Source organism: Pelmatolapia mariae, linkage group LG3_W, assembly GCF_036321145.2.
Source record: "Pelmatolapia mariae isolate MD_Pm_ZW linkage group LG3_W, Pm_UMD_F_2, whole genome shotgun sequence".
NCBI lineage: Eukaryota > Metazoa > Chordata > Actinopteri > Cichliformes > Cichlidae > Pelmatolapia > Pelmatolapia mariae.
In genome coordinates, this window is record NC_086229.1 from 23,350,930 (window position 1) to 23,423,018 (window position 72,089).

Consider the following 72,089-nt stretch of genomic DNA (forward strand, 5'->3'; position numbering starts at 1 on the left):
AACAACACCTGTGTTAAAGTGCAATGATAGTGCAGTGAGAAGCTACAAAATAATACAACACATAGATGTGTGCTTATTTTTGGCCACTGATGAAAATAAATAATATAATATTGTTGATCTTACCTGAGTGTTTCCAGTGTACAAGTCTTTAGTCCTACAGACAGAAGCTTCATTCCTGAATCCTGCAGCTCAGAATTACTCAGGTCTAGCTCTCTCAGACTAGAGGACTGGGAGCTGAGAACTGAGGACAGAGCTTCACAGCTTCTCTCTGAGAACTTGCAGCCCATTAGCCTAAAATAAAATTAAAAAACAAAAACTAGTTTTAAAGTGTTGTCAGTACGGAGTTATTGCCAATATTTAATCCTGGGGTTTTTTGGGGGGTTTTTTAAGAATACTTCAGGAAACCTTGCAAGATGAAGTTCATCCATTCATTGTTGCAACTTATTAATTCTGAAAAATAAAGTCTCTTGATCTGACCTCAGAGTAGTCAGCTTGCAGTTTAGATTTTGCAGTCCAGCAGAAAGAATTTTAGAGCTTCTCTCTGAGAGATTACTGAGACTCAGTCTGAAAATAACATGAACAGTGAAACACTCATTTTACTAAACAGCATGTAGTAAGAAGCTGCAACATTTAGCAATGTATTTTAAAGAATTCTTATTGCCTGGAATTAAATAGGTCAGAAATGTGATAGTTTCACTTAGAAATACTAATAAACACTTGAGCAACATTTTTAACTATTTAACTTTTAGGCTGAACAAGAAAAAAAAACTGAACATACTGACCTCAGAGTATTCAGTTTACAACATGGACTTGCCAAAGCTGTGGACAGAAGCTTCACACCTGAATAGTCCAAACTGTTGATACTCAGGTCCAGCTCTCTCAGACTAGAGGACTTTAAGCTGAGTACTGAAGTCAGAGCTTTACAGCCTATGTTTGACAGCTCACAGACACTCAGCCTACAAAACAAAACAGCATGAAATCTGTGACATTTATTAAACATAAACAAGAAAAACACGTGTTGCAGGAGCACTACAAGTCATGGTTAACAAAGGAAACAAAATTTAAGAAGAGAGAGAGAGAGAGAGAGAGAGAGAGAGAGAGAGAGAGAGAGAGAGATCACAATAGTTGTCTGAAGGCAAAAAATAAAAAATACTATAGACTAACTTTCCCTTTACTCTGGGTTGGAGATGAGCACACTGCACCGAGTCCTGCAGCAGCAGGGAGGCTCACCAGCTCCTGCTCCTGTCCAAGACAGGGAACAGGGAACCAGGTGGAGTGGTTCCCTGGTGGAGTGAGCAGAGTGGAGTCACTCTGCTCACTCCACCATATGGAGTGAGCAGAGTGAGACAATGCCTCACTCTGCTCACTCCATATGGTGTTGTAGTGCATTTAAAACATGCAAGGGGTATGGTGCCAATAACCCTCTGAAGAAAGGGCTCGTGTTAGCATGGCACCTCCAGAGAGCTCTCAATGTCTGCATGTATAACCTCAGGTGGGCATCGGAACCAGAGGTAAGGCTGGAGCCACAGACACCCAATGGCACTAAAGGCAGGGTGCCCAGGCCCATTCAGATTGGGCACCCCGTGCATGCTCTCAACCACAACCCCGACAACACACCAGCCAGGACCCAAGCCTTCTTGAAGTCCAATCCCCCAAGCCTAGGAGTCACCAAGGAACCACACAGCTACCAGGCATAGGATCCTATGCCTAGTAGGGTGATTCTTATTTTGGTATAATGGATACTGGATGTGCTTGATGTTGTCAGCTGAATTATTCTGGGTAGAGTAGGGCTGTGCGATATGACCAAAATCTCATATCCCGATATAAGAATTTTATCGTCCCGATAACGATATAAATCACAAAAATGTAAAGTTTTCTGTGAATTCTGTGACTCTCGGGCAGCTCGATTTGCGGGAAGTGTTTCCAGCTGCGCTTCATGTACCTGAAGTCAAGTGTTTTAATCGATGCATGAAACTTTACATTTTTAGACGGAGGTTGTAACAGCCGCCTTTTTATTTGTGAGTATTTATTACACGGCGTGCTGCGGGTTGCCTGTTCTAACGTTTGAGTCTAAGGTTTATTTTTTAGCACCTGGCGGCTCTTTTTTAACTTCTCATCCGTAAATAATCTGCTCTTTCACGTGATTCAGTTTATTTTGAAAGGTCTCAACATGATCATGAGCTTTATTGTGACCATATAAAAACGATAATTGTCATCCAATATATATCGTTATATCAAACAGCCCTAGGGTAGAGTGTACCAGATCAAGTTGAAGAGAAATAATAATGTTCCACCAAGAACACTTGTAAAATTTCTCCACCTACTCTTTCCTGACTAGGTGGACTTGTTAAAATCTCAGTGACTTTTCTAAGAATCCGTCAGTGAGATTTTTCTTCCCTCTCACAACAGGAACCCACAGACAACATGGACTGTTATTCAGTTTGTTAGCAGCTGCAGAACCTGGGCGTACAATAAAGAATTATAAGATAGAAAAAAAGTGAACTCACATAGAGTGCACTGATGCAGAAAAATTAGTTTAAAAGATCAGAGAAGAAATGAATAATAACTGAAGAGAACAGTGCACTGGGTTGGTTCTAGCTAGCTAGAATCACAGTGTTTATATTTGATTTGTTAATTGTACAAATTCTTCTATTAACAAATTATAATTGTTACTACAATAAATATTAAACAAAGAAAGGCCTGAGCACACGTCAACTTACAGAGCCTTCTTGGAGGCTTTGACCACTGGCAGCAGCCCCAGAAGAGCCTTCTCTGAAGCATAGTATTTCTTCAGGTCAAACACATCCAGATCTTCTTCTGATGACAGTAACATGAAAACCAGAGCTGACCACTGAGCAGGAGACACTTTATCTGTGGAGAGACTTCCTGATCTCAGGGACTGTTGGATCTCCTCCACTAGAGAACAATCATTCAGTTCATTCAGACAGTGGAGCAGATTGATGCTTTTCTCTGCAGACAGATTCTCACTGAGCTTCTCCTTGATATAATGAACTGTTTCCTGATTGGTCTGTGAGCTACCTCCTGTCTGCGTCAACAGGCCTCGCAGGAGCGCCTGATTGGTCTGCATTGAAAGACCCAGGAGGAAGCGGAGGAACAAGTCCAGGTGTCCATTTGAACTCTGTAAGGCCTTTTTTACAGCACTCTGGTAGAAGTCTGTCTCTGAAGAGTCTTTAGTTTCAGACTTCTCTGAGGTCAATTTCTGGTCTTCCAGCAGATTGAGTCCAGACTTGATGAAGGTCAGATGGACATGAAGAGCAGCCAGAAACTCCTGAACACTCAGATGGATGAAGCAGAACACCTTGTCCTGGTACAGTCCTCTCTCCTCTTTAAAGATCTGTGTGAACACTCCTGAGTACACGGAGGCTGCTCTGATATCGATGCCACACTCTGTCAGGTCTGATTCATAGAAGATCAGGTTTCCTTTCTGCAGCTCATCAAAAGCCAGTTTTCCCAGAGACTTAATCATCTTCCTGCTCTCTGGACTCCAGTGTGGATCTGTCTCAGCTCCTCCATCATACTTGACCTTCTTCACTTTGGCCTGAACCACCAGGAAGTGGATGTACATCTCAGTCAGGGTCTTGGGCAGCTGTCCTTCCTCTCTGGTTTTCAGCTCTTTCTCCAGAACTGTAGCAGTGATCCAGCAGAAGACTGGGATGTGGCACATGATGTGGAGGCTTTGTGAAGTCTTGATGTGGGAGACGATCCTGCTGGACTGTTTCTTATTTCTGAATCTCTTCCTGAAGTACTCCTCCTTCTGAGGGTCAGTGAACCCTTTGACCTCTGTCACCATGCCAACACAGTCAGGAGGGATCTGATTGGCTGCTGCAGGTCGTGTGGTTATCCAGAGGCGAGTAGAGGGAAGCAGTTTCCCCCTGATGAGGTTTATCAGCAGCACATCCACTGAGGTGGACTCTCTAGGGTCAGTTATGATTGTAGCTTTGTGGAAGTCCAGAGGAAGTCGACACTCATCCAGACCATCAAAGATGAACAAAACCTGGAAGTCTTCAAACCTGCAGATTCCTGCTTCTTTGGTTTCAGTAAAGAAGCGATGAACAAGTTCCACCAAGCTGAACTTTTCATCTTTCAGCACATTCAGCTCTCTGAAAGTGAATGGAAATATGAACTGGATGTCCTGGTTGGCTTTGTCTTCAGCCCAGTCCAGGGTGTATTTCTGTGTTAAGAATGTTTTCCCAATGCCAGCCACTCCCTTTGTCAGCACTGTTCTAATTGGTTCATCTCTTCCAGGTGAGGCTTTAAAGATGTCTTCTTGTCTGATGGTTGTTTCTGGTCTGTCTGGTTTCCAAAATGTTGTTTCAATCTGTATGACCTCATGTTCATCATTGACCTCTGCAGTCTCTCCCTCTGTGATGTAGAGCTCTGTGTAGATCTGATTCAGAAGGGTTGGGTTTCCTGCTTTAGCGATGCCCTCAAACACATGCTGGAACTTCTTCTTCAGATTAGACTTGAATTTAAGATGACGATGACACTTTTGAAGAGCCTCTGAATTAAAAACAGCAAGAAGGATGGTTAGTCTATTATGGTTTGTACAGTGTTAACCATTATTTATATAATCATGCATTTCCATCTTGATAACTTTTGTTAAAATCTCAAGAGATATTTGGGTAATTTGCAAATCAAATTGGACCTTTCATTGAACCATCTTCAATTCGCATGAAAATGACATGTTACACAGGCTGGAAACATACAATTCTAGATATAGAAAATAATTATAAATACCTTTTATCACAAAAGGTTTTTTTTTTTTTTTTTTTTTTTTTTACATCCACGAAGATGCTAAAAATGACAGCCTAAACAGAGCATTTAATTAGTTAATAGACTGAATTGGCTTCTCTCAGTGTGTAAAAGAACCCTCACAGATTATTTTTAACATATGGTATAGAAACAGAACATCTAACAGTGTTTACTGAAAACACTCTTGTCTGATCATTCCCTTATAACAAAGCCTAATACAACAACGGATTACACAGCAGTGGGGAGTTCATCTGCACCTTAAAGCGGGATGAAATCTAATAAGCCAGCAATCGAACAGTGTCACAAATTTAGAAGATCATAATTAAGCCTGGGGAAATAGTTGGTTACTTTATAAGAAAGCCCTCTGCAAAGCCAGAATATCGTATTAGTCGTCACTGATTGAAGAAAATAAGAACAACCCTACGTTTCTCTTCAGCACTGTAGCCAGGCTGACAAAAGTCAGAGCTCTACTGAGCCAACAATCCCTTTAACGTTAACTAGTAATGACGTCATGAACTTCTTCACAAATAAAATTTTAATCATTGGAGAAAAAACAATTACACATAATCATCCCACAGATGTAATATCATCTACAGCTAGTTTCAGTGCCATTGATATTCATTTAGACTAGAACAGCCTCAGTTTAATACATATCACAAAATGAATTGTGATAATGTTGTATCTGCATTCTGCGTAGTCCGACCTTCATTCATCCTCTTTAAAATCGAGCTCGCCACCTCCATCTCATTGCCCGCATACGTCTGCAGCATCAGTGTAACTGTTTTCAGTCTGTCTGCATTTTCCAGTTGGCGCTTAAAGACTTTGGGGAAGTCATCTCCAGGGTCATTCTGCAGGTAAAACTGGAAATGTTTCAGCTCCTCATCTCCCAGATTGTTCAACATTTCAAGCAGCTGCACTTTCACTGCCTTCTCTGTCTTTGGCCTGTAAAACATGTGGACATGATTCATAGTCAGTAAGTCTCATCACATGTCAAATATACTTATTTATGACATTAAACAGTAGAATAAATCTTTTCAACTGCATTGTAAGTACTGAGTTTTTTTTTTTAACTGTTCATTTTACTTCTAGATTTTTGTGGCATTTTAGTAAATGCATTAGGAAAAAATAAGGCTTGTTTGTCTAACTTGCTTGATAAATTAAAAATTATTTAAAAAAGTGACTATTTTTTATTATAGGAAAACAATATTTGTTCAAGTTACTCTACAGCAAGAGGCAAAAAGTAAGATACAAATATCAATAACAAAGATTCATCTACAAAACATGAAATATAGAATCAGCAGTACTACATCTTGGCAATGACATCTACTAGGCATGTATATGTCACTTAATGCAGACGTTCCCAAAGTGTGGGGCCCGCAGAGCTATTGCAGGGGAGGTGCGGCATGAAAAGGGAAAAAAACCAAAACCAAAAAAAAAAAAGGCTTGGACAATGCTAGCACGGGCGCCCACACAAACGCAAAGCAGGAGATGAAGCATCGCTGAATATGTTTCCAAACCAGCTTCATTCTAAGCCAAAGACTAGAAAATATGGTGAAGCAGATCTTCCCTTTGGCTTCACCTGCACAAGTGCTGAGGTAGGTCTCCCTGCAGAATTAGTTTTCCCTGCACGGGAGCAGCGCTGGGCTGTTCAAATCACGGACAAACAGTATCCCACAGCCGTTTATGTTTTTTAACCCATTTTGCAGGGTGAGTTTTTGAAAAATGTATTTATAGCAATGTTGAACATTATTACACAGGAAAAAAAAAAACAACTACATGTAAAATAATTACACTGTGATGCCTCTGCCTTTCAAAAAGCAGGGACAGTAACTGCGTGTGTGTATGTAAGCGTGTAAAACCTGCAGACAGTCAGATTAACAGTATTGTGTCTCTATCTGCCATTCTGCAACTTATCCAATGTAAACAATAACGTGGCGCACAGTGTGACGTGAAAAAAGGCACATACCTTTGACATTGCGTGACAAACTCTGTATTCCTTGTCCACACTCGATACGCCGTTTACATGTGGCCGAAACAGCTGCGTGTTCAAAAATACCCGTGTAGGTGCAGACGGAGCGTAAAAGAGTTGGTAGTTTATTTTCTTACTACCTGTAATTTATTGCAGATTATTTGTATTTGCTAAATTGTTTAATAAATGTTTGAGGTGTGAAATAAACCGCAATGGAGCAAAATATGGGTGTGTGTGTGCGTGGGTCGCAAACATTTTTCTTGTAACACAAGGGGGGCCCAGCAAAAAAAGTTTGGGAACCACTGACTTAATGTACCTTTAGCCTTCAACACTTCTGTTGATATACACATTTAAGGAAAATTAAGAACACTGAGCAGCTGGAGTCCTACAGACACTCAGCCTCTTCACACCTCCTACAACATCCATTCTTTACATGATGCATTTGTGGAAACACTCCAACACACACCACTTCACATATAAACATAGAAATGTGTGCGAAAAAGATGTGAGCTGACATTAAACATGATGGAGGATTTATTCACAAACACTGAGACAAAACAACATTTAGTCACACATTACCTCTTTGCAGAAGGACAGATGTTTTCTTTAAACTCATCATTCATGTCCTTTGACTCGTCACTGGGTGGAGGTCCAGGTGGGTTCCTGTGAATAATGATGGAGCAGTGATGTGAGTGCTAAGCTGTGACATGTAGAAGAGTCAAGGACAGTTAGAGATGGTCATCTCACCTCTGAGCTTTGGTCTGGTTCTCTCTGGCTCTTTTAGAGGGAGGGACCCCCTCCCTTCTGTCCTCACACTGATCCATTAGACCTTCACCTGCAGAGGAAAGAAATCATTCATGTGCACATCAACTGAGAGCTTTTGATGTGTTGGACTAACATCCACACCTTCTGGGACACAGCTTTTTTCAGTTCACTACAAAAAGTGTCACAGAGAGCCAGGGTTAGCCTCCAAATCCTCCATTCTTGTAGTCCTACAAAGCAGCAGGTCAAACATGGCTGTAGAAATGGCAGCGAGCAGCTTTATTTCAGTAACAATGCCCAGGACCAAGCTGACAGTTCATACTCTAGCTGCTAGCTGCTCTGCTAGCTAAACTAAGTATCAGTTAACCCTTGTGTGGTTTTCGTATTTTTGTTACTCAGCCAGTGTTCATGGGTCTGGTGGACCTGCTAGAGTTTTGGCTTTCAAAATTAACACTATCAAACAATTTTATGTTAAATTACTCAACAATGTTTACTTCATCCCACTTACGAGCCATATAAACAGCAAACACGGTTAATTTCACCCTTTACCTGTGTTAGATCACATTTATGAATTAATGTGCTTCTTGGCTTTGTTTTGTTTATATAAAATGTTATAAAAAATAAAATCAGTTATAATTAAGTGGAGTGAGAGGAAAGACAACGTTTCTTGGGCAAGAAGATCATTCAATTTCTCCATTTTTAAAAAAAATTTTTTTACATCCATATTTCTTCATTTGCTGTCTGGTGCGTTTGTTCTTGTCCTGGAGCTGGATTCTCAAGGAGTACTCATGTTCGTTTTGTTACTAAATGGCACTCAACCTCATCCTCTTCTTCAAAGTCACTGTTGTGATAAGGAACCACACTGGCAAAGTCTTATTTACAGTATTATGCCCCTAATTTTGTACTTTTGTATTTTCTTCCTCAGTTGTATATAGCATTTGTATTCTATTGTATATAGTATTTTATTGCATTCCATTGTTTCTAATTTCTGCTACATAACTTTGCACTTTTGCTGTAACAAAACAAATTTTCCACCTGTATGACTAATAAAGGTCATCTTCTCTTATTTGCAGGTGGGACAGGGTATAAGAACATAAAATTTGGATCCCTCAAGAAAGAGGGTAAAATGTGTGAGATGTAAGAGCAGACTGTGTCGACAGTTCAATTTTCAATAATATGGCAACATTGAGCGGGAGGGGAAGAAAATACTATCAGCAGCAGGAGAAGGGAAGAAAACAGCTTAAAGCTCCGCGCGTACGCTTCAGAATCACTGTGCCGAAGTGTGATTTGTTTGGCCAGAGTCACGTGATCAGTGACGTCCGAAGAATTTTCTAGATCTTAACTGTTTCGGTACCTGATTTAATGGTTCTGTTTAAGGGAAGAAAACAGAGTGTGGGAACACGGGACTTTCAATACTTTTATTAGACCTGGGTCCAATGGACCTGAACACCTTGTATGTAATCTAAATGCGTGGGGGAGGGTACAGTATGCAGTCCCTGAAAATTTGTTCGGATTTATGTTCGTCACAGAAAATAAGCTAAAGCCAATGAATTTCAGGTTGAAAAAATATTAACTGTTTAATTTTTCTTTTTGAAAAAACTGAGAACGGGTCTCAAAGACCCGAACACGGGTTAATCTGCCAGCAGTTACTGTGGAACAGCGGCCGAATTCCGTGTTTAGTCTGATCCCTGGATCACAAACAGTAACAGGAAATGGCGGACACGCTCAGCCGAGTTACAACGGGGCTGACTGTTTAGGAAACGACGGTTTTGTTCCGAAGATAAAAACATAGTTTGTTGTTAGAAGAAATCAAACATGATCTGAACTAATAGTAAAGTTCATAGAGACAAACTGTTAAAGGAGGAAACAAAGCAAACTTACAGTTTCTGCGCACAGAGACACGAACGACAAGCTCCACTCCACACCGAACACTAACAGCGAGTGTTACCCTGCTGAAAGCTTAAAGCTCCGCGCGTACGCTTCAGAATCACTGTGCCGAAGTGTGATTTGTTTGGCCAGAGTCACGTGACCAGTGACGTCCGAAGAATTATCTAGATCTTAACTGTTTCGGTACCTGATTTAATGGTTCGTAAGGAAATGATTAAGTGATGGCCAAATGAAGCTTTCTGAAGCTCATTATTATAATTATTCGAAGCTGTTCAACACAGTCCTCTCTGATGACATCAGATATGAAGAACAGCTTGTATCTACAAAATAAAATGAATTGTTTCATTATGAATGTCACTCTACAGAGTTCACAATCTGATTTTGAGCCACCGTTGTGTTGCTTTGAACATGTATTTTTTTTGGGGGGTGTACACATTTTTGACCTGGGGATAGAATTGTTTGTTAACTGGAAAGAAAAAAATGTTTATGAACTTGTAAAGTAAAATCACGATGCATTTAAGGTTACCCTGTTTGGGTCTTATTTAAGAAGAGAATTTGTATAACCTTGAGATCAGTTTTCCCGTGCTTCACTCGTGTAGCCTACGTTAGTTTAAAGAGGAAAAAGAAAACCTTTCACGGGACTCCGATGTGAAAAGATATAACAAAATGTATTCCACAGCTTGCAAATCTTCTTACAGGATCCTCAACACAAAAACTTGCTCTGTTCTCCCCGGTTGCAGCGTCTTGCCTACGCTGTACAAACCTCTTTTCTCTCTCTCTCACCCTCCCATACCGCATGCACTCATTTGCATAAATCCGTGACAAGTTTAACAACAACAAATATAAATACATGCAAATATATGAACAATATTAACTTGGCTTCCATAGAATTTGTTTCACTGTTCAATGGCTGAGTCTGTTTCTTACCTTGGAGATAATTTCTCCTGCCTCAGAGAAAATCATCTCACATGGAACAGAAGAGGCTGGAGTGCACAGACACTGGTGGAGATGCAGGTATACGGTCTTCCTGGGTCCCACAGACTGTTACCTAAAAAGAATAAACATTTTGGAAGAGAGAAACATGATTCCAGCCTGAAACAACAGACAGAGATACTGTAATCCTAAAATAATAGTAATATTTTAAGGAACAACAAACACTAAAAATACACAGTAACTGTTTAAATCACTCTCTGCTCCACTCATAGAGCAGACACATGCTAAAGGTTAGCATCTTAAAGACTTCCTGTGCAGCTCATGATGCATGAGGTGGAGCAGGGGGCGAGTCTGTCCAGGACATGGACAAGCCTCTTCTTTCAGTTGGAAAAATCAACACAATTAATTTTATTTTCTCTCGTAGTAAAAAGATCGAGAACAAGTTCTTCAGATAAAGTATTTTTTAGTCAGCTTTTTCAGCCTTAACATTTTTCTGAAATTCCCCGGACTCTTTGAGGAGTGTGACATGCATGGCTGAGGAAGGATGAAGAGAGACTGAATATAGTTTAATATTAATTTAATGTCAATTCCTGTTTAATTTTCAAATCGTCGAGCTCATTCAAGTGTGAACAAATTTCCCACGCGTGCGACTAATAGAGGTTATCGTATCTTAAGCTATCCAGGGATTTCTTTCTGTTTCTCTTTCTGTCATTTTCTTTTTGGATTTTATCCATGTGTTTTCCTGGACATGTCCTGATGTTTCATTCAGATTTTAAGGAATTTTCTCGTCCTTTTTTGATCCATTTGTTTTCTGTTAAAACTGCCAAATTATTTCCATTCCTCCTGGAGAATGAGTTTAGACAAATAGTAAATAGGTTAGGCTGATCCTTTATTTACAAGGGGTCACTGTTGCAGTCAGCTCTTACGATAGATGATGAATGGATAAATGGCCAAAGCATTAAAAGAGGCAACAACAACAAAAGAAAAAGAAAACCCAAATTATTGACCAAATATGATGTAGCTTGAAGCACCTACCATTCTTACATGCAGGATGTTCTAGATTTCACAAAACAGAAACCAAAGCAAAACTCAGTTTCATATTTGTTTTTAAACATTTTAAATGTACATAGTGAAACACGGTTTTGATTCTTTGTCATTACACTCAGTACAGTCACCCATTATTTTAATGAGTCCTCCGTCATTTCTGCACTCACACACACATTGTGCTTTTTTTCTTTTTCTCATTTAAGATCAGTACAATCCAACCATAAACAAGTAAGATACTTGTGTCTTCAAATTGTTGTTAGTTTTAACCTTTTTTGTGTGATGTTTTATGTTACTGTAACTTAAGGCTAAATAAGCACAATCACATATATTACCATTTTTGTTTATGGTTTTTTGTTGTTGTTTAACTTTTAGACCAAATCCCTTATATAATTACAGATTCTGAGGATGAGCAACCTCCAAAAAAGTTTAAACATTAATAATGTAATGTTTAGTGATGTTTATATTCCTGACAAAAATAAAAATAAAAAATAAACCGATAACAAACAAAAGGAAAAAGGCAAGGAATTCACAAAAGACAGAACAGTAACACATACACAAAACAACAGAAAGGACTTGAAGGTAGGGGGTGCCATAAACACAAATATAAAAGAAAATAAGTTGAAAGTAAAGATAAATAGAAAAACAAGTAAGAGAAACACAGAAAACAAATGAAAAAATAAAGGAAAGAAACAGAGAAAACATAAGTAAAAGGAAGGAATTTATTTTTCAAAAACTAAGAGAGAATTTTTGAAATAAAAACACAAGTGAGAAGCCTAAAAATGGGAGGAGCTAACAAAAGTCAAGGAAAACTAACAAAAAACAGAAAGACAAACAGAAGACACAGGGTCAGTCTGAAGAATGCAAAAAACATGCTGAAATGCCAAGAACAGCCCAGTAATGCTAAAGTGCACTTAAACTCTAGATATGGCAATTTTTTTTTAACCAGGGCAGGGACACCACCACCCAGCCCCATTGATGGCCCATGCATCATGAAGAAAGTTCAACAACATCTTAACTCTCTTCGGAAACTTCTCCCTCTTCCTATCCTCACATCGTTTTACCGGTGAACCATTGAGAGCTCCTCTGATGCTACATCACTATCTGGTCCCGGAACGGCACCCTCGCTGAAAAGAAGTCTCTGCAGCGGATAGTGAGAACAGGATCATTGGAAGCCCTCTCACATCCATCTACCAACTCTATGACAGACACATCATCCAACCTCCATTTTCCCTCTTTCCACAAAAGGACTGATATAAACACACACCTTTACAAGTACCTTACAATACTCATCAAAAGACTGAAAAACAAGTAGAACTTCCACAAATACAAACTGAACCTGGGAACAACATGCTTATTTGCATACTCAGTCACACTCAGAGTTCTGTACACACACCTAAATTATATTTTTCACTTTGCACGTCTTTGTCATGTGTCGTCAATAACTTGAAACTGGTATTCAATATCTACTGAATTGTCATTGTAATCTTAACTTCCAAACTCTAATTCATAATGTTAAATATCATCTTATTTTGTTTATTTCTTATTTTGCTTTTTTAGATTCCAGAGAGTCTGAGGCAAGTTTTAAAATGTTGTACTTTGTCATTTTACATAGGATTTCATTTATATGTCAAAGGCTAAATTGTAAACAGTTTTGACAGATTGAACTACTTAAACCTGAATGAAAATTGCGTAGCCATCACTTATGGATATAGTTGTTTTTCTCATCACAATGCATATCCAACTGGATATGCATTGTGATCACAAGCCAGTATTCTCTGATATTGTTCTTTTCAACAGATGCAGCCTTCCAAACATTTATAACCATGGTTACAGAGCTGGCAGGAGAAGCCTGGACCTCCATGAGGAGTTCAGAACCTTCCGTTAATCCTGCAGCACTGAACCTGTTGATGCTGGGCTTTTGCCTCTGGATTAGCCTTTGCACCACATGGATGATGCATTTTTGGTGAGTTTTATTCTTTATTGTAGTTTTATGACTTTCTCCCTGACTTTCTCAACTGATAAGAGGTTATTCATATTTAAGCTCTAATTGGCCCTCTCTTTATTTTCTTCTTTTTTGTTTAATTGTGTCCTGGATGGCCTGCCCCAGCAGGTAGGGGTTGTTTCTAAGTTTGCCTTCGCCCAAGCAGTGCAGAAATATGTCTGCTACGCTCCAAATAGGATGGGTGGAGTAAATCCTGGAGTAATCCTGGAGTAAACTAACAGTGACTTGTAACACATGTAACAAAGAAACTTTTTCATATAATAAACGATTTTGTTATTTATACAAAGATGTATAATGTTATTTTTTTTAATTAATGCCCGATGGTTCATATTATAGGGGTATTATTATGGACATGACTAATTGACAAATTGTAAGATAATGCCCAGCAGATCAAAGGTATCCTGTTTGTGGATCGTACACAATTGTCTTTTTTGCAGGTTTAAGTATTAATGGTTATTTATTATTATTTGTATTGATTGAAATACCCGTTAAGTACTGTTCATTTTTAATCATGATTTATAAAATCATGATTAAAAAATATTTTTTTAAAATAAAAAATAAAAATGTTTTTTTAAATTTATTTTAATAACTGTACAGTACTCTGTTTATAGTAACCATTGTCCATATGTAAATATGTAAGACAAATTGTGTATGTTTCTGTTCTGTGTCCTGTGTACTGTTTGTGTGTCTTTCTGGCTGCTGTTACAACCAAATTTCCCCTTGTGAGACAATTAAAGGATGCAAAAGTGATGGAAAATCAACATCAGAGTTAAAAAAAGAAAAGAAAAAAAGATTCAATATCGCACTCTAACATTGTTTCAATACTAACAGTTTTTGAAAATAAAGTTAAATCAGTGTCAGAGTTCAATGATATTGAGTTAAATTTGCTTCAATGAATATTTGTTATCTGGGAGATAACCTCACTCTGTATACACTGGCTTTCATGGGGGACAATGAAGTCTCTCCATGCATCATCATCAGCCAGTTATCTGTCTGTTATTAATGATTTATGCTCAAGTAAAGCACACAGGTACGGAGGTAAGCCATGTGAGTATATCAGTGTTTTCAGAACCAGCTAAGTATTATTGAGTGAAGCTGGCTGCCAATGATAATAAAGTCCAAAATGTTCACTTTGTAACTAGCAATCATGAAAGAAAATCATCTGTCTCTGTTTATTTTCTGTGACTTTTGAACTTGAAGTTGTCTGTATCTGCGCTTTGCATTGTTTGTTAATAATTTGTCATGTAGAACAGTAACAACTAAAAAAGACATGGGATACAGCCACTGACACAGCACGAACAGGTTGAACAGGTGTACCCAATGAAGTGGCAGGTGAGTGTAGATAACAGAAGCAGAGAGGAGGCCAGAGCAGCTGAAGCTTCATGTTTCTGTGAGCTCCACAAACGTTAACAGCTGACGCAGACCATCAGCATCACTGACCGTCTGACTCACACCGATACTTCCGGTGAAACCGAAACTAAACAGAGTAGCAAAGGATGCGCACCCACACCGTCATGTATGGTTCATTCATGGTGCCTTCATGTTCATCTCGTAAATTCAGCTATCTATGCTCCCAAGGTTTGTCAATATGATAGCCCTTGAAATAGCCACGCCTATGTTTAATAATAATAAAATAATTATGTAGTATTATTAGTACTAGAATCACATTTAGAGGCTCTATTCTAAAGAGCTTTGTTCTTTGGCCACCTGTTTTTATTGATGTGCTTTTAGTTAAGGACAGTTAAAGAGATTAAAATATAATTTATTCGTTTTAGCAGTGCGTGATATCAGGAATATCAGTATTTAGTATTTCCCATTAAGTTATTATAAAACATAAAAGCTGTCACAAAGCATCCTGGTGATGTGTTAAATAAAGAAATCTTGTGGAATTTGGTGATAAAAATTAGACTTTTAGAAGCTTCCTCATAATGCAGATTTTAGCTCTGAATTATGTTTATCCCGTAACCCAGAACACTATTTTAAACAACATTATGTCTTTGGGGAGCATAGATCAATGCATTCACAAGGTGCCCTTAAAGGCACCATGAATAGCCGTGCATGGCGCTGTAGGTGCGCATTTTCTTTCGGGCGTGGATGGCGTAACTAAACGGTAATGGTTACTAACGTGTGTTAGCGTGACAGGTGAAGGAGGAGACGGAGTGTGTGGGGATTTCACGGGACTTCGTGATCTGTAAAGGAGGAAGAAGATGCTGCTGCTGCTGCTCCTCATCAACGGTAAAAACCTCTCTGAACTCAGAGCATCATCACACGGAGATTTAATGTCGAGTGTCTGTGTTAGTAAAAGAGTGAGGGACAGAAAGACTGAGTGCGTGGATCGTGTAGGGAAAATGATGTTTGTATCGAGGCTGTAGCAGCTTAGCAGCAGTAGTTTTTAGCAGTAATTTTGGGAAACCACCGGATACACTGCAGGAGCTGAAACAGGAACGAGGGGAGGGGCGCGTCGCGCTCGTGGCTAAGCTCTACCAAGCCCACAGAAAGAATCTACATCTGTGAAAAACACAGGGAACTGTGTTTGATTCACCATCCAATCAAAGGGCTTCACCCTGCGTTTGCCACCTCTGCACCTGATCACTGTTTCCTCTTTCAGGCCAGTAGAAAAGCTCCGGCACTGTAAAGGCTTCCACCTAGCCTGCTCTGTTTACATGAAGCATCATGTTCTGCACCAGGACAGCAGCACAGCTTCCTGAACGTCCTCCAGCAGGTTGAAAGACGTCATCAGAGGAAAACACAACTCTCACTGCATCTGTAGTGGGCTGCAGCTATCGATTATTTTACTATTATTATTAATTAATTAATATTAATAATATCTCAGTGTCCAACCCTCACATCAGTGGCTCAGAGTTTTATGGGCCTGTGTACATTTTTATTGGCTTGTTAAAACAGCCTTTCATTTAATGTTTTTAATTTAATATCACTTCAATTAAATTGAATATTTAATAATATTTCACTTTTAATCTGAAAAAAATTCTCAAAGCCATGAAATAAATATGGTCTGGTCCCCCCACGCCCTCCTTTAGATTCAGCTGTATAATTTAAACATGTATCAGACAGGTGTGAATAAACTTCTGGAGCTTACTGCAGATTTTTCTCTGTGTAAACAAACATTGGCGAAGCAGCTGAAGAGTTTGTTGATCAGCTGCTTTGATGAAGGACTCCTGCAGGTTTGTCCCAGTAAACGTTTTAATGGTGATACAGGAACAGCTGCTTTTTTGGATGCTAGAAACCTGTTTTTTATAAGCGTTTGATCCCCATCTGAATGTTCTAAGTTTGCCCACTAACAAATTAATAAACAACAGATGTTGGAATGGATTTCTGAATCTTTTCATTTGTATCTATTGTCAGTGATATCAAATTTAACAGCAGGAAATTACTTAGTCATATAATTATTTTTTTCTCTCTATTTTTGTGGTCATATTTTTCAACTAACCTATGTTTGATAGCAGCATGATATAACTGGAAATTCTGTTTTTGTCTGACATGCCAATATTTTTAATTTCTGGAGGCGCACCTGCTCTGCCATTCACGGACACTGTATGCTTTATTTTATGCAATATTCAACACTGAACTGTAACCTTAGTCTTTTTAAGCTATTTTTAACCAGTGTTTTCATAAAAGCCTAAAATGCATAAAAAAGGCTTTTATGAAAAAACTGAATAAAAATGGCTTCCCTAAAACATTGAATGTACTGATTAAATGTTCAGCATTTATTTTTTATCACTGTTTTTCATGTGTTTTGTGATGTTGGCAGACACCTTGCTGTATTTTCAGTATATAAGCTCTCACAGCAGTATGATTTTCAGAAGTGAGATAAAGTCTGGCAGTTGTTCAAACAAATCAGCAGATCCTTAATGAATATTTCACATCAGACTGAATGCCATTCGTGTTGATGGTTTGTTATCATGAACAGTCAGATGGTGGTCCTCTCATTTCTGGCCCATTATGCTGCTTTAAATGTTAAATTTAAGGTGGTTTGTGTTTGTAAATTGGCACACTGTCAGTCAACTATAACTTTTCTAACTTCATTTGCACATTTTTGCACCAGCAACCTTTTTCTAACTTGCTCCACTTTGTAAATTTGTTTCCACATGGGGGAACATTTAGGAAGAATTGTGTTTGTGATGAAAATTTCTTTTATTTTATGTATTGGCCACATTTTTTAGTAACAGTGCTTTTGTGCCACTTGGGTGTATACATCTGTTTTACACTATATTGCACACGCGGTTAAATAGATTGTGGAGCCTGTTGATCTTATCTAAGGAAGTGGGAGAAGCAGGAAGCAATTTTAGTTGACCCTGTAAGAGGAAATAAGGAGTTGTAAACTCTTTGCCTTGGAGGGGGTTAGGGTGTGGACAACAGTTGTGGAATACTTTTGTTCTGTTTGACTGTATTTAAAGAGGGCTATCCCGTTCATCTTTAGAGACTGCGTACCAGCTGAAGGCCCTCTCCCTCATGCATGGGAATAAAAGGTGTTGGCCATGGCTCATCATGTTGGCAGACTTTGTTAATAATAACATGTTATTATAATAACGTGTTCTTTCCTTCAGGAGAGAAAGAGAGAAATTAATGAGACACATCATGTTGTCTTTTACTCTAATTTGTTAGTTTGTACTTTCTCTTTTTGAATGGCTTACATTAGCTGCCCAGGTTACTTTTTTTTCTGGTACGTGCAGGGCAACATGGACTCGGAGAAATATTGAAAACGTAATTTATTTGTGTTTTTGTTTGTGTGTCCTCAGTTTCCCAGCTTGCCCTGGCTGTGGTGGTGGAGGTGTATGAAGGAGAAAGATCTGTCCTGCTGCCCTGTCAGTTCTCTGGTTTTATTCCTGAGGACCCCACAGTGATGTGGACTCGCTCTGATCTCGATCCCAAATCTGTGCACCTACAACGAGATGAAGATGATCTTAGAGGACAGAACCAGCGTTACAGCGGGCGGACATCAATGAATCCTGATGCTCTGAACTCTGGAAACTTCAGCCTCACTCTGAGAACACCAATAAAGACTGACAGTAGCAACTACACCTGCTCCATCAGTGATGGACGAGAAGAACTGAGACTCACAGATATACAGCTGCAGGTCAAAGGTCAGCAATAAACCTCAACATCTGCTGTATTCAAACTTACCTGAAGAAACAAGCAGCAACATGTAGCTCAGCACTAACCTCAGTGGAAACAGCAGTACAGAGATGTTTATGCTTACAGCACATTTCATGAACTCCTTATACAACCTTACATCATTTGTGCTCACCTGCAAATACAGAAATACAAGCAATTTAGTTCAGCGTGGCTGCACCCTGCAGGCTGTCCCTGTTGGAGGTAATGAACTGTGTGTGTGTCATGGGGGTGCGTTTGTGTGACCTCCTGCTGACCAAAAGGGTCATAAAAGCAGGAAGCTTACAACACAAGAAACCATCAAAATCAATGTTTTACCAAGATTTTTATATCTGTTTCAGACCCTCCCACTCCAGATTAATCAACAGAGTTTATTGAATGGGATAAAACGAGGAGAACGACCCAGAATATGATACAAAACATTACAACTGCCTAAAGAGAATGGTGGCTGGGGCCTACCAAATTTTTAAAAATATTATATTTCAGCAATGTTTAGGGCAGTGTTGCATTTGTCTGATCCATCATATGTAACAGTGTGGAAGGTAATTGAATGCAAAACAATCACCATATGCATATATATCCTGGCAGATTAAAATCTTCATGACTTCATTGTTAAAATAAAAAATCCTTGGGCAAAAGCCACACTAGGGGTTTGGAAAAGGGTGATAAAAGAAAATAAGCTGGAGAAGCATATAAAATATTGAAATGGTGTGCATATGATTAGAAATGTACCCAAGTCAAATAGACTCTAGTTTTCTTTCTAGTTTTAACACTAGGAATCACATCGATACGTGGCATTATAAAGGAAGATGAAATCAGGAGTTTTCAAACTTTAAAGCAAACATTTCATTTAGAAAGTCAAGACCACTATAGATATCTTCAGTTAGGAAACTTTTATACTCAAAACATTAAAAACCAAGTAACCACTGCAACGAGGCCATTTATCCAAACTCTTTATAAATGCTTATAAGTCAGAAATGAAGAAAGGTGTAATCTCACAAATATACAAAAGTCTTCATGATCATTCAACGAAGTACATAAAAGAAAGATAGGCGAAAGAGGGAGGTCTGGTGATTACAGAAGAAGAATGGCAAAACATTTGCTCATTTCATTGGAAAAGCACAAAATCACATGTATGGAAGGAGTTCTGCTGGTAAAGTTTTGCCTGTTTCCTTTTTTTGTCACCTCAGCTCTAAAGTCGCACTATGATGATGGAGGCTCTGAATGTTGGAGGAATTGTGGCTGTGACACAGCATAGCACTACCATATATTTTGGGATTGCAAGAATATTATGAACTACTGGAGAGAAGTTCATAAAGTGATGCAAAATATCTTTAACACATATTTACCCTTTGATTTCAAATCCATAATTTTAGGATACATACCCTCAGAATAAAGGGTATAGATAAAAACTTTCTTGGTGTGCTGGTGGCTGCAAGTAAAAAGGCACTTACCAAAAGATGGCTTACACAGGATCCAAATTATAGAGATGGATTGATGCAACTTTAGAGACTTATAAGATGGAAAAGATGGGCAGGGAGCAGATTGTAAAGTGGCCTGGCTGTGCGTGAGAAGTTTGGACTACAGTGGTCCCTCGTTTATTGCGTGAATTACGTTCTAAAAATAGAATGGGTAAAATCCACAAAGTAGCCAACTTTATTTTTTAAAATTATTATAGATGTTTTAAGGCTGCAAAACCCCTCACTACACACTTTATACACTTTTCTAAGTTCAAACCTCCATAGAAAAAGAAGTCCAGTATTATAGAATGAAAGCAAAGATCAAACCCTGTTTTCAGGTCCAGAACATTGGAATAGAGCAGCTGCGAGAGAATTCAACATTAATGAATCAATGGTACAGAAGTAGAGGAAGCAAGAAGAATAAGTTGAGTAAAGACTGAGTTATTTAACTGTTTTGTTTCACTTAATGCGCCTTATGGTCCGAAAAAACTTCTACCTTCCTTTAGAAGTCCAAGTTTTTGTGCAATGGTTTCTTCCTCTGGTTATGGGTGCTACCACAGGTGCCTTTGACGGTTCAGCATTTCGTGGACATACACAATGCGCTGTAAAAAAAAAAAAAAAAAAAAAGAAAGAGAAAAAAAAAAGGAAGCATGCAAAACTGCACAAAAAATCTGGGAAACAGCAAGGCTGTGAAAGGTGAACCGCGTTATAGCGAGGAACCACTGTATAGGGCAGTAGTGTGTCAGGAAACACAGCATTTGCCTCAGATCTCCCACCATCTCAGTCTTGCAAGTTTTTAGTGCTTGTCCTGAAACAGCTCAGCTTCACGTCATGTGATAGCAGCTCATGACCTCCCTCATATTAGATAGTCCTCAAATAATTTGCTGTGGACCAAATTGTCATCCAAACTTGGCTGAGATCTTTCATCTATCAAACCTGCAAGGAACTTGTGGTAGAGCATGACCCGTGGCGTGCTGAAAAGCTTGAATATGTGGTTGGGTCTGTGGTGCATCTTTTACAGTGGTGCCAAAACACAGGATTGGGGCATGGCGATGGCTGGATGTGCGGTCGACCCTTGGACCCACCTCATCACTGCCGCCACTGGATACATGGACGGCCCCCTGAATCAACAGGGGGTGTAATTGTGTAACTGATCTGCCACTCTCCTCCAAGAAGCCCTGATAATATGCCTTGCCCTGGTCCAACCCTGAGAACCATTTGCTCCTGCTCAGGCTGTTCCACATGTCTTGCACATGAGGAATGGGATTACAGTCAATAATATATATTTACAGTTGCTGACTGAAGTTTTAAATCTGATATTCAAAAAAGTTCTGGGACAACTTCTCCTACTCCCAAGGTGCATGGAAAAGGACAAAGATCCAGTGACGTGAAGACTTCAGTGACACTTGAAGCACTAGGGAACAACTTTTTTGACCAATAGGTTTTGGCTTGTGGCCTTCATCAGGTTCATTACAAAACACCAAACAGTTGGTTTTTAAAAAAAAGTATACTACAGAAAGAAATCCAACTGAGCCAGTCACACATTCACTCATAAGCAAGCTGACCAAGCTGATCAGCTTTGAAGGAGGTACTGGCTAACTGGTTGAACCAGAGCTCACATAGGCTCTGGGTGAAACACTAGTGTTCGGCCATCAGCCAGCAATAACACAAAACTGCCAACGTCTTTTTTTAATAGAAGTATGTCAGAATCCTTGTTTTTATACTAACAAGATATTTTAATGACTTGACTCCAAAAAGGTTAATTGTGATGTATCAGTATTTTTCTCTTCATCTCAGGATTGTAGATACTCAGCTGTGTTTCAGTTACCATTAGTATTACTGCTGCTGCTTCTACAGTTGATATTGTGGGTTATTGCTCTCTCAGACCAACAGGTGGAGGTGGAGGTGGAGGAAGGCTCAGAGTCTGTCATCCTGCCCTGCAAAACAAAACCTGACCTGCCTGAGGACACCACAGTGGAGTGGACTCACTCTGACCGAGAACTTGTGATTGTCCATGTGTTTTCAAACAGAAGTGACCACTTTGAGAACCAAGACAACCTTTATTGTGGTCGCACAAAGATGAACAAAGACCTGCTGAGAACTGGAGACCTCAGTCTGACCCTGAAATACCCCAAAGACAGAGACAGTGGAGAATACATCTGCACCATCTACAGGGACAAAGACATCCTGAGACAGAAAGTAGTGCTGCACCATATCAGAAGTCAGTGCTGTAAATTTAGAGATCATGTTGTTTTTTATTCTTTATACCTTTTACACTGTGTTTCTCCACAGAACGGCTTCCGTCCTGGGCCACAGCTCTCCTGGTTCTCCTGGTTCTTCTTGGGGTTTCTGGAGGTCTTTTATTTCATTTCCGGCACTATTTCATGTCAGGTGAGCAGAGATGGGCAGTAACGCGTTACTTGTAACGCGTTACTGTAATCTGATTACTTTTTTCAAGTAACGAGTAATGTAAGGGATTACTATTGCAAAAACGGTAATTAGATTACCGTTACTTTCACGTAGGAACGCTGCGTTACTGCGTTACTAAAACCGTGATTTTTTGCGAGAACGTCTCATGACAGTGACGTAAGCGAGTGCGACGTTCGTGACAACAGCTGTGTGCAGATCATAATATATCGAGTGCGGGAGAGAGTGTAGCATGCAGCGTTTAAAGCGTGGAAGTACTGACCTTATTTTGAGTTTGATTCCATAAAAAGTGACAAAAACATTAGTGTCCGTTGTGCGTGGGAAGAAAACTTCTTTTTACAGTGAAAAAAACCCTAAACTTCCAAGCAACCAACGAGTGCGCTACGACGTAATGTGAAATTCACAGAGAAACTCGCGGATTCTTCAACTGACAGCTGCGGAACACCTGCACCAGGGTAAACCTCCGCCTAACCTACTCCTGCTTTACAGGTGAAAATAGAGCAACAGGACCGCTAGTCTTTGATTTTATTTATTTTCTGCTGTGTTTCACTTGCATCTATTTGAAAGAGTGAGTGTAAACACAAAAAAATATTTTAATTTATATGCTGGAATGTGCAGAAAATAGGTTTAAATGTTAAACAAACTTCTTCCAGTCAGAGAATGTTGCATATAATTAAGTTTTTGCTTGATGCATAAAGTTAAAAGATTTAAAGTTCAAAGTTTTAAAAAGAGACATTTCCATTTGATTACGTTTTGTATGATGGATTATGCAGAAAAAGTAGAATTGGGCTGAAAGATCTATCGCTTTATCACCTATTCAGGTTGTAAATCGTGTTTTTAAAAAGTAACTAAGTAACTAAGTAATTAATTACTTTTGAAAATAAGTAATCAGTAAAGTAACGGGATTACTTTTTTGGGGAAGTAATCAGTAATTAGTAACTGATTACTTTTTTCAAGTAACTTGACCAACACTGCAGGTGAGTGTCTCCTACTACACTACCCATAATGCCGATGGTTAGCAGGTGTCCTCTGGTGGCTCCTTGACTGCGGCTCACACAAACTTGTTCCAGAAGCTGAAAGAGTTGAGAGTTACAAACAGCTGATACAGAGAGCTGAAGAGAAACTTCCAGGTTTGTTCCTGTCAGTCAGAAAACCTCCTTCAGACTCAGTCATTGATCAGTGAAACAGCTCCACAACATGACTTTACTAAACAGTGTGTGTGCTTCACTGCATTGATCTGACACAGAGGCTGCATGTGCACAAGCCAACTTGTAGAGTCCTCCAAATCCGGCCCACAAATGTGTCCTCCTTTTTCCATTATTTGAAGGATGGGTCGGGTGTATCCTTTGTCACCCACCATATCCCAGAATTCATAGCGCGGCTCAGTCAACTCCAGTTTCCTACTAAGTTTTAATATTACTCTCGTTAATCTTTCTGGATCACAAAATAAACTTTTAACATATTTAGTAGCTGTGTAAACTTCAAACATATGATTGGTTTATCAGAAAGTGCTCCGACGTTTTCAGGGACGTCTGTTACCCACCTGCTCGATAGCTAGCCAGGTAGCCTGGGGGTTAAATGGTCACTGGAGCTGGCAAGAAAACTGGACTCCCAGCTTCATTGTTTTCAGACCCCCACGGTCTTTCAATACTCAGGTTAAACACAATATATATGTCACTCAAAAAACTTTAAAAAAGTCATTGTTTGTTTTTTTTGTGTTTTATTTGTTTCAGAGTAAATCGGTTTGGGTGAGATCAAAGTTATTAGATTAGATTAGATTAAATAAAACGTTATTAATCCATCAGGTAGGTTCCTCCAGGGTTTTCACACAGCTGCATAAATGTCAAACAGAAAACTGATCAAACAGAAGTGGATTTAAGGCAGTGTCCTGTTATATTTTAGATAGCAAGTATTAGACAGCTGAGTTTATTCAACTCCAGCAAGACAGCGATGATGCAAATCTGAAGGCTAGACTGTCCCATTTCACAGCCTCGCACTTCCGGCATCTTTGAAGGACCTGGCCCACCTAGACCACGAAGGCCGGGTCCTCCGAAGGATGCAACCTAGGTTTGGGGACTCGGCTACAATCTTACTGAGACTAGAATACAAAGGAGGGGACAGGGAGGTCATGTGACCATCACAGCAGCTGCTGATGTCGTTGGGTTTTGCTGTCCTCACAGTTTACCAGGTGGAGGTGGATTTATGCGCAGAGTCTGTCCAGCTGCCCTGCAAAACCATGCTTCACCTGCCTAAAGATGCTAAAGTGGAGTGGAAGGACAAATATGACAGGAAGGTCCACGTATATCAGAACGGTTCGGACCATCCTGGAGAACAGGATGAGGTTTACAGGGATCGAACACAGATGAACACGCTGAAAATGGGAGACCTCAGCCTGTCTCTGAAATACGGCAGAGACATAGATATCTACACCTGCACCGTCTACAATAAGGATGGAATCATCCTAATGAGGAAACAAGTGCTGCTCAAAGTCAGAGGTCAGTGTTGTAAATACGGGTCAGGTTAATCTATTTATTTAATTTATTGATTCTACACCAAATTGTTCTGGCTGTTATAGTCTTGTTGTTATTTTTTCACCCAAATGTAAAAGCATATGCAGATGAACCGTAGAAGTTTTTGGGTGAAACTTCATCTGAAAGGTAACATCTTCTAGTTTCTGAACATGTGTTTGTTTAGCATGTAGCTAAAACAAATGTGGATGTTGTGGGGCTGACTTTGTTGACACGCCGCTACAACATAGCGTGGAGATCTGAGGCAGTACCTTTGGACTGAGAGAGTGGGGTGGTGGTCCCTATCTTTAAAAAGGGGGACTGGAGGGTGTGCTCCAACTACAAGGGCATCACACTCCTCAGCCTCCTTAGGAAGGTCCTGGTCTGACCATCTCTTCATCCTCTCAAGGATACTTGAGGGTGCATCGGAGTTTGGCCACATTTAACATGTGTTTTCTGGACTTGGAGAAGGAGGATGTGGCGTTTGGTCTGTTATTCCAGGCCATTCAATCTCTGTATATGTATTGCAGCAGCTTGGTGCGCAAAGCCGACAATAAGTCGGGCTCATTCCTGGTGAAGGTTGCACTTTTTCAGCGATCCTGGTCACAATTTTTATGGATAAAATTTCTATGGTTGTCCTCTCAGTCCCCCAGGTGGAGGTGGATTCAGGGGTGGAGTCTGTCCAGCTGGCCTGCAAAACCACACTTCACCTGCCTGAAGACGTTAAAGTGGAGTGGATGGACAACAACAGCAAGGCCCACGTGTATGAGAACGGCTCTGACCAGCCTGAAGAACAGCACCAGGTTTACAGAGACCGAACGAAGATGAATGAAGACCTGCTGAAAATTGGAGACCTCAGTCTGACCCTGAAATACCCCACAGATGGAGACAACTCCACCTACACCTGCACCGTCTACAGCAGGGAGAGAAACATCCTGCTGAAGAAACAAGTTGAGCTGAAAGTCAGAGGTCAGTGCTGTAGATACAGGTCAAAGGTCAGAGGTCATACAGGAGTTTATTCTCTAAAATCTTTTAGTTTGAATTTATTTTCTGGTCATTTAAATAACATAAATTGAACACAGATATCATCATTATTTTTTATTATATTCTCCTAGATAGATCTCATGGACCAAAGGCTCTCTGTGTCATCTTGGCTCCAGCTGAACTAAACTGAGAGTGAATTTGGGCTTTTAGGGAGGGGTGAAAGCAGAGCGCTGTAAAGGAAAGGGCTGTGATTGGTTCAAACAGCTAGAAGATCAGAACATATGAAAAACTTAATGAGCCCAGTGCTCTGACAGGTGATGGTAGGTTACTAACAGGTAGCATCATTAGCAGTCTGAATGGTTAACCTTAGCTAACGAAGAGCTTCATCTAGTGTTAGCTAAGTCAAGTTTAAGACAACAGAGTTGTGTGTGGATTGTGAAAACTCAGAATTACACATATATTTTGGCACTAATTTTCCTCCATACCTTCGCTGAGCCAGTGGAGGTCCTTAGTGAGTTAGAAAGGTAGAGCTTATTAATCAGCAGCAGGTTGGAGGAGATATATCAGCATAAAGCATGAGCATTTAGTAGATCACTTATGGCCTGTATTTGTATAGCGCTTTACTAGTCCCTAAGGACCCCAAAGCGCTTTACACATCCAGTCATCCACCCATTCACACACACTGGTAAGCTACATTGTAGCCACAGCTTGCAATGTTGTTCCAGGTTCAACACTGCAAGTGACCAATCGCCTTTTTCTGACGTCATCTGCAACCTCGAAAAAAACAAACGCCTTCAAAAAATCTACTTTACTTGCGAGAAGAGAAACCGCCTCTGTAAGGACAATATGTATAATGCTTACCGTTTATTAAAGAAAAGTATCCTGAAATGCAAACAATTCAAGTTCCTGGATTGGCGGACAGAAGCAGTTTCTGTTGTCGCAAGTGAAGTAGATTTTTTTAAGGCGGTATTTTTCAAAGGCACAAAAGGGGGACGTCACAACAATGTGATTGGTCACTGGCAATGTTGAACCTGGAACAACATTTATTATGATGATGTGGGAACAACACCGACACGAGGATATCAGATCATCCTTCCGATTACAAGGCGAACTCCCAACTCTTCAGCCAGGATCGCCCCATAGAGAACTCATTTTTATACTAGAAATCCAACAATTAGAAATAAGACTCTACAGCAAGTAAAAATAATCGGCCAGTCACTGATGATACTAAAAAATATCAAAGTACTGAGCTGATACTACAGTAATCTTTGTACTTCCAAGTACTGCCATCAACCGGAGTGGGTAATCCACCCTTTTCCTGTTTAGACCATGGCCTCAAAATTGGATGTGCTCATTCTCATTCTCTGCATGATCTTGTTGGCTCAGTTGATGGCCTCCAACTCACACTGCAGCCAAGTATAAAGCAGTGTGAGTTGGAGGCCATCAACTGAGCCAACAAGATCATGCAGAGATGAGACCACCAAAGTTGAAGCTTTCCTGCTCCTGGCTACCCCTACCCATGAACACTATGAACAGAACTGGTGACAAAGAGCAACCGTGGCAAACTCCAACATGCACTGGGAACAAGTCTAATTTATTGCCAAAGTGTTTTCATGGTGTTTTATTGGTGCTTTTACTAAAGGAAGGCTTCTATCAATTTCTTCCATATGTTGTCAAACTGAGCTGTGTGATGAAGTGAGTGTGACAGAAACACTCAGACTGTGTTTCTCTGCTTCATCAAGTCAAATCTGGTCCTCAGAGACTGAATAAAGTCCTGTCCCACTAACAGCAGCTCCAACAGTCTGTTCACTGCTTTCTTCCTGTCAGTCTTCATCTTTCTGCTGCGTCTCCTCTTCACACTGACCACCTCTATCTAACAGTGAGCTCCCAGTGAAGCAGAACAAATTGGAATCTATCAAATAGACATGATTTAAAGTATATTGTAATCAAATGGAGAAATACAGAAATAAGTTCTGTCAAGGCCTTACGGTCATTAGTCGCCTTTACTACAGCTCATGTTCTTTGTTGTCCTCTCAGTCCCCCAGGTGGTGGATTCGGGGGTGGGGTCTGTCCAGTTGCCCTGCGAAACCACCCTTCACCTGCCTGAAGACGCTAAAGTGGAGTGGAATGACAAACAACACAGGAAGGTCCACGTGTATGAGAACGGCTCTGACCAGCCTGAAGAGCAAGATGAGTTTTACAGAGACCGAACGATGATGAATGAAGACCTGCTGAAAACTGGAGACCTCAGTCTGACTCTGAAATACCCCACAGATTGGGACACAAATACCTACACCTGCACCGTCTACAGCAGGGAGGGAAACATCCTGCTGAAGAAACAAGTTGAGCTGAAAGTCAGAGGTCAGTGCTGTAGATACAGGTCAAAGGTCAGAGGTCATGTAGGAGTTTATTCTCTAAAATCTTTTATTTTAAATCTATTTTCAGAAAAAAATCAATAGTTTTGTTAGTTTAGTCCAAATCAATGTATAAATATGTATATTGATGTATAAATATCAATAGTTAAAGCTGCTGAGATTATTCAAACACTTTAAGTCATTTGGCTGTTGTCAAATGTCATTGTGCAGCAGCCATAAATATGAGGCTTTTATTGTGAAGTGAAAGAGTAGTAAGAGTGAAAATGATGTGTTATGATCCAGAGGAGCCCATGTGGTCTTTGTGGCTAAATTCAACCCGTAGGTCAACTACAAAACCTTCCATGTCAGGAGATCCAACCAAACGCTAGGAAAACATTAACTTTATAAAAATAATAAAAATAAAATCTTAATTTCACTTCAAAGTTAAATAAAGAGTTAACATTCAAAAGGCTTTTCGTGCATCTAACATGTTTTGTTTAAAGTGAGAATGCTTTTCCTCAGGCTTCTGTGTTCAGCTTCAGTAATTTCACTTTATTCTAATGAAAGTAGAGTAAAATGTCTTCTTTTCAATACTGGAACTTCAGGTACTTCACTGCTTTTGAACACATTTGATTATGTTTTGCAGTAAAGGCTGTTGAATCTATGTGAGCTTTTTTCACACAAACCTCTGAGTCTACTTCTGGAGAGGACACAGGATCAATATCACAGGAAGAGTTCAATATCACTAGAGATGAAACAGTAGTATTTAAAATGAAACCCTGAACAAAGTGATCAGCAATACAACCACATCCAATCACAGTAACTAACAGAAGCACACTTTCCTGCTGATCAGCAGTCTTAGTCAAGTTACTTGAAAAAAGTAATCAGTACTGATTACTTCCTGAAAAAAGTAATCCCATTACCTTACTGATTACTTATTTTCAAAAGTAATTAGTTACTTAGTTACTTTTTAAAACATGATTTATCCCCTAAATAGGTAATAAAGCAATAGATCGTTCAGCCCAATTCTACTTTTTCTACATAATCCATCATACAAAATGTAATCAAATGAAAAAGTCTATTTTTAAAATGTGTTTTATTAGTTTTAATCTTTTAACTTTATGCATCAAGCAAACATTAAATTATAAGCAACATTCTCTGACTGGAAGAAATTTGTTTAACATTTAAACCTTTTTTCTGCATAGTCCAGCGAATAAAATAAAATAGTTTTTTGTGTTTACACTCACTCTTTCAAATAGATGCAAGTAAAACACAGCAGAAAATAAATAAAATCAGACTCAGCGGTCCAGTTGCTCTATTTTCACCTGTATAGCAGGAGTGGGGCAGGTGGAGGTTTGCCCTGGTGCAGGTGTGCCGCAGTGGTCAGTGGAAGGATACGGCAGTTTTTCTGTGAATTTCACATTCCAGCGGTAGCATACTCGGTGCTTGCTCGGACGTTTAGGGGTTGTTTCGCTGCAAAAAGAAGTTTTCTTCTCATGCAGTGAGCAGCGGACGCTAATGTTTTTGTCACTTTTTACGGAACCAAACTCAAAGTAAGGTCAGTATTTCCACGATTTCACTGCTGTACAGTCAATCTCTCTGCCGCACTCGTTATATTATCCATTTTTAATATGCACACAGCTGTTGCCGCGAACGTTGCACTCGCTTACGTCACTGTCACGAGACACTCGCAAAAAAATCACGGTTTTAGTAACGCAGTAACGCAGCGTGCTTACGGGAAAGTAATAGTAATCTAATAACCTTTTTTGCAATAGTAATCCCTTACTTTACTTGTTACTCGAAACAAGTAATTTGATTACAGTAACACGTTACTCTTGTTCTTTCGGTCACTAACCAGAGCTCATGCTCTTCACCATGACAGACCGGTACAATGTCCACATTGCTGCAGCCACAGCCCCGATCTCTCTCTCAATCACCCACTTCCCTCTCTCCTCGCCTGTGAACAAGACTCCAAGATACTTAAACTTCTCCACTTGGGGCAGCAACTTGTCCCCTATCTGGAGTGAGCAATCTACCCTCTTCTAGCAGAGGATCATGGCCTTAGACTTGTGAACTGCTCCAGTCCAGTGATGGAACCACCACCCCCGAGTCTTTAGGAGGAAAGTCACCCCCCTCGTTCCTAGACTTTGCTTCCTCTACATAACATTGTCAGTAAGATTAAGGAGGTCCTCAAAGCAGTCCTTCCACCGCCCAATTATACCCTGAGTTAAAGTCAGCAGTACCCCATCCCCACTGACATTAGCAGCCACATCTGCTTCATCAGGGTTTGAAAGATGGCGCCAGTATGTTCGGCTCGCCGTCACTCGACCTGTTTTTTGGTTTTCTTTTTGCTGTTCATTGCTTTAACTGTGGAAATTAATTCGCTCCGGACCTATGACCGAAAAACTCTTTTTATTATCCGAGACTCAGCAGTGACAGCACCTTTGTCCTTTGTTTTTGATGGGCAAACAAGCAGTGCCCCTCCACCGCTCGATGGCATTCCGCCTTATCTACGTCGCACCTGGTTCCTCCCTCCCAAGCTACACCGGAGAAAACGCTGGAGAAGACGAGGGAAGCGAAGTGGTCTCCTGGCTCGTACAAAGGCATTCCTGTCACTTTCTTGCCTGGCTGATCCTCTACTTGTACGACTGGGTTTTTGCTACTCTGCTACTGTGAGAGGCTCACTCAAACCCAGAGGACCCTGGGTGCGCACTGTCTCTCCAACTCCTGTTTCACCGGTGGACCCGCTTCTCGGCCCGCGCCTTCTTCAGTTGTCTGGTTCGCTCCTTGCCATGCCGGCGGTGGCGTTCTGCTCAGGTGAGCGATTCTCTTCCCCCTCCGGCCCGTGCCTGATGCCTGCTCCTCTCCTGCGTGATTCTCCTAGTATGTCGCTGGTTGCTCCTGTTCTGGGTGCTGGGTCATCGGCTCCTCTACAGCCACGGATCCGCAGATTTGGTACTGTTATTTCAAACCTCCGCCCACTCAGCCGCACATCAATCCCGATGACAGCTACTGATCTCATTTTATCTATGGCTTTGATCAACACTCGATCCCTCTCCAATAAGACGTTTCTGCTTAAGGATTTTTTCTCTTCTCATGAACTGGATTTTATGTTCCTGACTGAGACCTGGCTTCATGCTGGTGAGACTGTGGCTTTCTCTGAGCTTCTTCCGCCAGGCTGTTGTTTTTTCAACTCTCCCAGGTCTTCTGGTAAAGGTGGAGGCCTTGCCTGTGTTTTTAAATCAGTTTATGACTGTCATCAGATTTCATCTTCCTCCTTTTCCACCTTTGAACTGCAGCTCTTTAAATTGAACTCATCTATTCCATTACTGTGTGCAGTGGTGTACCGTCCTCCCAAACTCAACAAAGACTTTATTAGTGAGTTTGGGGAATTCTTATCAGGACTCTCAGTAGATTTTGATCATTTTCTTATTGTTGGCGATCTGAATATCCATGTGTGTTGTCCATCTAAACCTCTGGTTAGAGACTTTGTATCACTGCTGGACTCCTTTAACCTGACTCAGTGTGTGTCTGGCTCCACACATGAGAAAGGTCACACACTGGACCTCGTCATGTCCCACGGCCTGAGTATCCACGTCTCTGAAATCTGTGAGAGTGCGTGTATCTCTGATCACCGTCCTGTTCTGTTTTCTGCCACTGCACAATGTTCTGTTGCTGCAGTTAAAGCTCCTTCACGCCGCCACCGGATCATCAATACCCATGTACCATCCCAGTTTTCTGCTGCTTTTAATAACTCTGAGCTCTCCACGGTGGACTGGATTGACTCCCCGTGTGCAGAAGATTTAACTGCTCTTTTTAATTCAACATGCACTTCTATTCTGGACTCCATTGCTCCCCTAAAATCACTCCGTCCCAAAGCTCACGCTGAACCCTGGATCACAGACTCGGTTCGCGCTCTCAGGCGCTCCTGCAGGAGTGCTGAGAGAAAGTGGAAAAAGGACAAGCTGCAAATCTCCTTCAATATCCTGAGAGACTCTCTTTTAACTTATCAGAAAGCTGCTAAAGACGCTAAGTCCACCTACATATCTAACCTGGTTAGCAGTAATGTCCATAAACCTCAGACTTTGTTTCGTGTTTTAAACTCCATTGTTGATCCTCATACGTCCACTTGCCTCACACCTTCTGTCACCCTTTGCAATGACTTTTTATGTTTCTTTGTTAATAAGATTTCCCTTCTGCAGTCTGTCATTCCACCTCCACCTTTAAATCCCTGTGTTTCTCTCCCGTGCCAATCTGCCTTTAATCAGTTTGAGCTAATTTCTCTTTCTCAGCTGCATGAAACAGTCTGTAAGGTCAAGTCCACCAACTGTTCCACTGACGCTATTCCCTCTCGTCTTCTGAAACAGGTCCTGGACTCAGTTGGACCTTTCCTTCTGGTCCTGATCAATGCCTGTCTCAGCTCTGGTTGTTTCCCAACACTTTTTAAGCATGCTGTTGTTCAACCTCTCCTCAAAAAGCCTAATCTGGATCCATCTATACTCTCTAATTATAGGCCCATCTCCAATCTGCCCTTTCTGTCCAAAGTATTGGAACGAGTTGTCTTCAGGCAGCTCCAGTCATTTTTAGACAACAACAGTCTCTATGAGAAGTTTCAGTCTGGTTTTAGAGCTCGTCATAGCACTGAAACCGCTTTACTGAGAGTTTTCAATGATTTGCTTTTAACTGTTGACTCTGGTCGTGCTGCTGTCCTAGTAACCTTAGACCTGACAGCAGCCTTCGACATTGTCGATCACAACATACTGTTATCCCGCCTAGAACACTGTGTCGGTCTGAAAGGTACTGTTTTAAAGTTTTTCCAGTCCTACCTGGATAACAGGAGTTTTTCTGTTCACCTTGGTGAACTGTCATCTCCCAGAGCTCCTTTAACTTGTGGTGTACCTCAGGGGTCCATTCTAGGTCCCCTGCTGTTTATTTTGTATTTGCTCCCTCTGGGCGATGTGCTGCGTAAACATAATGTGTCCTTTCACTTTTTTGCTGATGACATTCAGATCTACCTCCCACTGAGGTTAGACTGTAAGGACTCTTTGCAGCCGTTATTCTCCTGTCTGTCGGACGTTAAGACTTGGATGGCTCTTAACTTTTTACATCTAAATGAAAGTAAAACTGAAGTCATTGTGTTTGGGCTTCCTAAAGACCTTAATTCTTCTTTTGATTTTATGGGACCCCTAACTTCTGAATGTACTTCCTCTATTAAGAGCCTCGGTGTTACTTTTGACAGTGCTTTTAAATTTGATAAACAAATCAGCTCCGTAGTCAAGGGATCTTTTTATCACCTACGGATTTTAGCTAAAGTCAAGTCCTACCTGTGCAGGAACGATCTAGAAAGGGTGGTCCATGCTTTTATCACTTCACGGCTGGACTACTGTAACTCCCTTTATGCTGGTTTAGATCGTTCCTGTTTGCATCACCTCCAACTGGTGCAGAACGCTGCTGCTCGCATGCTGACCGGTTCCAAAAAGAGAGACCACATTACTCCGGTCCTCTGCTCTCTCCACTGGCTCCCAGTTGCTTTTAGGATTGATTTTAAAATTTTACTGCTGGTTTTTAAGGTTCTTAACGGCACTGCACCTCCTTACCTGGCAGAGCTTCTTAGCATTTACTGCCCCAGGAGATCTTTGAGGTCAGCAGACTTGATGCTTTTAGATGTTCCCAGGTACAGATTAAAGACTAGGGGAGAGAGGGCTTTTGCTGTGGCTGCACCCAGACTGTGGAACAGTCTACCCCCTCACATCAGATTCTCCACAAGCCTGGGAACTTTTAAAACTGCTCTTAAAACTCACCTATTTTCACTGGCTTTTAGCAAGGTTTAACCTATTGTTTTTAATTTATTGTTTTATTTGTGAGGCATTTTATGTACCTGTGTTTCATAGTATTTTATATTTGTATTTTATTGTACAGCACTTTGGTCAGCCTCGGTTGTTTTTAAATGTGCTTTATAAATAAACTTGACTTGACTTGACTTGACTGTACACTGTGCACAGCCTTCGCCTCCTGAGTTGCCTGACAGTTTGCAGGAATCGTTTCAAGGTAGTCCAAAAGTCTTGTTCCATGGCCTCTCTAAACTCCTCCCACATCTGAGTTTTTGCTCTGGCTATAGTCCGAAACACATTCTGGTGGCCTGCCAGTATCCATCTACTGTAGGAATAACGACTGTTTCCTGCCGCCTTTCACAGAGGGCAACAACCTGGACCAAATCTCCAAAAGTTGAATCTGTTCATCTGTACGTAGCGTTTTGTGGGAGAAACGTTTCGTCACTCATTCAAGTGACTTCTTCAGTCTCAGCTGACTGCAGGTTTCTCCAATCTTATAAACATTACATTTATATAATGACTGAAACCAGCCCACTGAAGGAACAATGGGCTGGGAGGTCAGTTCCTTCATCATAATTATGCAAATTCCCATGACCATTGATCAACAACCACTGAACAAAGCCCACTGATCAAAGGCCATGAGTACCATTCACAGAGAGTTGGGGGATGGCTGCAATCACAGCATTGTAAGATGGCGAAAGATGTACCCTTAATAATGTGATCTGTGAAATGTTGTATGTCCTAAGATTTGATTTTCACTCAGGTCTCATCCACATACCTGAACCAATGGCTTGGTGGTTCCAGGGTAGGATAGTAAACCTGGATCAAAGTCCAGTCCCTGTCTAGGATTACTGGTTCCGGAGTCCAGCCTATGTGTTGAGATGTAGTGTAATTCTAATGTAATGTAAGGTATAAGTGTAATTGTGCTATGTCCCTCAGCATTTGCTGACCTCACTCTGTGATTTTACGTTGCTGAGTTGCTGTCTTTTCCAATCACTACCAGTTGATTAGTGAATATTTAGCAGTGAGAAAATTTCACAACTGGACTTGCTGTACAGGTGGCATCCTATCACATACCACTCTGGAATTTAAGCTCCTGAGAGTGACCCAGAAACAGTCTGTTTGCCTAGGAGCTTGATTTTAAAAACCTGTGGCCATGGAACTGATCGGAACACCTTAATTCAGTAATATAAATTACTTTTTAAATTACTTTTGTCAATATTGTGTATAAATAATTACAATTAGTTATAGCTGACAGTTAGTGAATGATGTTTTTTTGTCTTTGTATATTTAGATGATCTTTTGTTCTTCTCTAAGACACTCAGCACTTGTGAACAGCTTGGCTGGTGGTATAAAGGCTTTTGAAGAACAGAATCTTTGTAAAAACAGAGATGTTTGAATTTCACGTTATTATTAAATAACATGATTACATGTTATATCCTAATAATACAGGACATTGTTAGGATGAATCTTGGTAAAGGCAGTCAACGAACGGCCCAAGTCTATTGCAGCAGGTCTATCCTGGGTTATTAAAATCTGGCTAAACAAGCACAGACTTTACAGCCTTAAACATATGCTAACTTCCTAATGCTTGCAAGTGATCCAATGGGGACTCACTGTTAAGTGGGAGATGGTACCATCTCAGGGTAATCCACTCCATCTCGGTACAATGCCACCTTTAGTACACCTTGGTACATCAAAGCCTCTTTAGTCTATGCAAGTAATAAGACAAATTTAAAACCATCCTCAGATCAGTTAAAGCCTCTTCCTCTAGCGTAGGCCATGGTCTTACACTGTGGGTTGAGTATACACATAAAACTCACACTTCAACTGCAATCAGTCTCTCTCCATTGAGCCCTGTGGAATCCCACATCCCTGACCCAGAGTTGACACTGCACCCTTTTCCAGTGGTGGCCTCAGACTTGGAGGTTACAGAATGTTCCATGATTGGAACGAAAACCACATTTTCCCTCCTGTATCCGAGGTTCAACTAACAGGCGGACTTTCCTAGGGAAGCTGAGTAGTGTGATCCCAATATTTACAATGATGTGGGATCAGGGATGTAGCTTTCCCTCCACTGTCCAACAATATCCTCATTCGATGTCAGCAGCACTCTACTCCCACCATACGCAGTGCAGGTAGAGAATGGCTTTCCACGCCTTATTCACCTGATGGTTTGCTAGTATCTCTTAGAGGCAGCCTGAAAGTCTGTTTCCAGACTGAACTCTCCCACATTTGAGTTTTTGCTTCAGCCAACGCCTGAGCCATGTTCTGCTTGGCCTTTTGGTACATCTCACCTGCCTCTGACATCCCACAGGCTCACTAAGCCCAATAGTACTCCTTTTTCAGTGTCGAGAACATACGGCCGCTGATCTGATCCATGATCTGATCTGATCTGATCTGATAGTCCATCAATAGAATTGATTTGACTTTGATTTGTGTAACAAAGTGATTTCCACGTCTCCTTCATGATGTGACAGTGTCAGAGCTGAATGCACTTGTAGAGTATCATGTTTTTATGGCTCACATTTAAAGTGTTCCAGCTCTAATGTACAGCTGTCATATTAGAAATAGAAGCAGCTCTGATTTTAGTGCTCAAATAAATCTATGAAGTTATGAATTCACACATGAACAGTTTTCTGCAGCGTTCCTCTCGGCCTTATTTGCAGCTCCACTCTTGTTTTTGCTCTAATAATTATTTCTCTCCATGAGCTGTTTCTCTGCCTGAAGGAGGCGCCACTCCATCGCTTCATTTAGTGCAGAACAAGAGTCACATGATGCTGCTCTGTCAACACCAATCACACTTTGTACAGCTCATGTTGTGTTTGTTGTCCTCTCAGTCTGTCAGGTGGAGGTGGAGGAGGGGGCGGAGTCTGTCCAGCTGCCCTTCAAAACCACACAAAACCTGCCTGAAGATACTAAAGTGGTGTGGTGGGACAATTCATACAGGACAATCTACATTTATCAGAGGGGCACTGACTGGCCTGAAGAACAGGACCGGGTTTACAAAGACCGAATAAGGATGAATGAAGACCTGTTGGAAACTGGAGACCTCAGTCTGACCCTGAAACACCCCACAGAGAGAGACAGTGGAGAATACAGATGTGGAGTCTGGAGTCATGGATACATCATCAGATATAAAACAGTTCTACTTAAAGGTTTGCTGGTTGGTTGGTTTAATTGAGTGAGTGTGTGTGTGTGTGTGTGTGTGTGTGTGTGTGTGTGTGTGTGTGTGTGTGTGTGTGTGTGTGTGTGTGTGTGTCTGACTGTCTTGTGTCTCCTCTGCAGGGAGAGTTCAGGTCCAGGATCAAACAGGGGACATCAGGAACAGAAGCAGCTCCATTGATCCGACTCCTCTGATGGCTGATCAATCATTTTGATCTGTGTGTTCTTTGATTATTGATCAGTGATGTCACAGTGGAGTCAGTGTGATGTTGTTGTTGTGTGTTTGAGACTTTTAGTGTCCGTGAAGGTCTCTACTGCTTTATTCTGGGTATTATTTATATTTATGGCTTTAAATTATTAATAAATAATAATTTAATCATATATTTATTAAATGCTCTTTAGTTGTTTTTTAAACCTTTTGTCTTATCATCCTGCCAGTTTTCTGTGAAGCACTTTGAACAGCACTAACCTGCATGAAAGGTGCTGTACAAATAAAACATACTTTTCAAATCTGCAATATATTGTTTTCATGCAGCTTGTCTTCACATTCATCGTCACTCTGATGATGAGAGAGAAGTTTGTTTTGAGTTTTAGGCAGTGATGTGTTGTCCTCAAAGTTCAGAATCAACCTTCAGTACTGTGAAAAAAAAAACATGCTGCAATCTGCTCTACAAAAATAAATCTATACATTTCTGTTGATTATATTCAATGAATATTTAAATAAATGTATTTAAAGGCAATTCTTGTCATTTGTTTATTGGGAAATTCTCTCGGCTCCTTCAGATACCTTTTTTGAGAAAATTACCTATTTACACGACCAGTCAAAGGTTTGGACACACTTTCTCATCATCAATTTTTTTTCTTTATTCTTACTTTCTACATTGTAGATACATATTGAAGACATCAGATATATGAAGCCAGATATATGGAACTTTGTTGCAAAGAAGAAAATTGCAATTTGTTTCCTTCCTTGTGAATTACTAGCTTATTGTGGTTTAGGGATTTGTATGATCCCAGGGGCTATATTGTCTCAGGCTTTTTGTCCCCTGGTAGGGTCTGCCATTGCAAATTGGTCCAAGGGTAGTAGGCCTACAGTAGGGTGGGTCCATGTGCCTTTTTCAGGCTGTGCCCACTGCATTCAGAAGCTTTCCCAGACTTCAACATAGCATTTTAAAGCAGTGTCATCAGCCATTAAAGTGAATTTTAACCATTTAGACACATTGTGCATCATTTATGTACAACACAAACAGTTTAGGGTCCAGCTCTGTGCATGCTGATATCTATCTTTAAAATAAATCATTAACAATGTGTTGTGTTTATCTATCATATCTCTCAAGATTTTCCCTCAGTAATCTGGACTCTATTATGTCAAGGGCTTTTGTAAAGTCACAGATCAGCCTGCACTGCATACACTGGTGTCCGCTGCATTTGCTTTACCTTCTAGAAGCTGTATTACTGTTCAGAGCGACCTCACTGCTGGTAACAACTCAAACTGTATTTCTCAATAAAATTATAAAGAAATACAGTTTCTCTAAAATCTCTAAAAAGAGCTGGGAATTTGATCTGTAATTGGAGTATCCATGTCCATCTCTAGTTGTGTATGTTGAAAATGATTTTTGCTGTTTTCAGAAACAAATATTTCACTGGATTCTTACTCTGGATGAAGAGTGGAGTTGACCTAAAGTAAGAATCCAGTGAAATATTAGCGTCACCTCTTAGAATTTCCCTGTAATAGGAGTTCAAAGATGAGAATATTTGTAATCTGGGTAGAATATTATAATAGTGAAAAATTGCAGGATACAGTAGACTGTGTTGTTTCTAAGCCAGTCAGCACCCGTAGCGTCAGTAGTGGTTTTTGATACGGGCGACATGGGTGGGAGGCAGCATCATGGGCATCGGCAAAAAGTAAAAATAAAAAAATTGCTTGTACTTGTAGAGGCAGTGTTCGCCCAGGGTGCCAAAGGACCGCCCCTGCGCAGCGTAATATGCGTAAGAAAGATGCAACATCATTGTAGGTGCAGCTGGCCTGACAGTGACTCTGCATTTGAGGGCTCGCTCTAACTGCGATCAAGTGAGCCTTTAAAGGAGGATGAAGCTGCTGCAGCTGCTGCTCCTCAGCAGCGGTAAGTACCTCTCTGTTTAACCCGCAGTTTTAGCCTCATTACACGGATACATGCACCAGTGTGCGTGTGTCTGTGTTAGTGGAAGAGTGAGACCGGACAGCCGGACTCAGACGGTGGACTCTGCAGAGCTAGCGGCTGGGCTAAAGCAGTGCTGCAGAGTAGCGGCTCTGAGCTCAGCACACACGAACATTTCACACTTTTTCACACTCTGACAGTTTAATTAGTTTTCCACGCGTGATGGTCACACGTGTTCCTCAGCTGTCTTAATAACCCACACCGAGACCGGATCCACCTCGGGTTAGATCTCTGTGACGCCATCTGAGTCCACAAACGACCAGATCAGGACAGGTGTGGTGCCAGAAAGAGACGTGTTGGGCTAAAATCAGTCTAACGTGTCTCTGATTAATGATATGAAGTCAGTCCGAGCAGAGGAAGAACTCCTGTCACATGAAAGAAACTGCAGTCAGTTTCATGGATCCGTCCTTATCAGTCCTTTATTTAAAAAGTGTCACTGACATTAAAAATGACCAAGAGGACAGCAGCACTGCAACAAATAGAAACTCACACGTCTGTAGAGATACTTTAAGTGGGCGTCAATGACGGATTAGTTATTATGTAAGTATACTAACAGAGTCATAAACATCATTGCAAAACAGGTCATGTATTTATTTAATATTTTCTCCTTCATAAGTCCTGTTTGTAAAGTCTCTGTATTTAGTAAACATATCAGACACATCTCTGCTGTGGCTGTCAGAGAGCTGCCGTCCATCAGTGAAGCTGAGACTAGATTACATGAAATGTTCACGCCAGGATTATCAAAGCAGTTTTTGAATGGGATTCAGCATTTTATCCAATAATAGCACAAATAATGAAGTCCTCTATAAAAAGGCTGTTACACTCCATCAGTGTTTACTGGTTATACTCAGAGGTGGCAAAAAATACAGATTTTCTTTACTGAAGCAGAAGTAGAGACACCTGAGTAAAAAAAATATTCAGGTAAAAGTGAAAAAGTACACTCTGAAATTTAATCACAGTAAAAAAGTAAAAAGTAGCTAATCATTATTGTACACAGGTAACTGAACATTGTGCAAAATAATAGAATATAATCAGTCGAGGAGATAAAAAAAAACTAAATTCTAATTCTAATGAATGTACTTGGCTTGAGCCTGTTATATAGTGTACATGCAGTGAGAGAGAATAAAAAACAACTATTTTCTGTTGACGACACTGTAGATGTGACTTTGCCTCACAAGTTTTAGTGACTGATGTCCACCCCCTACACTGACACTACTGTTTACAGTACACAGTATAAAGTTGGATTTTAGCGAGTGAATCTCAGCATCATCTTAAATGTGAATTCATCTCTGCTATAGTTGTTGTAACCTAACTCTTACCATGAAACCACAGCCACTGTGTTACCTACACCTGTGTTATTACATAAATAATGAAATGGACATTAACAGTTTTTTAATTAATTTGAAACATTTTAACTTTAACATGTTTCAAGACATTCAGACATCAGTTTGAGGCCAAAATCATTTTTCACCACTCAGATTAACAAAAACTAAGAAAACCAGTCAGGATGTCAGAATTCATGTTTTGGAGCTTTATCACTCAGCTGCTTCCAGAGAGAGGAATTCATCCTCCAGCTGGACACTCTCTAACATTGTTTCGTCTGCAGCTTTCGCTCTGTTCTGAGATCTGATGAGAGCTTTCATTTCGTTCAAAATAAAACACAACTGGGAAAAGACCCAGGGGAACCAAGTTAATGATACCCCAGAAAACCATAAATTTCACACTCTAACCTCAGCTCTCGTGGCCCGGTAGCGGTCCGTGACCTGGGGGTTGGGGACCGCTGCCTCTCTGACAGGGACAGCAGCACAGCTTCTCCACCTGCTGCAGACTGAAGGCTTCAGTTCTTGACAGCATTGTCAGCAGCAGCGTTAAATCATGAAGAAAATGTTGCCTGACTGCTTCCACATCTGCACAAACAGAACATTACTTCATAATCTGGTTGTTTAGTCGTTTGGTGCAGAGATCTGTGTGTTTTAGATCTCAGTAGATGTCATTTCAAACAACTATTTGTAACTGTTGTCAGTAGACTGCTTCATTAGTCTGCACTACTTCTTCAGAAAGTAACAGATTAAACAGAATGTGAACATTGCCAAACATGGAAAAATAAAGTTCAGTTTTAGTTTTATTTAAAAAGAAAAGAAATACAGAAACTTTTGAACAGAGATGAAAAATATCTAATTTAGTGAGAGTTTAATACTCTTCACTCTTAGTGGCTGCAGTGAGCCTGTTTTTGATTGCACAGCTGTGGCTCTGCGAAAACACTAATAGAAACAAAGAAAAGATAAGCTAGAAACAAGTGAGGGGAAACCAGGGAACAAGGAAACTCAGAAGTTACGAGGAAGAAAACAGCGTTCACAGGGGACATGGGAACGACAAGGAAGCAAAACTGGACGAAAGGACTGCCAAAATAAAGGAGGAAACACATCAGAGACATGACAGACTGCAGGAAACAAAAGATGAGACCAAGACAACAAAAGGGGGCAGACTAAATGAAGAAGTAACTGAGAACAAGAAACACAAATGATTAAACTAGGAAACCCACGGAAAGTAAACAATACCAAACAAAGACTAAGAAATGTAGATCTGTATTTAACAAAAAATGACCATGATTAGTGATTAGAAGAGCTGAATGTAGATAACCAAAAATACTGTAAAACTGACCTCTGTATTTTTTTCATGTGTCCTCACAGTTTCCCAGCATGCCCTTACTGTGGTAGTGGAAGTATATGAAGGGGAAAGATCTGTCCTGCTGCCCTGTCAGTTCACAGGTTTTATACCTGATGACCCCACAGTGATGTGGACTCACAGAGATCTTCATCCCAAATCTGTCCACCTAAGACGAGAAGGAGGAGACGATCTCAGAGGACAAAACCAGCTTTACAGCGGGCGCACATCAATGAGGCCTGATGCTCTGGACACTGGAGACTTCAGCCTCACTCTGAAAAGCCTCCAACTGACTGACACTGGCAGCTACACCTGCTCCATCAGTGATGGGAGAGAAGAACTGAGACTTAAAGATTTACAGCTGAAGGTCAAAGGTCAGCAATAAACTCCAACACCTACTTTATTTACAAGTAGTAGTTACTAAAGTCTAGACTGTAGATACTCAGCTGTGCTCCAGTTACTGTGTCTACAATTGATCCTGGGCTTTATTCTCCTTTTAGACCAGCAGGTGGAGGTGAAGGTGGAGGAAGGCTCAGAGTTTGTCATTCTGCCCTGCAAAACAAAACCTGACCTGCCTGAGGACACCAGTGTGGAGTGGACTCACTCTGACCGAGAACTCACAGTGACCCAAGTGCATTCAAAAAACAGTGATCACCTGAAACAGCTGGACAACCTTTACTGCGGCCGCGCAAAGATGAACGAAGACCTGCTGAGAACTGGAGACCTCAGTCTGACCCTGAAATACCCCACAGTGAGAGACAGTGGAGGATACATCTGCACCATCTACAGGGACAAAGACATCCTGAGACAGAAAGTAGTGCTGCAGGTCAAAGGTCAGAGATGATGACACAGGTCAGAGGTCAGTGTTGTGGATTAAGGTCAGAGCTCAGAGGTCATGGTGCTTTTTATGCTTTTCCACAGAACCATTTCTAATCTGGAACATTGTTCATGTGGTTCTCCTGGTTCTTCTTGTGGTTTCTGGAGGTCTTTTATTTCATTTCCGGCACTATTTCATGCCAGGTGAGTGTCTCCTGCTACACTACCCATAATGCCGATGGTTAGCAGGTGTCCTCTGGTGGCTCCTTGACTGTGGCTCACACAAACTTGTTCCAGAAGCTGAAAGAGTTGAGAGTTACAAACAGCTGATACAGAGAGCTGAAGAGAAACTTCCAGGTTTGTTCCTGTCAGTCAGAAAACCTCCTTCAGACTCAGTCATTGATCAGTGAAACAGCTCCACAACATGACTTTACTAAACAGTGTGTGTGCTTCACTGCATTGATCTGACACAGAGGCTGCTTGTGGACAAGCTGTTCTTCTTCTGTGGTGGTAAACAGCAGGCTGACATGGAAACATGTGCTGACAGTAAATGTTGCAGCAGCTTCAGTAAATTTTCCTCCTTGAGTTGTGCTCAGTCATGTGGTGGAGAGCTTCAGATGTTCAGAGCAGACACATGAGATCTTCATGGTTTCTGTGCTGATGTGTGTGAGACATGGCCGACTGTGGAGGCTCAGTCTGTCTGTTCTTCTGCTCTTCATCCAACATGTCTGCAGCACTTTACAGGACGCTGCAGACTAGTTACCAAAGAACGAGTCAGGAACACATCAGGAACAAACTGAGACACAATCTGACTGAGACTAGAAGACAAGGAGGGGACAGGGAGGTCATGTGACCATGTTATAATGTTGTGCTTTGTTGTCCTCTCAGTTTACCAGGTGGTGGTGGATCCAGGGGTGGAGTCTGTCCAGCTGCCCTGCAAAACCACACTCCGCCTGCCCAAAGACGCTATAGTGGAGTGGAAGGATGGTTCTATGTATGACAGGAAGCTCCACGTGTATCAGAACGGATCAGAGCAGTCTAAAAAACAGCATGAGGATTACAGAGGCCGAACAGAGATGAAGAGAAGCCTGCTGAAACCCGGAGACCTCAGTCTGACCCTGAAATACCCCACAAATGAAGACACAAACACCTACACCTGCACTGTTTACAGCAAGGAGGGAAACATCCTGATGAAGAAACAAGTGGTGCTCATCTTCAGAGGTCAGTGCTGTAGATACAGAGTCAGACTCAAGATGAGTCAGACTCGGAGATCAGAGGTCAGACTCATGATGGTGGTTCAGTCTCAGTGGGCTCCATCCAATAATGTTACAGTGTTACAGGCACAGGCTAAGCTAAATCAGTTCAAATCTCAGTAAAAACCTTCTTTGGTCCTCATCTATAATCAGTCATATCTGAGTCACAATAACTAGAAGATGATTTCTAGCAGAGCTGTGAAAATCTCCACATCCTTTCTCCATGTTATCATCCAAAGCTGTGTGAAGTTTCAGAGCTCTGCAGTTAACAAACGGAGACTTAAATGGAGTTGTGATGCACTTTATAACTGACATGGAGGTTGATGGTTGATGTTGGGGTAGGTGCAGGCTTGGTGTGTCTGGGGACTCCCTAGGGAAGTTTTTTCTCGAGCTGTAGTCACAATGTAAAAGTGACACCCACTTTGGTGGCCCTTGGGTGGTGTTTTCCTTGTGTCTTCCTGTGCTGGCAGACGTAGGTTACTGGCCTGGTAACCTAGCTGCCCCTGGGTGGGTCTGGTGCAGTCTCTGGACCTTGTCGGTGAAGTCGGTGGAGTTCTTGATGTGATGTGGGGTGTTCCCCACAAGAGGTGCTAGGATGGTAGCAAGGTGTTTCAAAATGTTGTAAGTGGCTGACTTTATGCTGCTACCAATGGGTCTGAATGAGGTACAATGCATTACCAGTGAAGCAGCAGCGTGCAGCAGTCAACACAAATGTCTCCATCCTACCTTGTTTTCTCTTATGTTGTCCCACAGATTACGCTGAGGTGAAGCCAGTGCACTCTGAGGTTGAATATGTGATGTTCTATGAAAAATGAAATAAGCAACAAAAGTCTTCTCAGTGATGACTCCTCAAAGATCTCTGTCCTGTTACCTTCTGATCAGATCTGCTTCTTTTCTTTAGCTTTCTCTACAACTGTGATACCTGCTGCTGTCTGTAGAGCTCATGTTGTGTTTGTTGTCCTCTCAGTCTGTCAGGTGGAGGTGAAGGAGGGGGCGGAGTCGGTCCAGCTGCCCTGCAAAACCAGACTTAACCTGCTTGAAGTTGCTAAAGTAGAGTGGAAGGAACGAGGCAACAGGAAGGTCCACGTGTATAAGAACGGCTCTGACCAGCCTGAAGAACAGCACCAGGATTACAGAGACCGAACAACAATGAATGAAGACCTGCTGCAATCTGGAGACCTCAGTCTGACCCTGAAATACCCCACAGAGGAAGACAACTCCACCTACACCTGCACCGTCTACAGCAGGGAGGGAAACATCCTGCTGAAGAAGCAAGTGAAGCTGAAAGTCAGAGGTCAGTGCTTTAGATACAGGTCGAAGGTCAGAGGTCATGTAGGAGTTTATTTTCTAAAAGCTTTTAGTTTTAATCTATTTTTAGTTTATTCAAATGATATAAAATCTTTAATGTTTTGATGTAAAAGCCAAAAATGTCAGGCGGAGCAACTGTGCCTTTAATTCAATTCAATTCAATTCAATTTTATTTATATAGCGCCAAATCACAACAAAAGTCGCCTCAAGGCGCTTTATATTGTACAGTAGATAGCACAATAATAAATACAGAGGAAAAACCCAACAATCATATGACCCCCTATGAGCAAGCAGTTTGGCGACAGTGGGAAGGAAAAACTCCCTTTTAACAGGAAGAAACCTCCGGCAGAACCGGGCTCAGGGAGGGGCGGGGCCATCTGCTGCGACCGGTTGGGGTGAGAGAAGGAAGACAGGATAAAGACATGCTGTGGAAGAGAGACAGAGATTAATAACAGATATGATTCGATGCAGAGAGGTCTATTAACACATAGTGAGTGAGAAAGGTGACTGGAAAGGAAAACTCAATGCATCATGGGAATCCCCGGCAGCCTACGTCTATTGCAGCATAACTAAGGGAGGATTCAGGGTCACCTGGTCCAGCCCTAACTATATGCTTTAGCAAAAAGGAAAGTTTGAAGCCTAATCTTGAAAGTAGAGATATTGTCTGTCTCCCGAATCCAAACTGGAAGCTGGTTCCACAGAAGAGGGGCCTGAAAACTGAAGGCTCTACTTTTAAATACTCTAGGAACAACAAGTAGGCCTGCAGAGCGAGAGCGAAGTGCTCTAATAGGGTGATATGGTACTACAAGGTCATTAAGATAAGATGGGGCCTGATTATTTAAGACCTTGTATGTGAGGAGCAGGATTTTGAATTCAATTCTGGATTTAACAGGAAGCCAATGAAGGGAAGCCAAAACAGGAGAAATATGCTCTCTCTTTCTAGTCCCTGTCAGGACTCTTGCTGCAGCATTTTGGATCAGCTGAAGACTTTTCAGCGAGTTTTTAGGACCAGGGTTTTAATAGTTTTGCAATTTTCATTAGTTTTTATTTTTATTTCGTTTTGACTTCAGATTTTCAATTTTATATTAGTTTTAATTAGTTTTTACCAATTGTTTGCTAGTTTAGTTTAGTTTTTATTTTTTTGAAAATCCTTAGTTTCAGTTTAGTTTTGATTAGTTTCAGTTATAGTTTTAGTTGTGTTTGCAATAATTAAGTGTAACAAAATCCCAGTTTCATCATATCAGTCATTCTCTTCTGCTTATCCTTGGGTATGTTGTTATTCCAGCTACCATACCCTGCACCCTGGACAGGTCGCCTGTCTGTCGCAGGGCTAACACGCAGAGACAGACAACTCACATTCCCACCTATGGGTTCTTTAAATAAATAAATAAAGGCAGATGAACAACCATTGATACCAGGCAACTATAAAATGTATATCTTGGCCCCAATGAGACTATTAACTCTTGCAGCACCGGGTGTTAAGGCAATTGACTCACACAGTTATGTAGATATCCCAGTCCTGTTGTCTCGGGATGCATCACGCTGCCTTGCCTGGTGTTAGCTTCTGTTTCTGGGGATGAGGGTTGAGTGTGCTCCCTTACCTTCTCCAGGTAAGCTAGGTTAGCCTTCTTGTGTGAGCTTTTCAAGTGCACTTTAAGGTTTGTGGGATTTCTTTCCCTTTAGAAATGTCCCTCATAATTTGTCTCGTTCCACTACAAGACACTTGCTTTATCCAAAACACAGTCATATTCAAAGTAATCCCAAATTGGACTCTGACGCTTTCTCCAGACTTTTGTTGACATGATGCTACGCGTGGACGGAGCAGCAACACAGACGACCCGACTGAGGTACTTGCCACCTGCAGGCATAATAAGGCACAGCAAGAACATAACCTGGAAAATACACTTCATTCTCACCCTAGACTAACGTATGACACATACACATCAACGAAAACTAAACACATTTTCTCTATAAATTCAGTTAATTTTAGTTAGTTTTGTGAACGGTCATTTCAGTTTTAGTTAGTTTTCCTTTTATTGCAAAGTCTCGTTTTTATTTTTATTTCCGTTAACGAAAATGTTTTTTATTCGTTATTTCGTTAGTTTTCGTTAACGATAATAACCTTGTTTAGGACATCCTGATAATAATGAATTACAGTAGTCCAGCCTGGAAGTAATAAATGCATGAACTAGTTTTTCAGCATGAACAGAGTTTTTTAAATGAACAGACTAAGAAGACGATTAAAAATAAAGTTTTAATTATCCTAACTTCACAATAAAAGCCTCTGGCGTGATTGAGTTTGGATCAAATCAGTAGTTTTGTTAGTTTTGTCCATCAGAGTATGAATGCATGTTAATGTCAGCACTATATGAGAACCAGTTTACCATTTACCATGATCCAGTCATTTGGGTGTTTCCAAATGTCAGGGTGGAGCAGCCATAAATGTGAGGCTTTTATTGTGAAGTGAAAGATAATAAGAGTGAAAATGATGTGTCCATGGATTCTAAGTTAATACAGATAAAATACTATTTAAATTGGCAATTTGACTCACTGACAATAAACAGAGCCACACTTGCTGCAGTAAGTGAGACACCACAGCATCATGTAAAGGTACTTTACAGCTGTAAATGAAAATTCAATTCAGTTTTATTTATATAGTGCCAAATCACAACAACAGTCGCCTCAAGGTAGGGCTGCTCGATTATGGCAAAAATGATAATCACGATTATTTTCACTGAAATTGAGATCTTGATTATTTGATGATATTTATTTAACAATGTATTGAATAATGGCTTTAAAGATTGTCAAAAAATAATATAAAATAGTGTGCAAATACTGATAACAGTGCAAATGTTTGCAATATAAAAAAATAAATGGAAAATGGAAACATCTATGTTTAGTGAACTTCAAAATACTGCATAATATTTATGCATACAAATAACTAAACATCAAGACAAGCTGTGTAGCCACACAATGCACAATGGCATCAAACTGACATTGAGGCATGTCAATTTGTAGTGTTGCTCTGTGGTGCAGCTACGACACTGTAGCAAAGTTTCCACACTATGTCTACTTGATCCACGTCTTGACTCCGTGAACCCATAATGTTTCCACACCACTGAAGTCATTTTACCTCTCTTTTCAACCAACAGCATTCTTTCTTCAGCAGCCATTATCCTCTCATCTCTACAAATAACTTCTGCTTAGCTTTCCGAGCTTCCCTCGGGTCCTCTTAATTGTTGTGACGCGTGTTTGAAACGGAGAGAGGTGCGCTCGATTTGCCACACGGAGCAGCGTGAGAGTAAAGCATGAGGTGCTAATAGGGCGAAGTCAAGGAGGTTATTTACATGAAAAGGGAAAGACCATCTCTGAATTGAGGAGGGGGCCTAAGGGTACATCTGACACCATCTTACAATGCTGTGATTGCAGCCATTCCTCAACTCTCTGTGAATGGTACTCATGGCCATTGATCAGTGGTCTTTGATCAGTGAGCTTTGATCAATGGTCATGACAACTTGCAAATAAACAACCAGGTAACTGACCTCCCAGCCCCTTGTTCATTCAGTGGTGCTAGTTTCAGTCATTATGCAAATGTACTGTACTGTTCTCAGTCATCCAGGTCATTGTAGTCTAAGGAGCTTGGAAAGAAAAGTGTCTGGACTTCTTTAAGTTTCTTGAAGATGGGCCAAGCTCCTTAGAATGCAAATGTACTGTTTATAAGATTGGGGAAACCTGCAGTCAGCTGAGACTGAAGAAATCACTTGGATGATGATGATGGAACGTTTTTCCCACTGAAAACACTATGTCCAGATGAACAGAATTTGGAATTTACTTACCTGGATGATTGAGCATGCATCAAGACATTTGAGTTGTTTCAGGCATGTTCCACTGGAAGGAGGCCCTGGAGTAGACCCAGGACACGCTAATGAGATCATATCTCTCACCTGGCCTCGGAATGCCTTGGTGTTTCCCTGGAAAAGCTGTAGGGGGTGGCTGGAGAGGGAGGTGTGGTCTTTGTTGCATAGACTGCTGCCCCTGCGATCTGGCCCCAGATAAGCAGAAGAGGATGGATGGAATTATTTCTCTCCATGAGCTGTTTGTGTGTCTGAAGGAGGCGCCACTCCATCGCTTCATTTAGTGCAGAACAAGAGTCACATGATGCTGCTCTGTGAACACCAATCACACTTTGTACAGCTCATGTTGTGCTTTGTTGTCCTCTCAGTCTGTCAGGTGGAGGTGGAGGAGGGAGCGGAGTCTGTCCAGCTGCCCTTCAAAACATCACGGAACCTGCCTGAAGATTCTGAAGTGGAGTGGGTACACTATAACCCAAAGAAGACGATCCATGTATATAAGAACGGCTCTGACCAGCCTGAAGAACAGGACCAGGATTACAGAAACCGAACGAAGCTGAATGAAGACCTGCTGAAAACTGGAGACCTCAGTCTGACCCTGAAATACCCCACAGAGAGTGACAGTGGAGAACACAAATGTGTAGTGTATGGGAAGATCTGGAGAGAGAAAACTGTGCTGCTCAAAGTCAAAGGTTTGTTGGTTTGTGTTTGTTTGCACGTGTGTGTGGGTGGGGTTGGGGGGGCAGGCAATCGTTTGTGTGTCTGACTGTCTTTTGTCTCCTCTGCAGGTTCAAGGTCAAACAACGGACAATAGGAACAGACACAGCTGCATTGATCCGACTCCTCGGTCATTTTAGGCCTGACATCATGTGCAAAACCTTTATACAGTGGTCCCTTGCTATAACGGGGTTAACTTTTCGCAGCCTCACAGTTTCGCTGATTTTTTGGGGGTGCAATTTTGTATGTTTTTTTTTTCTTTGTTTTGTACAGCGCATTGTGTTCTGCGTCCTGATTGGCTACAGACCATTGTCAATCAATGTCTTGCTGCATGCTCAATCAATCGTGTGCCGTGTCTCCGGTCCAGTACAAAATGCTTCTCAAATATACAACAAACACAGCAATGTCAACATCAAAGGCACCTGCTGTAGCACCCAAAAGGCAGAGGAAGATGCTAACCATTGCACAAAAAGTCGGACTTCAGGGCTGGACCAATTACAGCTGAGGAGGTCGAACTTTAAAGTTCCATATTGAGGTAAAAAGGAACATGATTTGTCCCGTACTTAGCTAGAATGGAAAAAAGACACAAAGCTGGAGTTATTCTGTGTCTTTACGCTGCACAGCTGCCTCTTCTTCTCTCTTCTCTCCCCTCACTCTCCTGTTGCTACTTCAATCATGAAACTGATCAATGATCAGCTGATCGGCTTTTCTCTCTTGTTTGTTTATCGCCCACTTTGCCCCAGAAAGAGGAAACCAGCGGATAAACTACAGCACGTTTAAGCTTGATAAACTGTTGTTAGAATTTATTTAATATTACTTTCTAGTATCAGCTGATGTTTGCTGGAGCCACAGCTGTAAAGCTGCTGGTCATGATGGTTTGTATATCTGGTGAGAGGGAAACATGAAGATGAAACCAGGAGATGTCCTTACTGAATCATCAGAGCTGAACAGGTGATGGAGAAACAGGTTTACGTTTTAGGTGACATGAATGAGTTATGAACTGTTTCTGAGAGACAAATAACACCAGCATCCTTTTTTACGTAGCTGACAGCTGGTAACTGTGCAGGGGCGGATCTAGCAAAGTGTTGCCAGGGGGGCAGGTAGGGCATTAACAGGGAGAGGGGGGCATAAAAAAATTTCTTTCTTATTCTCATTTAAAATGTCTGGCTTTTATTAAATAATTATCTGAATCTTACAACCAAAGTGATCATCTGATTAAATGTATAGAAGTCCATTATTGTATATAGTAACTATTAAGTCTAATATATACCCTAATAAGCTATAGTACTTTTTCCTTTGGCAATCCATCCATTAATTTCATTTTTCATCATGTCAAAGAGACTGAATAAAGTCCTGTCCCACTAACAGCAGCTCCATTGTATTTTGGACATTAGCGTGTCCCCAAATGTATTTTGTAATGTATTCCGTTACGTTACTCAATGAGAGTAACATAACGGAATTCTTAACTACTTAATATATTGTCATGCTTTTTACAACTACATGAATGTACTATTGCTGTGTGATTTATTACTATAACTGAAGGTCATTCGCCATACCAATACCAACTAGATGTTTATATCTTAATAAAAAATGAGTAACAGTAGGGTGGACATTAGCTAAGGCTGCACTTCTTGCAGCGATCTCGTACAGAAAACTATTCCGCGCTTATATAAAACAGGCCCGCGGCTCCGAACCATAGTAAAGTGACCTCTGGCTGATACGCCGGGTTCTGTGTTGGGCTGGTAGCCGAAAAATAGCTTTACTTTGTTGTCTGGGTCAACTTTGCTTGCGAGAGACAGAGAGAGGCATTGAAAGGCGTTGAAAGGCTGCTCCAACAGAACTTACTGTTTCGGAGGAAAACACGAACACGGTGTACAGTCGAGTCTTAATAGCTTACTTACAACTGGGCTCGTCAGGCACTCTTCTTGGCTGCAGTGGTTATTATTATATTTACATGCTTCATACATGCTATGCCTGTAACTCTCTGCCTATTGCCTTCGTATTAAATCATTTTTGAATAATACTTTTAAAAAATATTTCTTCACGTTATTATGCAGGCCGCAAGTAGAGGTGACATGGGCCATGAGATTGAGACACGGGCATTAGAGCCTCTTAATGTGTGTTTTGTTTGGGTTTCCACCGGCGTTGAATTACTAATAGAGGGCACAGCCTAAAATATGAAACAGGAAAAGACCGCTGTGTAATCAAACAAGTAACTGTATTCTGAATAACACCTTTTAAATGGTAACTGTAACTGAATACAGTTACTCATATTTTGTGTTTTAAATACATAACGCTGGTACATGTATTCCGTTACTCCCCAACACTGGTGACAGCTGGCAACTTTTCAGGGGCGGGTCTAGCAAAGTTATGCCAGAGGGCCAGGTATGGCATTAACAGGGAAAGGGGGGCACAAAGAAATACTTCTCTTTCTTATTCTCATTTAAAATCTCTAACTTTAATGAATAATTATCTGAACCTTACAACCAAAGGTTTTATTTGCTGTAACATGTATAGAAGTCCATTATTGTATATAGTAACTATTAAGTCTAATATATACCCTAATAAGCTATAGTACTTTTTCCTTTGGAAAGGTACCATCTGTGCAGTCTGCAATTGTGTTGATGAAAGATGTTGAATCTATTTAATTAATGTAGAAAAAATGATTTCTTCGTATTTGTTTTACACATGCATTAAATTAAAGTCAATTACGTCAATTAAGCATCATGAGGCAGAGGGGCTGTTCCCTATTTTTTTGCTGGAAGATGGCAACCCTGTTATTTAGGTTGTTTAATATTTCTGCTAAGTACCGTTTAGAATACCAGAATATGGAGGATGGTGCAGGTTTAAGTTTATCAGATTCATCAGTATTGCTGAACTATAAAATATTGTGGGTGCAGTGTATTTTTTGCATAGAGGTATAACAGAATAGCTTTAGTGTTTTGTTTTTTAAAATTTGAGTATGAACTTATACAAAATGCAGCAAGATATTTAAAATAAAAACAGTTTCATTGATTATAAAATACACTATCGGATTTATATTGGTAGCAATCTTAAGCTCCTCCATTGTTCATGACTGTGCAATGTCCCTGTGGAATAAGTCCAAATAAAAACAACTGGCTAACCGTTAATCTGATCCAGTGTTTTCCTTCTTCTGTGGTGGATGTGTTTGAGGATAAAAGCGATCCTACATGTTCAGAAATTAGATTTAAGACTTTTTAATGTCACTAACAATGAAACTGTCTCTGTCTGACTGCCATCTAGCAGACAGCAAGAAAGAGAAATCTGACTTCTCGTGTTTCTGAAGGTTTCATTTAAGACATTTTAATTTAATTAGACCAATTCAAGACTGTTTTTAAATAATTTAATTAACTGAAAGATTCAGCTTCATTTGCTTTATTTTTTAAAAGAAAATTATCTTGTAAAGTGTCACTTGCTGTCTGCAACCAGCAGTGAGCTCTGCTGTCGGACTCTGCTTCTCTCTTCTTCTTGTGTGAAGCCATCTAAAAGCCTCCAATCACCTTGCAGTAGCAGTTTTAAGGCTATTTCCATGGAAATGGTAGGCTCAAGCAGGTATGAGCTCACTTCCTGTTGGTAGAAGCTTTGTGGAACAGGTGGATCGCTGATTACCTGGAAACACAAACACAGCTCAGACTACAGGAGGCATATACAATTCAAACTCAATTGGTCCTAGCACAGAACCCTGTGGCACTCAGTACACACTAAGTGTCTGACATCATCAGTGGCATTTCTGCCTGTGTTGGTGCCTCAGTGTTTTATGAGTGGTGGCATCTGAGAGAAACAAATAAAATGTTGGGAGTCTTTACTTAAATATCCTAGCCCTTTTTTTTTTTTTTTTTTTTTTTTTTTTTTTACTAAATTGACTAGGATTCTTCATCAAAAACTACCAGAAATCAGCATTTGATAGAAGGTTACACCATGTAGGCTCTGTGAGTTTTTGTGGCCTGAATAATTGTTATGATTCATTACATAAAACACGAACGTAATTTTTAATCCTGTTTTCCTGAAACAGTGAACAACCATTTTGCCAATAGCAACAAAGTTAAGTACCTTCTTCTTGTTAGTGTCTATAGAAACATTATTAAAATTTGCAAATAAACAAATATACAAACTGGTTAAAGAAAACTGTACAATAACTATTTTAGCAGCAGACAGCAGGTAGGTGTTGATGTTAGTGTTTTCCTGCAGTCCACAGGAAATTTGAGTGATAGATCGACAACAGGCACAACTGTGAGAACATTCAGAGAGGTGTACTTCAAAGGAAATTCAACACTCACATTGCCTCATTTTTAACCTGTTCTCCTTCAGGCTCTGAGCATGCTCACGTCAAAGAGGCGTTTGATGTCATTTCACAGTAATAAATAAATAAATAGTGTTATGTGTATACATTTGGGTTATTTCACATAGAATTTGGTATTGCACAGTGGTGGTTGATAGAGGAAATGGGAAGCAGGCTGAACATGTTGAAACCAGGGTGGGAACTGTCCTTGATGATGTTTGCTGCTCTGCTGAGTGACCAGTTTGGAGATGAGGATGTCCGGGATGCCTCTATTAAAGGCTGAGCTGTAGTCCACAAAGAGCATTCCAACGTAGCTCTGACGCTGTTCTAGGTGACTCAGCACATAGTGGGGGGCTATGGCGATGACGTCTTCTGTGGACCTGTTTGTGCGGTATGCAAACTGGTGGGGGTCGAATTCTGGGGGGAGGTAATCCTTGATGTGCTGAAGGAGTAGTCTCTCAAAGCATTTCATGATTACCGCCGTGAGTCCCATCACAGTGACACAGTGATGGGAAACTTCTTCGGCACTGAGACAATTGCAGCTGATTTTAGACAGGATGGGATGGCTGCCTGATCCTGTGAGAGATTGAAGATTCTTGTGAAGATGAGGGTGAGCTGGTGGGCACCTTGCCAGGTACTCCATCTGGACTGGCCGCCTTCCTGGGGTTCACAGTAAATGGAGTGTTGCAGGAACCAGGATGATGTTGGGAACAGGTTTAGTCTCTTAGTTGGAGCCAAATTCATTTTACTGATTAAGTAAATACTCATGGGGATGAACAGCCTACAAATGTAACTGATTAGTGTTCTAATCTGTGACCTATCACCTCTAATTCTAGTAGAGTGAAAGAGGTTTAGCAGATTATGACCAAGCGTGAACCCGTACTTTTCCAGTTTTTTTAATAGAATTTCATGAGTTACAGTATCAAACGCCTTCTTTAAATCTAAGAAAATGCCGAGTGCATACCTCTTATTATCCATACATTCCGTTATCTTTTCCATTAAATCTAGCAGTGCTAAAGCTGTTGATCTGTTGTTTCTGAACCCATACTGACTATCTGTCAGTAATTCATATTTTTCCAAAAAACTGTCAAATCTTTTTATGAAAAGTTTTTCCAGTATCTTAGAGAACTGGGAGAATATTGACACTGGTCTATAGTTTGTAAAATGATGCCTTTCACCGGTTTTGTAAATGGGAATAACTTTAGCAACTTTCATTTTTTGTGGAAAAACCCCTTTTTGAAACGACAAGTTGAATATGTATTTTAATGGTTTTACAATCCCATCAATAACTGTCTTTACTGTTACCATATCAATATCATTCCAGTCTGTACTGGTTTTGTTGTTAAGTCCTCTAACTATGTCATAAATCTCTTTCTCTTCCACTGCTCTTAAAAACATTGAGCTACTATTCCTTTCAATATTTTCACCAGTGTCCCTTTCTATTCCATCAACCTTTATTCCTTCTGCCAGTTTTGGCCCTATGTTTACGAAGAATTCATTAAAGCCATTTACTATCTCTTCCATGTTATTAATACTTCTTGTCCCTTCTATAAAGTACCCAGGGTAATCATTATTCCTTCATTCATTTTTGATTATACTGTTTAATACATTCCATATACAGGGAGTGCAGAATTATTAGGCAAATGAGTATTTTGTCCACATCATCCTCTTCATGCATGTTGTCTTACTCCAAGCTGTATAGGCTCGAAAGCCTACTACCAATTAAGCATATTAGGTGATGTGCATCTCTGTAATGAGAAGGGGTGTGGTCTAATGACATCAACACTCTATATCAGGTGTGCATAATTATTAGGCAACTCCCTTTCCTTTGGCAAAATGGGTCAAAAGAAGGACTTGACAGGCTCAGAAAAGTCAAAAATAGTGAGATATCTTGCAGAGGGATGCAGCAGTCTTAAAATTGCAAAGCTTCTGAAGCGTGATCATCGAACAATCAAGCGTTTCATTCAAAATAGTCAACAGGGTCGCAAGAAGCGTGTGGAAAAACCAAGGTGCAAAATAACTGCCCATGAACTGAGAAAAGTCAAGCGTGCAGCTGCCAAGATGCCACTTGCCACCAGTTTGGCCATATTTCAGAGCTGCAACATCACTGGAGTGCCCAAAAGCACAAGGTGTGCAATACTCAGAGACATGGCCAAGGTAAGAAAGGCTGAAAGACGACCACCACTGAACAAGACACACAAGCTGAAACGTCAAGACTGGGCCAAGAAATATCTCAAGACTGATTTTTCTAAGGTTTTATGGACTGATGAAATGAGAGTGAGTCTTGATGGGCCAGATGGATGGGCCCGTGGCTGGATTGGTAAAGGGCAGAGAGCTCCAGTCCGACTCAGACGCCAGCAAGGTGGAGGTGGAGTACTGGTTTGGGCTGGTATCATCAAAGATGAGCTTGTGGGGCCTTTTCGGGTTGAGGATGGAGTCAAGCTCAACTCCCAGTCCTACTGCCAGTTTCTGGAAGACACCTTCTTCAAGCAGTGGTACAGGAAGAAGTCTGCATCCTTCAAGAAAAACATGATTTTCATGCAGGACAATGCTCCATCACACGCGTCCAAGTACTCCACAGCGTGGCTGGTGTTACGGGTTCGCAATTGAGGATGAGAGCAAAACAATGATAGTCCAGAAGAGGTCGTTCAAACAATTGATTTTAATGAATGCACGCTGCGTGGAGAGGTGCAAACTGCAAAACAGTTGTACATCTCTACCCAAAATACACTCTAGATTGCTTTTATAACATCAGGGTATTGTAACGCCCCTTCTTGCGTTTACAAGCACATAATTTGCATGTACAGAACATTCATGTATTTAAAGAATTAAATGTAACATAGAGGTTCCTCCTTGTGGCATACTCTTAAGAATATGGTGATGACCTAAGGCCTTTGAGGTCACCATGGACTGGACATCCTTCCGTCACCTGTAACTAAGCAAACTCAAATACCACAAGAAGCTGAATACATTCAGGCCTTTGCTCAGCTACTATTTTACTGTACCAATATACTCAGCATATGAGTTATGATACATATATATTTAACTCAATCATTTTAAAGTAGTTATAACTGCACCTGTAATAAACATGTTAATATTTGATTATGATAAGCCCTATAATATAAATTATAACATAATGCCAGCAGCTTCAATAAACACTTTGATGAAATGATAATTAATGCAATGATAAAATGATGGTTATGTAAAATAATCCCAGTAAATCCACAATTCCCTCTTTTGACATTCCAATCAGGAATGTCACCACACTTCGTGTTGCATCACTCCCTGCTCGGCTCTAAGGGTTCTAAGCTCATCCTATAGATGCCCTCAACCCAGCCAGGGTTCACAACCCATTACCTTTACCAACAGTCCTCTTACACAAGGAATGATACAACAACCAGTGATGACCAACATTCCCAAAAATACAGCCAATGAACATATCACTGACATAGCCACCCCTTTCCATTGTCCCAACACAGATGTCATCCAGGACGCCAGCGGATTTTCGATACCTGAGTGCTCATGCATTGTTTTAGACAAATTCTTCAGACCCACCAGAGCTCAGGTTACTGAGCCACCTGAAGCAGTATTAATAGGAATAAAAGTGCAGCACATGTCTCCGAACATGGCGCACACGCCTCCCCTCTCACGTCAAGGGTCATTTGATTTTGACTCCCATCAGCAACCTCGGACCCAATTGTTCTTCCAACCCCATCATGGCGTCCCTGGTGAGGTTAGAGAGTCTCAGCAGGTTTTAGTGAACATAATGCGGTCAAAATTTTGATTAGGCGTTACCCAAAAAATATACTCTCAAATCCTGCAGCTATCAGATTTACCAGCTTGTACTCGTCTGGAACTCCCCTAGGCACTCCTATGGAGTCTACCCAGGTCGGTGAGTTTAGGCGAGGATCATAAACATGTGTACCCTGGGTCCCTCTTTTGGCCAAAATCTGTCTCTTATGTCTGGCAGCTGAAGTTTGCGAGTTGTGTTGTGGAATAGTCTTTACCTGGTTTCCAATCAGTATGAGTGGAGCTCCCAGTCGCTCTGTAGACAAACGTGGCCTGGCTGAAGCACAGGCAACATAATCAGATACATGTTGTTCTCTAGCATCTTGAGCCACCCAATCAAGCCAGAGGTTACTGTCCTTGAAACCAGTGGCACGCTCAATTAAATCCTTAAGCCTCAGTCTAGAGTAATCTGTGGTCAGAAGTACTCTCCCTTTTGGTTCCTGTTGCTTTTGAGCTACTGCTCTCAACGTTAGCATCTGATCAGTCAGAATGGTGATAGAACTTTCTGCGAGCGGCTTAGACTTTGGATCAACTAAATTTACCTACTCAGATCATGGGGTGATTGCAGACCTGTACATCATACGCTCTCCAACTACTATTAGCTCCTGTACACTTAATGACGTTACACAAATCAAACGTGAATGAGCTGGTAGACCCTTTAACATAATTCACCTCTATGCCATTATTGCTGCTGAGACACTCATCACCTTTACCTGACACCTCGCGCTTTTGTTTTTCTACCGATCCCGTTTTAGCAACTACAGTCTCAGGAAGCGCTGGACTGGACTGGCGTCCGTGTTCAGACAAGGGGTCTGGAGTACCCTGCAAAATATAAACAGTCAATGTATGTGGAGAGTGTTTTCAAAGTTTAAACATAGGTTACTCACATTTCTAACCTGATTATTTCCCAATAAAAGTGAAATCACACATTGCATTTGATTTCACTTATATATCATCATGTTCTGGGCTCTATCCATTATATTAACTTTATTCAATCTCAATACTCTTTATGTATGTGAGCAACGCTTTTAGTTTTATTAAACACAACCCCAGTAAAATACACACCATCCCCATGTCAGCCTGACTCTCCGCTAAAAAGCACACTTCAAAGTTTTCTATCAGAATTTACGCCTCTTTTGGCTTCAAGCATATACATAACATGCAAAAGTTACTATTACTGCCCGTTAGACAAGTTTCCATTATCTACAACATTTTGTTTCACCCGGCTCACCCTCACATGTTTCCTGTTCACTTATTGCATATTTATCTTTAACACCTTTTACCTCAGTAGTTGCTAAGCAGAAACAAAGCAACCTGTGATCCACCTTTACCCTGTAAAATAAACCCCTGTCATGTTTGTGTCTGTAAGCATGTTTTGCATTCATTCGTTACACTCCACGCCATTCCTGCAAATTAGGAGCTGTAAAGTTGAAAGCTGCATCAAGTCCAGGCCTTCGGCCTGGCCTATATATAAATCATGTGTGTTTGTAAGCGTGCATGCAATTAACCTGCTATGTTCTCATCTTCCCTCAACATGTATCACCTGGACACTCTCACCAGTGAAGCTTAAAACCCTTTTGGACGGAACATTAACTCTAAACAAGCACAGTTATGCATTGTGTATAAAATGAACTCAACCTGTAAATAAAGACATCACTGTTATGACCAAGATCGACCTCTGCACAGCTCAGACGCCAGTTGCAAGAGCTCTCTAACATTAGAATCATCAACTGTGACTTATATAGTGTTATTTCGGTACTTTATACTTCACACATTTTTGAACGTTGTTTATATGGGGAGTTCCTCTTTTTGTGTCTATATTTATTAATATGCCTTGTGCACTAAAGCTTCCTGTTTTTCAGTCTGGCTGAGCACTTGTTTGTGATTATAAACTGGCCTCTACAAGCCTTCATAGCAGATACACATTACAAATGCTTCATATATACAGAGAAAAACCCAATAATCCACATTTCACTATTTTGTTCTTCGGTTCAGATTTGGATTCTGTATTGTTCTTTATTTGATATTATTTATATTCAGATTGTTTTTTGCTAGTCTTGGTTTGTTGTTGTCTATTTGGGAGCTGACATAGTCTCTGTAAATAAACTTCTTTTGGTGGAGTAGCATCAGGAGAGAAGCTCCAGAGAGGCATATAACAAAAGAGATCTCCTCGACGTGTTGTATATTTTTAATATTTCCTTATTATTTTGTCATAAGATAAATCAACCAAATAACTTAAGCTGTGTGACAGCACCTTGCGTTTACGCCGGGCTGTGAGCTGCCCTGAAGCTACACCCCCTTTTACCCCATTTAATTTCTCAATCTTAGTTTAAACTATTCCTGACCTTCTCCTTCTCTCGTCTGATCATCTCAAGTACGTCCTGTACCAAATTTGCTTCCTCTTTTCAAGTCCCACATTTAATTACAAGCTCTAAACTCAGAGCTGAAGTTCCCCTTCTCTAAGTCTGTATGAGATGTGTCACAAACTCAAAATCCTTCACTCAAGTTAGGGAATTAAAGAAAAGTTTAGTCCTATCATATTATGTATAAATGCTCTGGAGCTTCAAACCTGTATTTAAGGAATGAAATCAAATTAATCATCATGTCAAATCCTTTCTTGGCTCCATCCACAGCCTGCATTCTTGAAACATCCTACAAACAAAAGCCTGTGTGTTAACCAGAACATCACCTGTTATACTCACCTTCTCCACTTATGATCCCACCTGTGTTATAAAACAAAAGTTAAAACAGAACAATTATCAGTCATGTGTTCAACCTGAGTCCAGTCTTTTATCAGGGTCCAGTCGGTCCAACCTATGGTCTGCCTGGTCCGTCCATTCACCTGTCCATTCCCACACATTCACTCACACGCATCAACATCCGGTAGTGGTAAACGTCCACACAAATAATCACATTTTCCACTCTCTGCAAACTCAGTTTATTTATATAATCATTTATTTTCTTTTTAGTTGTGTCTAGGCGCCGTTATCCATTGTTTTCTTTTGCAGGCCTGCTTAGAACAAAAATGAGAAAAAAAGAGAGCTGAGTATTAGCTCATCAAAGTACCAAACAAAATCACCTGACAGGTTTTTTCTTTATAAGTGCACTGTTACAAAACCCCTTAAGCATGTCCATGTTTATTAAAACTCCCTCTTTAAAAATAAAACAACAACCTCAAATATCTTCAACAATCTTAAATTTCACCCATACAACACACCCAAAACGTAAAAAGCTACACCGTTTCGTACACAATATCCCCCTTTAAGCACTGTACCAAACTCACATTCAACCTTAACATATAAGCACGTTCTCACAATATGTCAACACTAATTTAAAACCTCTTAACCAATTTTGCACCTCCTAACAATCTACCCCTCCTTTAAGGCCTCAAGCACACACACACAGCCAGCTCCTCTGTCCACATTCACACGAGCTCTCAAACTTTTTGCATACTCAGCCATATCTCCACAATTTAACTTGGCAAGAGAAATACTTTTTTTAAACCTCATGCCATTATTCAATTATTTTCATTTTCTTTCTATACTAATCCCTTGTTTTCATCAATCAGTGCAAAGCACTCCTAAGTCACACTTTTAAACTCGTTTAATCAGTTTATTCAACATTCACACCATTCTGTCACTCATACAAGTAGCAAGCCGATCTTCATTGCGTATGTTTGTGTGTGCTATTTTGCATATATGGCTTCACAGTCTCACAGACACTTTCCCATTCTCCAGTTAAAGAGTCAGTTTTCTCTGTCCCCGAATCACTAACCCAACCTTTACTTCCCCACCTTAAATCACAGCCCTGCTGGTCTTCCACCACCCGTTAGGGCTTGCTGTCAGGTTCCTGGACACTGTAAACAATTCAACCAGAAACTTGCCTTAACATATCCATTCATGTTAACCTATAATTTCTTCAGACTCCTGCATCTGGAGAATCGGTGTGGGTCTGCTGTACTCCTGAAAATAACAAACTAAAACATTTTCATTATTATCACGGACGCCTAAACGACCCATTTCTCATTTTCTAGTCAAAAATACCAATTATGTCATGTATGTAAGCGTGTTCTTCCTTGCGTTATGTGGTCATGTAAATGCAGTGTAAGCTGTTTTCTTCATTGCATGCCTTCATTGCGTTCTTCATTACATTCTCCTGTATTCATGTCAATATACACTAAGTGTAAGCTGTTTCTTAATTGCATGCCAGGTGATCATCCTAATTAAGTGTAAGCAGTTTCTTCATTGCCTGAGTGTAAGCTGCTTCTTCATTGCATCCTTATGTATTCATTGCATTGTCATGTATTCATATTTAATTCATGCATCTTTTCACTGAGCTCTACATTCAAACTATCTCACTTCTGATTCGTTTCAAAAATAATCTCACATGTAACAATTTGTATATGTGTGTTTTCTATTCATTAATATAATTGTCAGTTATTTTGATTATCTTTACCTTTTGTATTGTTTACCTCTTTGTTGTGATGTGGTGGACATCCCTAAACGATCCCGAGTTCAGGGTTCAATTTCAATCCAATCATCTCCTATCTTCTCGCAGTCAAACTCGTCCAGCTTCATCTCTCACTGGTCCTTTTCCATTCACATTGTCCTGTTCGGGCTTCAGAGCTCCAGCAAACAGTGTGTTTCTTCTCTGTTTTGATCTTTCAGTATTTCCTCTTCCTTCAGTCTTATTTTCATTTGCTCTGTTTTCTTCTCCATTCATCTTTTCAGTCTTTTGTTCCAAGATTGCTCCAAGCTTGGCAAATATGACAGTCAGTGCCTTCAAGCAGACATATCACGCTGTTCTTCACCAGCATGCATGTTGCTTTTCGTGCTGTCTTTCATGCTGCTGGACTCATCAGTCGTTGTCAGTGTTACTGCTTTCGCCTGCACTGTCTTTTAGCTTCCGTTACTTCTTCACGTCCACGATGTTCTATCGGTCTTCATCAGGAAATTGGCTGTCCTTTGCATTTCTTCTCGGGGTCAAGGACAAAGTGAGAGCTCAAGCTGCACAATTTCGAGCCAAAGACTGGCTTATTTTCTCCCAATTCTTTTAATCTACTTTTCTTCTGCTGAACTCAAGGTTGCAAAGTTGAGAGAGGCCACCTGTATTGGCACACTAAAGCATATAATTAGTATCATCTTCATTTTATCTTAAAACCTCCCTTTTGCTTCATCTGCCCAGAGTTAAATCTCTCTCTCTACTCTGGGTGCACACTTGTCACCGTGAGCTTCCCTTTTATGGGCATGCATTTCCTGTCCCAGACACACACACACGGTTTCCTGTTTCTACAGCTTCTGCAGAGACTTCCTTTTAATAATCAGTCTGCAAATAATCAGTAATTCTATCTAAAAACAATATGCCTTCATTTCACTCACACACATTGAAATAGCGCTCTTTCACTCACACACATCACCATTCTTTAGGTCAGTTTTGTAGCATCAGTCACACAATCATTTCTTGAGTGGGTGTACTAAGTGCATATACTTATGTGTTTTTAAACAGAAAAATAAAGTCAACCTCTCATAACATCACTCAAAGTCAAATACCTTCATAGACCCCAAAGTAAGCATATTATTTCCCTAGTCAAAAGTCAAAGCGTTACTCACAGTAATTTTTAATCTCACAGCCTTTGTGTTTTGAGTCATGGTCAGTGGCCCCTATTCCACAGCAAACACGCACCTCTGTTTCAACCAGCCCTGTCTGACCATCCGTTATTGGAGTCAACACAAGACTAAACGTAAAGCCAGTCATATCTCTGCTATCTTCTTCCAAAACTCCATGGTCTGTTTCCTCCATGGAGTATAGAGGTTACATTACAAAACTACATTTGAAAGCCAATCGCACACATGCAAAACGAGACAGACATGTATCATAAAGTAATCATCGTATTTAACAACCGTAATGCCAACAAAGTAGAAATAAAAGCAATTCTTCCCTTAAAACACCAATATACGTCGTCTTTCACCCAGGCTCTGCAGTCAGTCATTAGCCACTCATTAGTAAACAGGAAATGTCAGTCTAAATAAGTCACAAGCATCTCATTTACATAGACACAGACACACTCTCAAAATAACTAGGCTGCTGCAGTGCCTGTCACAGACAGAGCCGAAACACAAACATAGAATTTGTAACAGAAAGACGTCTGATATATTAACTGATATTTACAAGGCCTTAAACTGCACAACCTACATAATTTAGACAAAATTTAAGTTAACCCTCCAAGGGAAAAACTCTAAGTTTTTGATCATCAATGACAGTCTCAGGTCCAACCTGTATCTGGTCTAATCCCTAAATATCCTAAGGAAATTTAAAAGCGTCCAACGCCCAAGGTCCAACCTTTACTACCCAAATAAGTGCATAAACCGTTCCAAACGGTAAAGTGGTCCAACCACTGGCTATTTTGGAGGTTCCCAAGTTCTCCACGGTCGCCAACCGGACTAACCCGTCCAACGGAAAATCCTGGTCGTCACCAGGAAATTGGGAGCATCACCTCCGAGAAATGCACTTCCTAGAACATCCCACAGTTCCGTCCTAAAAAATTTACTTGTATTTTAAAGACATTCTATGAAACCAGCAAACCAACTTCACTGATGTCCAAGCCCAGCTTTATATTCAATCATGACTGTATGACCATATACAGATTTCAAATGACCTATATCCTAAATTCAGTAGTCCAACTACTTGTACCTTGTCCTTTTCCTATTTCCGTTACTTTTACCTATTCCTATTTCATTTCATTTCATTTATTTATTTCACACATGGTTCAACAGTGCCTCTCCTCCCACACACAAAACCCCCCTCCCATCAACATAACACTGCACCCATGGGTGAAAAGGAGCAGGAAGAAGAATAAATTCTTATTAGCACCTGCCCCCTATCTGCAATCCAAATATTTTTACACGAGGGCGCCAATAACCCCCAGAAAACCCTCTAACGTATCTTTATGTAACAATGCAAAACTAAACAACAAATCAATATAATCAGCAATATACAGCATTAAATGGCAATGAAAATGTTTTCTTCCACATTTAGTCCTAATTACTTTCATGTTCTTCATATTGATTTATCCTTTTAAGTATGTAACACATTTTAAAACGGTGCATGTTTGTACAGCTCTTGAGATTATCTTCAAGAGAATTCCATATTCTTATACCTTTAACTGTTGGACACATTTGCCTTTGTGTGGTTCTAGCAAACTTATGCTTAAAGTCAAACCTCCTTCTACTGTCCCCACTTCCTGAACACAATACAAACAAACTTTGTAACTTAAGAGGTAAATTATTATTTTTTGCCTTGCACAAGAATAATAATGTCTGTAATTTCACTAAGTCTTCAAATTTCAACAATTTCGATTTTATAAACAGATTATTTGTATGTTCTCTATATTTAACATTATGAACCATTCGTACCACTTTCTTCTGTAACAAGTATAGAGGATGTATATAAGTCGCATATGTATTCCCCCACACCTCAGCACAATAACTGAGATAGGGGAAAATTAGTGAGAAATATAAAATACGCATTGCCTTATAATCTAGTATATCTCTGACATTACCCAAAATATAAATATTTTTAACCATCTTTTTTCTAACATATTCAATATGAGATTTCCATTTTAATTTATCATCCAATACTACCCCCAAAAAACGGAGTTTTTTTAAATTTAAAGTAGTCCAACTACTTTAAATTCTCTTTCCTTAGCAGTCCAACTGCATTTCCTTTAATCAGTACTGTCACTTAACCTTATTCTCATGAGATTTTCACCAAAATCAAAAAACAGACCTTTACCAGTAATTTTCAGTGAGTAGACTTTCAATTTGTTTTCAGATCCAATTCAGCACTGTTTGGAAATAATTCAACAGGTAGTGCCTTACCTTTAAATAAGCCGGCTTATGTCCACTCACTTCGATCACTGACTCGTGTCTGCCTGTTTGAGCACCTTGGACCCTCTCAGTCTCATTCTCCAACTTTCCCCCTCAACCCCGGCCAATGCACCAAATGTTACGGGTTCGCAATTGAGGATGAGAGCAAAACAATGATAGTCCAGAAGAGGTCGTTCAAACAATTGATTTTAATGAATGCACGCTGCGTGGAGAGGTGCAAACTGCAAAACAGTTGTACATCTCTACCCAAAATACACTCTAGATTGCTTTTATAACATCAGGGTATTGTAACGCCCCTTCTTGCGTTTACAAGCACATAATTTGCATGTACAGAACATTCATGTATTTAAAGAATTAAATGTAACACAGAAGTTCCTCCTTGTGGCATACTCTTAAGAATATGGTGATGACCTAAGGCCTTTGAGGTCACCATGGACTGGACATCCTTCCGTCACCTGTAACTAAGCAAACTCAAATACCACAAGAAGCTGAATACATTCAGGCCTTTGCTCAGCTACTATTTTACTGTACCAATATACTCAGCATATGAGTTATGATACATATATATTTAACTCAATCATTTTAAAGTAGTTATAACTGCACCTGTAATAAACATGTTAATATTTGATTATGATAAGCCCTATAATATAAATTATAACATAATGCCAGCAGCTTCAATAAACACTTTGATGAAATGATAATTAATGCAATGATAAAATGATGGTTATGTAAAATAATCCCAGTAAATCCACACTGGCAAGAAAGGGTATAAAAGAAGAAAAACTAATGACATGGCCTCCTTGTTCACCTGATCTGAACCCCATTGAGAACCTGTGGTCCATCATCAAATGTGAGATTTACAAGGAGGGAAAACAGTACACCTCTCTGAACAGTGTCTGGGAGGCTGTGGTTGCTGCTGCACGCAATGTTGATGGTGAACAGATCAAAACACTGACAGAATCCATGGATGGCAGGCTTTTGAGTGTCCTTGCAAAGAAAGGTGGCTATATTGGTCGCTGATTTGTTTTTGTTTTGTTTTTGAATGTCAGAAATGTATTGTGGCGAGCTCAGACAAGGAGGAGACAGAGGTATTGTTTGGTCTTGCTTCCCGCGAGCTAGCCAGGGAGCACAGCCATTTATTTAAATCTGCGCAGGAGCACTGCCGCTAGCAAACTGCTCCGCGCGGCAACCACCACAACAACACCAAAAGGCGTTCTCTCACCCGGAAAACACACAGTTGCTGAGAGAGCGTCACCTGTAACCATGGCAACAGAACATAAATGTCAATAACAAAACCCCGAACAGCCCTGGCCCGCTACAGTATATTTGTGAATGTGGAGATGTTATATTGGTTTCACTGGTAAAAATAAATAATTGAAATGGGTATATATTTGTTTTTTGTTAAGTTGCCTAATAATTATGCACAGTAATAGTCACCTGCACACACAGATATCCCCCTAAAATAGCTAAAACTAAAAACAAACTAAAAACTACTTCTAAAAACATTCAGCTTTGATATTAATGAGTTTTTTGGGTTCATTGAGAACATGGTTGTTGTTCAATAATAAAATTATTCCTCAAAAATACAACTTGCCTAATAATTCTGCACTCCCTGTATCTCTTGTGTTATCTTTTTTGTGTTCTAACCTTTTAATGAAATATTCTCTTTTACAGGATCTCATTATAGTAGTTAATTTATTTTTGTAAGTGTCACGGTCTGTGTAGGCAGACCGTGGGGAGATGGGGAAATAGGACCCAAACGCCGGACTCTTCAGTGCAACAGTGTTTATTTACAAGGTGGTGAAGTAAACGACAATAAATCCCCAGTTTCCCAGACTCCCGTGTAGTGTCTTCTTCCCAAAAGTCTCCGTGTAGTGCTCTCTGCCCCAGTGTCCCTGCACTCCCCGTGCTCACTGCTCCTTCTCGTCCCACATTTCTCCTGAGGGGAAAACCATAGAGGCAGCCGTTAAACACTTATCCCAGCAGGCATACACTCACACTTGACTGTGCTTGAAGACTGACATGTAGTCAAACGCAATAATCCAGCATCGGTGGAAGCTCCATCACTCCTCTAAATAGTTCCACCGATGAGCCCTGATGAGGAGCAGGTGTGTGGCAAGGGCTTCGGGTGTGGCCAGTCCTCGAGCTAGGCCACGCCCCTCAGGCCTGAAGATGCCTGTAACTTGGCCACAGAAACAGCAACACACAAACACACACAAACCTGCCTACATACAGATGAGGACAGAGATCAGAGGCAGTGCAGACAACACACCAAAATAATAATAATAATAATAATGACAATCCTAATAATGATAATGCTAATAATAATAATAATAAAGGTCCACACTGTTCACGGACCCTGAGTCCCCGGTACCGGGTCCGTGACAGTAAGTTTTATACTTCCTTTCAGTTTCTATTGTTCTCTTTTTTATGAATTCTCGATATAGGGTATTCTTTTTTTTGCTGGCATTTTGTAGTCCTTTGGTCATCCATGGTCTTCCTGCATAGTTGTGTTTCCTATTGATTTCAATTACTGGGCAGTTTTTATCAAGTAATGTGTTAAATGTTCTTAAAAATCCTTTGTAAGCTTTATTAACTTCTGTTTGTTCATATACAATATTCCAATCTTGCTTGAAAAGTTCATTTCTAAGACAGTTTAATGTTTTCTCTGTTCTTATTCTTTTGTAAATAATCTTGTGTCCATCGCTGTTGACTTTATAATGGCAATTATAAGATGCAAAGACTGGTAAGTGGTCACTTATATCATTGATTAACAACCCACTTTTTATATTTCCTTCTATTATATTTGTAAATATATTATCTAATAGAGTTGCACAATGAGATGTTATTCTGGTCGGTCTTGTTATCAGTGGAAATAAACCCATGCTGTACATGGAATCAATAAATTCTTCTGTGCTCTTATTATGATTTGGATTCAATAAGTCAATATTAAAGTCCCCACAAATAAACATTCTTTTCTGATTTATATTTGTAAATAAGTCCTCCATTTTATCCGTAAATATCTCAATCTTAGATCCTGGTGTTCTATATATACAACTGACAATTAGGTTTTTCCTTTTTTCCGTGCTTATTTCCACTGACAAACATTCCATCACACCATCAATAACAGTCGTCATTCTTCCCATTCTTTCGTACTTTAGGTTTTTATTAATGTAAAGTGCCACCCCACCTCCTTTCTTGTTGATTCTGTCTACATGAAGGAATTCATATCCATTTATTTTAAAGTCTTCTTCTTTTCCAGGAGTTATACAGGTCTCTGATATGGCTATCACATTGAATGGCTGTTCAAACTGTGTTATGTAGTCTTTGATGGATTGAAAGTTTGCATATAAGCTTCGACTATTAAAGTGAACCATTGTTATACCCTGTTCTACCTTGATTTCCTTTTTAAGTTGCTCATTTGTATAATAATTGCATTCATTTGTCTTATTGTTAAAGAAATTACAATCAGGATCTATGTTGCTGTCATACATCAATGTCTTATTTTCAATATCTATACGAGTTGTTAGTTGAAAATTGTCAGACATCTGCCTTGGTTGTGCACTTGGACGGTCCCATCATATTTAGCACTACTTTGCATTCTGATTTATCAGTTATATTTTTCTAGTTCCGTCATCTCTTTGATGACTAGAACCTTAGCCTGCTCTGGTGTTCCATTTAACTTAATGAATATTTTACAGTCTGACGTCCAAGTTGACTGTATTTTCTTCTGTTTTCTTAATATTCTTGCTTGTCTTGCAATGTCTGCATTTTTCTTGATTAGATGTTCGTTTAAATAAACATTTGTTCCTTTCAGCTTTCTTCCTTGCTTGAGCAGTTCTTTTTTCTGTTTTCTATTAACAAAACGAATGATAATGGCAGGTATTTGATTTTTGTTTTTCCTTGGAAGAGGATGGCATCCCTCAATATCTTTACTGTCCATTTCTATACCCTTGCTTTTGAAAAAGGCCATTACCTGCTCTTCCAAGGAGCGTAGCTCTTGCTCAGGTGGCTCCCCTCTCTCTGATGCTGCTACCCGTGCATATGTCTGATGCTTAGTTTCCAGTCCAGTCAGTATCACATCATTTATTCTTGAATATTGTTCCAGATCTGACACCCTTCCTTCCAGCATAGCAATCTTCTTGTCTTTTTCCTCGCTCTGCCTTCTAAGTTCTTTAATGTCCTCCATTAAATTGAGTATCAGTTTTTGTTGTTTTGAAATAGTTGTTATTTCTTCTGACATAACGTTTAGGGATTTCTTTATGTCCTCCAGTTCCTCCTCATTGACGTTGCTCCTCTTAGGTGGCATCTTGTCGGTGTTAAGGCCTGTTAGTTGAGAAGCACCCTTGAGAAGCACCGAGCTTGGTAGGGTTAGGCGATTATCCTCACTGGCTGGTGCTGGGCGCTGACGTGTCCTGGCAGCTAGCCTCCCCTGCTGGTGGTGAAGCTGGGCTTGGCCTGACAGCTAGCCTCTCTGGCTGATGATGGAGCTCGGCCTGGCCTGGCAGCTAGCCTCTCTGGCTAGTGGTGGTGCTCGCCCTGGCCTGGCAGCTAGCCAGCCGCTCTGGCTGGTGGTGGAGCCCGGCCTGGCCTTTCCTTGCAGCTAGCCTCTCAGGCTGGTGTTGGAGCCCGGCCTGGCCTTGCAGCTAGCCTCTCTGGCTAGTGGTGGAGCCCGGCCTGGCCTGGGAGCTAGTTCGAGCTTGGATCCTCAGTGACTTTCAGCTCATTCGCCAGGAACTGTCTGCCCAAAGGAACTTTGGCTTGGCCCGACTCTGCAGTCAGCATAGACGCTGTCTTTCGTTCAGATCAAGTAACACAAATAACTCCCAGGGGGGAGGGGGGGCCGGCTGTTGATTTACTTATAAATGTTACTAATGTTGATTTACTTATAAATCAACATTATTGATTTATGAGTAAATCAATAATGTTGATTTACAACATTATTGGTCCAAGGGTGGTACGTCTACAGTAGGGTGGGTCCATGTGCCTTTTTCAGGCTGTGCCCACTGCATTCAGAAGCTTTCCCAGACTTCAACATAGCATTTTAAAGCAGTGTCATCAGCCATTAAGTGAATTTTAACCATTTAGACACATTGTGCATCATTTATGTACAACACAAACAGTTTAGGGTCCAGCTCTGTGCATGCTGATATCTATCTTTAATATAAATCATTAACAATGTGTTGTGTTTATCTATCATATCTCTCAAGATTTTCCCTCAGTAATCTGGACTGTATTATGTCAAAGGCTTTTGTAAAGTCACAGATCAGCCTGCACTGCATACACTGGTGTCCGCTGCATTTGCTTTACGTTCTAGAAGCTGTATTACTGTTTAGAGCAACCTCACTGCTGGTAACAACTCAAACTGTATTTCTCAATAAAATTATAAAGAAACAGTTTACAGTTTCTCTAAAATCTCTAAAAAGAGCTGGGAAATTGATCTGTAATTGGAGAATCCATGTCCATCTCTAGTTGTGTATGTTGAAATGATTTTTGCTGTTTTCAGAAACAAATATTTCACTGTATTCTTACTCTGGATGAAGAGTAGAGTTGACCTAAAGTAAGAATCCAGTGAAAAAGTAGCGTCACCTCTTAGAATTTCCCTGTAATAGGAGTTCAAAGATGAGAATATTTGTAGAGTATTATAATAGTGAAAAATTGCAGGATACAGTAGACTGTGGGGTTTCTAAGCCAGTCGGCACCCGTAGCGTCAGTAGTGGTTTTTGATACGGGCGACATGGGTGGAGGGCAGCATCATGGGCATCGGCAAAAAGTAAAAATAAAAAACTTCTGATAAAAAATCAGTTAACTTAGACCAAAACTTCTGGTCTCAGATTTGCTTAAAAACCTTTCATTTAATTAGAAATCCCAGTCTTCAATTAATTCAATACAAAATACTACATAGAGTGCACTATACAGGTCATCGGATGTTCAAGATGGGCTTTACATCTACCAACAACTGCTCACACTGCCAAACCAATTCACCGGACAATTATATCCACGCTCTTTGGTTCTGTCCACCAGTTCAGAAGTTTTGGCGTGAGATATGTGAAGACTTATCAAAGTGTCTGAAATG

At 40.5% G+C, this 72,089-nt stretch overlaps 3 protein-coding genes across 4 annotated transcripts in view; 2 read left to right on the forward strand and 1 right to left on the reverse strand.

The window, feature by feature from the left end:
- LOC135932634 (NLR family CARD domain-containing protein 3-like) overlaps window positions 1–7,392 on the reverse strand; it is an 11,939-nt gene extending 4,547 nt beyond the window's left edge. The window contains exons 1-5 of the mRNA XM_065470135.1: window positions 7,322–7,392; window positions 5,477–5,715; window positions 2,721–4,521; window positions 783–956; window positions 124–291 (exon numbers count right to left, since the gene is read on the reverse strand). Of these exons, the coding sequence (XP_065326207.1) occupies window positions 124–291; window positions 783–956; window positions 2,721–4,521; window positions 5,477–5,715; window positions 7,322–7,365 (2,426 nt within the window). The 5' untranslated portion in view covers window positions 7,366–7,392. The remainder of the gene's footprint in view (window positions 1–123; window positions 292–782; window positions 957–2,720; window positions 4,522–5,476; window positions 5,716–7,321) is intronic.
- An 8,025-nt stretch (window positions 7,393–15,417) lies between these two features.
- Window positions 15,418–37,553, forward strand: LOC134624295 (uncharacterized). Of its 2 annotated transcripts, XM_063469264.1 has the most exons (9): window positions 15,418–15,608; window positions 18,131–18,475; window positions 21,849–22,184; window positions 22,256–22,354; window positions 24,571–24,885; window positions 25,543–25,866; window positions 27,919–28,242; window positions 36,907–37,224; window positions 37,355–37,553. In XM_063469264.1, the coding sequence occupies exons 1-9, from the start codon at window positions 15,581–15,583 to the stop codon at window positions 37,444–37,446; spliced, it is 2,181 nt and encodes a 726-aa protein (XP_063325334.1). In that variant the 5' UTR covers window positions 15,418–15,580; the 3' UTR covers window positions 37,447–37,553. The 2 variants fall into 2 exon arrangements, with proteins under 2 accessions (XP_063325334.1, XP_063325335.1); XM_063469265.1 differs by lacking the exon at window positions 15,418–15,608 and having other exon boundaries at window positions 18,389–18,707.
- Window positions 37,554–39,241: 1,688 nt separating this feature from the next.
- Window positions 39,242–51,120, forward strand: LOC134624297 (butyrophilin-like protein 2). Its single transcript, XM_063469268.1, has 8 exons — window positions 39,242–39,354; window positions 42,120–42,467; window positions 42,594–42,926; window positions 43,015–43,113; window positions 43,798–44,130; window positions 45,130–45,456; window positions 49,693–50,013; window positions 50,110–51,120. The coding sequence occupies exons 1-8, from the start codon at window positions 39,321–39,323 to the stop codon at window positions 50,133–50,135; spliced, it is 1,821 nt and encodes a 606-aa protein (XP_063325338.1). The 5' UTR covers window positions 39,242–39,320; the 3' UTR covers window positions 50,136–51,120.
- Window positions 51,121–72,089: the final 20,969 nt, after the last annotated feature.

What these genes read in the sequence shown, in the direction of transcription:
- LOC134624297 (XM_063469268.1), top strand. Translation starts at nt 39,321, where the DNA reads ATGAAGCTGCTGCAGCTGCTGCTCCTCAGCAGCG. An exon ending in AGTAGTGCTGCAGGTCAAAG is followed by an intron (nt 42,927 to 43,014) that starts GTCAGAGATGAT and finishes GCTTTTCCACAG; the next exon opens with AACCATTTCTAATCTGGAAC. An exon ending in CCGGCACTATTTCATGCCAG is followed by an intron (nt 43,114 to 43,797) that starts GTGAGTGTCTCC and finishes TTGTCCTCTCAG; the next exon opens with TTTACCAGGTGGTGGTGGAT.
- LOC134624295 (XM_063469264.1), top strand. Translation starts at nt 15,581, where the DNA reads ATGCTGCTGCTGCTGCTCCTCATCAACG. An exon ending in TATACAGCTGCAGGTCAAAG is followed by an intron (nt 18,476 to 21,848) that starts GTCAGCAATAAA and finishes TTGCTCTCTCAG; the next exon opens with ACCAACAGGTGGAGGTGGAG. An exon ending in AGTGCTGCTCAAAGTCAGAG is followed by an intron (nt 24,886 to 25,542) that starts GTCAGTGTTGTA and finishes TTGTCCTCTCAG; the next exon opens with TCCCCCAGGTGGAGGTGGAT.